At 41.3% G+C, this 60,746-nt stretch overlaps 1 protein-coding gene and 7 non-coding genes across 8 annotated transcripts; 1 reads left to right on the forward strand and 7 right to left on the reverse strand.

Annotated features, from left to right (window-relative positions):
• Positions 1 to 303: 303 nt before the first annotated feature.
• Positions 304 to 467, reverse strand: LOC139444544 (U1 spliceosomal RNA). Its single transcript, XR_011651814.1, has one exon. It is a non-coding gene; the product is annotated as a U1 spliceosomal RNA (small nuclear RNA).
• A 416-nt stretch (positions 468 to 883) lies between these two features.
• Positions 884 to 1,047, reverse strand: LOC139444556 (U1 spliceosomal RNA). The gene has a single exon (XR_011651825.1). It is a non-coding gene; the product is annotated as a U1 spliceosomal RNA (small nuclear RNA).
• A 416-nt stretch (positions 1,048 to 1,463) lies between these two features.
• Positions 1,464 to 1,627, reverse strand: LOC139444568 (U1 spliceosomal RNA). The gene has a single exon (XR_011651836.1). It is a non-coding gene; the product is annotated as a U1 spliceosomal RNA (small nuclear RNA).
• A 416-nt stretch (positions 1,628 to 2,043) lies between these two features.
• LOC139444501 (U1 spliceosomal RNA) lies at positions 2,044 to 2,207 on the reverse strand. Its single transcript, XR_011651775.1, has one exon. It is a non-coding gene; the product is annotated as a U1 spliceosomal RNA (small nuclear RNA).
• A 416-nt stretch (positions 2,208 to 2,623) lies between these two features.
• LOC139444513 (U1 spliceosomal RNA) lies at positions 2,624 to 2,787 on the reverse strand. Its single transcript, XR_011651786.1, has one exon. It is a non-coding gene; the product is annotated as a U1 spliceosomal RNA (small nuclear RNA).
• Positions 2,788 to 3,203: 416 nt separating this feature from the next.
• Positions 3,204 to 3,367, reverse strand: LOC139444524 (U1 spliceosomal RNA). The gene has a single exon (XR_011651795.1). It is a non-coding gene; the product is annotated as a U1 spliceosomal RNA (small nuclear RNA).
• Positions 3,368 to 3,783: 416 nt separating this feature from the next.
• Positions 3,784 to 3,947, reverse strand: LOC139444525 (U1 spliceosomal RNA). The gene has a single exon (XR_011651796.1). It is a non-coding gene; the product is annotated as a U1 spliceosomal RNA (small nuclear RNA).
• Positions 3,948 to 23,064: 19,117 nt separating this feature from the next.
• On the forward strand, positions 23,065 to 45,180 carry LOC139444484 (uncharacterized). Its single transcript, XM_071225445.1, has 8 exons — positions 23,065 to 23,269; positions 34,029 to 34,142; positions 34,876 to 35,103; positions 38,637 to 38,823; positions 39,554 to 39,669; positions 40,268 to 40,427; positions 44,392 to 44,496; positions 45,171 to 45,180. The coding sequence occupies exons 1-8, from the start codon at positions 23,065 to 23,067 to the stop codon at positions 45,178 to 45,180; spliced, it is 1,125 nt and encodes a 374-aa protein (XP_071081546.1).
• The last annotated feature ends 15,566 nt before the right edge of the window (positions 45,181 to 60,746 follow it).

Genomic DNA, 60,746 nt, shown 5'->3' on the forward strand with positions numbered 1-60,746 from the left:
TCCCTGTACATGGCACTACATTCACCCGTTCGCTTTATGCAAAGATTATTGACAGGAAAAACCAGACAGAAATGGCTTTATTTGCATTTTAGGCTGCACAGACATGCACCTGACGCCAGGTACCCAGGGGAGGCAACTTCCATGTCAACACCCAAGTTTCCTTCCGGGTCCTATCTTTCTCCTTGGGAGCTACTCGGCAAAACAAACACAACAATCACAACAACAACTACAACTACAACTGGACATGTCATGATAGACAAATAGAATGAAAATAAGGCATTTCTATTTTTTGATTGGTTTTTCCAGGGGAGAGCGCGAACGCAGTCCCCCACACTTATAAATTGCGCACCCGAGTCGTCCACATTTGGGATGATCGCAGGGGTCAACCAAGCCGATGTGCAATGGAAAGGTCTCGCCCCGGGCCCACAGCCTTGCGGATCACTGTAAAGCCTGTGCCAGGTAAGTATGCCTGAAACTGCAGCTTCCTAACCATCACTACAAACATGCACATCACCTCACTCGGGTGTGTTTTAAACAACACTTCACATATATTCCATTTCTGTTCAAACATGTATATACTTCCCTGTACATGGCACTACATTCACCCGTTCGCTTTATGCAAAGATTATTGACAGGAAAAACCAGACAGAAATGGCTTTATTTGCATTTTAGGCTGCACAGACATGCACCTGACGCCAGGTACCCAGGGGAGGCAACTTCCATGTCAACACCCAAGTTTCCTTCCGGGTCCTATCTTTCTCCTTGGGAGCTACTCGGCAAAACAAACACAACAATCACAACAACAACTACAACTACAACTGGACATGTCATGATAGACAAATAGAATGAAAATAAGGCATTTCTATTTTTTGATTGGTTTTTCCAGGGGAGAGCGCGAACGCAGTCCCCCACACTTATAAATTGCGCACCCGAGTCGTCCACATTTGGGATGATCGCAGGGGTCAACCAAGCCGATGTGCAATGGAAAGGTCTCGCCCCGGGCCCACAGCCTTGCGGATCACTGTAAAGCCTGTGCCAGGTAAGTATGCCTGAAACTGCAGCTTCCTAACCATCACTACAAACATGCACATCACCTCACTCGGGTGTGTTTTAAACAACACTTCACATATATTCCATTTCTGTTCAAACATGTATATACTTCCCTGTACATGGCACTACATTCACCCGTTCGCTTTATGCAAAGATTATTGACAGGAAAAACCAGACAGAAATGGCTTTATTTGCATTTTAGGCTGCACAGACATGCACCTGACGCCAGGTACCCAGGGGAGGCAACTTCCATGTCAACACCCAAGTTTCCTTCCGGGTCCTATCTTTCTCCTTGGGAGCTACTCGGCAAAACAAACACAACAATCACAACAACAACTACAACTACAACTGGACATGTCATGATAGACAAATAGAATGAAAATAAGGCATTTCTATTTTTTGATTGGTTTTTCCAGGGGAGAGCGCGAACGCAGTCCCCCACACTTATAAATTGCGCACCCGAGTCGTCCACATTTGGGATGATCGCAGGGGTCAACCAAGCCGATGTGCAATGGAAAGGTCTCGCCCCGGGCCCACAGCCTTGCGGATCACTGTAAAGCCTGTGCCAGGTAAGTATGCCTGAAACTGCAGCTTCCTAACCATCACTACAAACATGCACATCACCTCACTCGGGTGTGTTTTAAACAACACTTCACATATATTCCATTTCTGTTCAAACATGTATATACTTCCCTGTACATGGCACTACATTCACCCGTTCGCTTTATGCAAAGATTATTGACAGGAAAAACCAGACAGAAATGGCTTTATTTGCATTTTAGGCTGCACAGACATGCACCTGACGCCAGGTACCCAGGGGAGGCAACTTCCATGTCAACACCCAAGTTTCCTTCCGGGTCCTATCTTTCTCCTTGGGAGCTACTCGGCAAAACAAACACAACAATCACAACAACAACTACAACTACAACTGGACATGTCATGATAGACAAATAGAATGAAAATAAGGCATTTCTATTTTTTGATTGGTTTTTCCAGGGGAGAGCGCGAACGCAGTCCCCCACACTTATAAATTGCGCACCCGAGTCGTCCACATTTGGGATGATCGCAGGGGTCAACCAAGCCGATGTGCAATGGAAAGGTCTCGCCCCGGGCCCACAGCCTTGCGGATCACTGTAAAGCCTGTGCCAGGTAAGTATGCCTGAAACTGCAGCTTCCTAACCATCACTACAAACATGCACATCACCTCACTCGGGTGTGTTTTAAACAACACTTCACATATATTCCATTTCTGTTCAAACATGTATATACTTCCCTGTACATGGCACTACATTCACCCGTTCGCTTTATGCAAAGATTATTGACAGGAAAAACCAGACAGAAATGGCTTTATTTGCATTTTAGGCTGCACAGACATGCACCTGACGCCAGGTACCCAGGGGAGGCAACTTCCATGTCAACACCCAAGTTTCCTTCCGGGTCCTATCTTTCTCCTTGGGAGCTACTCGGCAAAACAAACACAACAATCACAACAACAACTACAACTACAACTGGACATGTCATGATAGACAAATAGAATGAAAATAAGGCATTTCTATTTTTTGATTGGTTTTTCCAGGGGAGAGCGCGAACGCAGTCCCCCACACTTATAAATTGCGCACCCGAGTCGTCCACATTTGGGATGATCGCAGGGGTCAACCAAGCCGATGTGCAATGGAAAGGTCTCGCCCCGGGCCCACAGCCTTGCGGATCACTGTAAAGCCTGTGCCAGGTAAGTATGCCTGAAACTGCAGCTTCCTAACCATCACTACAAACATGCACATCACCTCACTCGGGTGTGTTTTAAACAACACTTCACATATATTCCATTTCTGTTCAAACATGTATATACTTCCCTGTACATGGCACTACATTCACCCGTTCGCTTTATGCAAAGATTATTGACAGGAAAAACCAGACAGAAATGGCTTTATTTGCATTTTAGGCTGCACAGACATGCACCTGACGCCAGGTACCCAGGGGAGGCAACTTCCATGTCAACACCCAAGTTTCCTTCCGGGTCCTATCTTTCTCCTTGGGAGCTACTCGGCAAAACAAACACAACAATCACAACAACAACTACAACTACAACTGGACATGTCATGATAGACAAATAGAATGAAAATAAGGCATTTCTATTTTTTGATTGGTTTTTCCAGGGGAGAGCGCGAACGCAGTCCCCCACACTTATAAATTGCGCACCCGAGTCGTCCACATTTGGGATGATCGCAGGGGTCAACCAAGCCGATGTGCAATGGAAAGGTCTCGCCCCGGGCCCACAGCCTTGCGGATCACTGTAAAGCCTGTGCCAGGTAAGTATGCCTGAAACTGCAGCTTCCTAACCATCACTACAAACATGCACATCACCTCACTCGGGTGTGTTTTAAACAACACTTCACATATATTCCATTTCTGTTCAAACATGTATATACTTCCCTGTACATGGCACTACATTCACCCGTTCGCTTTATGCAAAGATTATTGACAGGAAAAACCAGACAGAAATGGCTTTATTTGCATTTTAGGCTGCACAGACATGCACCTGACGCCAGGTACCCAGGGGAGGCAACTTCCATGTCAACACCCAAGTTTCCTTCCGGGTCCTATCTTTCTCCTTGGGAGCTACTCGGCAAAACAAACACAACAATCACAACAACAACTACAACTACAACTGGACATGTCATGATAGACAAATAGAATGAAAATAAGGCATTTCTATTTTTTGATTGGTTTTTCCAGGGGAGAGCGCGAACGCAGTCCCCCACACTTATAAATTGCGCACCCGAGTCGTCCACATTTGGGATGATCGCAGGGGTCAACCAAGCCGATGTGCAATGGAAAGGTCTCGCCCCGGGCCCACAGCCTTGCGGATCACTGTAAAGCCTGTGCCAGGTAAGTATGCCTGAAACTGCAGCTTCCTAACCATCACTACAAACATGCACATCACCTCACTCGGGTGTGTTTTAAACAACACTTCACATATATTCCATTTCTGTTCAAACATGTATATACTTCCCTGTACATGGCACTACATTCACCCGTTCGCTTTATGCAAAGATTATTGACAGGAAAAACCAGACAGAAATGGCTTTATTTGCATTTTAGGCTGCACAGACATGCACCTGACGCCAGGTACCCAGGGGAGGCAACTTCCATGTCAACACCCAAGTTTCCTTCCGGGTTATGGTAAAAGTTAGGGGACGTAACTGTTGATGACTTCTTTTACCTGTCCTTTTGCGTGTGACACATGGATGCATTGTATAATATATTTTATGTGCGTTTTATACACAGTGTTTGTGCTATGTCTCACGCAGCTTGGTTCCCTGGGTATGCTCCGCTGGCGCTTCACATGACTGCACAATGGCCGCCTCCACCAGACGAACAAACATGGCCGACACGCCATGCATTTACTATAGAAAATCTCTAGAACGGGTGGTTAAAATGTTTTCTTAGCATTTCCATGAATGCTCTTGAAATGGATTTGTCACGAGAATAACGTTCATTGTTACTTTTAGTGAATGAAAACATTATTTAAACTGTTTCGAGACTCGCAAGTTGTGAAATGTAAACAATGACACATACCCCGTTTTCAACAGTGATATGTGCGTTAATATTTCGTGTCAGCTCAATGCTGTCACGAAATCGTATACATAATACATGGAATTGAACGACCACGTCAATGAAATACCGTTAGCGTCTTTTTTTTAGAAAATCTGTTTTCGCAAATGTCACCGATTATGACCCGTTTTCTCCCATTGTAAAATGGTGGTTTAGCGGCATTATTGAACACCCAGTATCCGTAATAATGGTGTTTAATGATAGGGTCTGTCATTGGTTCTGACATTTGGCCTCTGGATTTTATTCATATGAAAAGCCATTTATTTGGCATTTGTTTTCTCAATACACAAGGAAATTCATCATAAATAGGTGTAATAGTTTTGGAAAAATATTGGATTAATTTCAATCTGGTGTTTCTGAACTAGATATATATGTGTGCTTGTTAAAATGTCGGATCTGAATAGGATAATAATAAAGAATATGATCATAATTAATTTGACACAGTGACATACACATCCATGAATATTCTATATGATGCAATATAGCCACTGGGGAATCCTGAACAGAACAACATAAATAACTGTGCATACCATTTTTATTGAAAAATAGTTATGATTATAATCACTATGTTAGATGAAATATCACAAAGTATCACAAAAAAGGAACAGGGAATTAATACCTAAAAGTTACTCGCACATAAATGAAGGAAATTGTAAATGACCCTTGAAATTAATTCTCAAAAGAAATCTTTAGATAGTTGATAAGACCGTTACAAAAAAATAAAGTGACACATGTATCATATCTTAACCTTGTTAGTATATAGCTTTATGTAATAGTTTATTTGATGTAAAAGATAGTTTCAAATCCGCAATGTCAAGCTGTAAAAGGTGAAAATGTGACAGAGTAAGTGTTTCAACTTAGCGTGGAAGGGGAAGGGAGGAAAAGCCAACGCCTTGCAGGTGTTTCACTTTCAACACGTCGTTGTTTGTTGTTTGTTGTTTAACGCCGCACACAACAATATTATAGCTATATGACGGCGGTGCGTACAAATCGAGGATGGACCACATTACCGACAAGGAGCCAGGATTCACCAGACTCCATAATCTACAGGCCATGGTGATTTAGCTTGATATTACCGACAAGAGCCAGGATTCACATATTGATCTGCCAATGCATATATACAAACCCTGATGGCGCGGATCATTGCTTTTAATTTCAGTCATTGATTCTCTTGACTCAATAATCTACAGGCCACGGAGCTTTAGCTGTATATTTCTGACAAGGGCCAGGAGTCACAATGTCATATGGATCTACCAGTGTCTACAGTCAAACATCCCTATGATTAACTTGGATGTGTCCCTCTGTATTCCTTCATTATTTATCATTTTTGGTTATGTCAAAGCAGCTACATAGGTCCCTTCAACTTCAACTTCAACATAATGATGACATGTACCATTGCTTATACTTTGAGTCATTGACCCGTAAAGATTCCGAGGTAGAATAGGTCTTCAGCAACCCATGCTTGCCGTAAAAGGTGACTATGCTTGTCGTAAAAGGCGACTGACGGGATCGGGTGGTCAGGCTCGTTGACATGGTTGATGTATGTCATCGATCTCAATTACAATGGCAGTACACAATAGAATGGTCGTTCAATGTCCAATGACACTATAATAATATGATGACAGTGGTCAGAATCCGTGATGTGCTGGGCAAGGAATCAAAAGTGAGGAGTGAGTGAGTAAGTATGGATTTACGCCGCTTTTAGCAATATTCCAGCAATATCATGGCGGGGGAGACCAGAAATCGGCTTCACACATTCATCCCATGTCGGGAATCGAACCCGGGTCTTCCGCGTCAGAAATAATGAGCTTTCCTCACATATCTAGCTACTGGAAAGTTCCACACCGTGCTCACACAAAATAGAACATTACAGAAGTTTGGTAACAAACTATCACCGTCCGCGGAAGTTTACACACCACACTAGCACCTAAATATAATAAGTTCCCGACGACAGATCACTGTCCTAACACAATGCAATGAAAGTCTACCGAATCTCAACAGAAACAACGAACACAGTTACAATCATAGTTAAACAATAAAAAACACTGCCATAAATGATTAGAAAAATAATGTAAAATACCAAAAATAAGTGTCTGAAAGGGGCGTAGCTGGAGCCATTCACAGGGTGTGCAAGTTTGGAGATATTGATTGCGACAAAATGCATAGGGAGGGATAAGTTCCCCCACCTGCAGATTGGGGGCATTTCCCCAATTAAAAACATGTTTGGCCAAATATGACCGACATAATACTCTGTTTCATTTTGTGACTGTGTGGGACGTCTGACTGCATTTCGTTATTCCGTTATGAAACGTTATGACAGGAATCAATGAATGAATGATAATCTTCATTTCCTCCATTAGTTTCGGAGACGAAAAAACAACAACGACATATTAATAAAAAATGATTTTGAGCGTCTAGAAAGTGTCCGACATGCGTCGAGTTTTTCAATCATGAAATAGGTAAAAAAGATCACTTTGATCCACCTTGTACAAATGGTAATCACATGGTACCGGCGCCAATACGCACGTGATGTCCTTGGCATAGGATGCGTTTGGCCAAGCAAATACATTACGTACATATGGATTGTTGAAATACGCATTGACTGTTGAACAATAAGTTTCATCATATCTCAGCGTAGCATTATGAGTAAGTTTCGCTGCGGCACTCTGCCGTTGGAAATAGAACAAAGTAGATTTGCTCGCCCAAAGACTTCACTTTAAGACAGAATACTAGTATGTAACTGTGACGTTGTGGAAGACGAAGTACATTTCTAGCTGATTTGTTGTTTCTATTCAGACCTTTGGAAATTACCATTCTGGCATTATCCTACATTGTTACAGATAATATTATCTTCTGTCGACCAGAGGGCTCTTAATGCGGAACGATTGGTCTATTAAACCCTTGGCACACAATCTATCCTAAACGTCCAGGAAGAAAACAAAAGCTTTCACTATAACCTGTTTCTATTCAGACCTGATGTACGACCTGTGGAAATTACCTGTGACGTAATTAAATAACGATGACCTGCAACTAAGCAAGTCACAGAGCCTGACCGTTTCGTCGCCCCTTACGATAAGCATAGATTGCAGGGGACCCGGAATCCAAAATTAATCCTTGACCTTGACAAATTCAATCCAATCAAATGCGAGAACGTTGCTTGTCAGCCATCATGAATGTAAAATCAAACTAGGTGTGAAAACGAGCTCTGTGCTCTGTGCTCTGAAACTCTTCGCAAATGTAAACAAACCAAATTCATATTTTACACTGCATTTTCTACTACTTGGAGAGATCCATTAGTGTCACTTCCACAAGATGCCATGTCTGACGTAAAATCATACACAACGGCTTACAATAGAAACAACGACAACAAACAAATACATGTATTAATAAACACATCAGATTAATTCTGATTACTTGTAATTGTCATATAAACAAGCTACTGAATAGCCACTTCATTGTATATATCCCTTAAAACTGAACGTACAGTAAACCACGGTTAAAACGAACTCGAAGGGACCACTAACTTTAGTTCGTTATAACCGCAGCTCGTTATAAGTATATATACAGCATATATACAACAAATGGCCCGGACTAAAAAATAGTTCGTTATATGGGTCAGTTCGTTATAAGCGTGTTCGTTATAACCGAATATTACTGTATTTCGCTTTGTCAAATTGATCATAGTTTTATGAAATATATGTGCACATATTTCAGAAGGATTTAAAAATGAAAAAAAAGGTTTATGGCCGATTGACTGACGGTGTCGACAGGCCATTGATGTTTCCGATGCACAGGTGCACGTTTGATCAAAGCCGATACTAACGGCTCCTCGAATGTCGGCCTGATATTCAATATTACCGCCACAATAGCGACATAGGCAAAACCTATTTATGGCCATGACTTAAACATTACTTTTCAAAATGAAGTGAAATTGTGTATATGTTTAGTTAGTTTTGGGATCGACACGTATGTTCCGTATTTTACGATGTCTAAAATTTGACCTTTGTCGTTTGACCATATGGGAAAACTTATATGGCCTACGACAGAAGTTGTTGTGTCAGGGATAAATGTATCTGTTACACATACGTTCACGGACCTGACACGATGGCTGAAAATATCCATCAGAAAACAAGACATAAAGGTATTATCTAACATGTACATATGGCTTTACATCCAGCTAGAACCAATGAGATACTGGCCATCACAGTGTCACATCTTGCTGCTGCTGCTGCTGATGCTGCTTGATGTCCGTGACACGGCAGCACATGGCGTTGTCGAGTAGGTGTACGACGATGTGCATTGGTACACAGCCGAGTGGAGGTTGTTGGCGTTTGTCGTCAAAGTTATAAATCTCTATGGCCTGAGCGAAAACGATATATCCACCCACGCCGTGTTATAACTGCATCAAACAATCAGTACACTTGTGCCATAAGTTCCTGTGTGTTTGTTTCAGGTGCGGCGGCAGTTGATAAAGTGTGAGTGAGTGAGTGCGTGCGTGGGGGTTAATGCCGCTTTTAACAGTATTCCAGTTATATCGCGGCGTGTCAACTTTATGTGTGAGGAAAGCCCGAAGTGATGCAGGTCTCAGACGTTAACCACTTTGGTGAAACCCATGAGCACCGCCGTAGTGTACAAGCCTAGTGATTAGAACAGCCCAACACATTGAAGGAATCATTTTCCAGAAGTGTTGGAGTTGTTGGCCCAAGCTACCCATGTCCCTACCTTCACCCCGAACCTCCACCCCCCCCCCCACCCCCCACCCCCACACACACCCACCCCACGCCCCCTCCCTACGCTTCACTTCGCATACAGACAAACTTGCCTAGACTGTGGCTTAGTTAGTGTTGTGAAGTAGGCTGTATTCATATACTCTTCTATATGACGGTGGTTGGAGTACTCTAATACCTAGTTCCCCGTCCATCATTCGGTGAAACAAACTACATATTATTTTCTCACGGATTTTGAGTATTTTGGCTCAGTCAAGCTGTTGCGGCGACAAACCATCATTCATTAAGAGTTTTAAAAACGTTTTGATAAATATGTTCTACCAATCATGGAATAATACTACCAAGGTTACATCCTGTATAAAGAGTTTAAAAATCTCCTGGAACCAGAAAATACCTTTCCATTATTGCTGAAATAAAATATCGAAATGATAAGGCTTAGATCCGGGCTACTACGACTAAAGGTAAACGAAGGTAGATGGGCTGATATTGATTTACGTTTACGGCTCTGTCCCATATGTGAAACAAGTATAGAGAATGAATATCATTTTACTTTAGAATGTGAATATTACAACGATATTTGACAACTGTACTTACCAACAACTTTTTGCCATAATCCAAATATGCATAAATTTAAAATGCTCCTGTCATACTCATGGACAACTTAGAAAACTATGTAAATACCTGTATTACAGCTATGAAAGAAGACGTAATTATGAAAAGCTTGTAAATCTGTAAATTTGTAACTGACATTACCTTTTTCCATGTCTCACTCTCTTTCAAATGTATGTATTGTATATGGGCCAGTGGCCTTAGTACAAATAAAAGACTTCTTCTTCGCACTACCATATTCTATAACATCATCATGCATCATGAGGTTTAAGTAGAATGTTGGACAAATGTCATTTCTTTTTTGGGGTGATCGAGGTTGGGAACAATTTGTTTGACATGCTAACAGCAAACCGGGTACAGGGGTTGAGGAACTCGAGCATGTTATCTTTCGTTTGAAGAAAACATGATTCATTTCATATACGAATAATGAAAACAAAATGTCTCGTTTTGGTCTGTCGCTATGGCCAAATGTAAGAGGGTGAGCTGTTACAACTGCAGATAACTAAGGCGATATTCGTGCTACAGGGGGCACGGGTTGAGTGAGTGAGTGAAATGGGTTTAACCCCGCTTTTTACAGTATTCCAGTTATATCACGGCGTGTCAGCTTAATGTGGGAGGAAAGCCCGAAGTGATCCAGGTCTCAGACGTTTACCACTTCGGTGAAACCCACGAGCACGGGTATGGTGCTCACAAACCTAGAAACATAATCGGGTCGAGCCGGGATTCGAACCCACAATCATAGGTTTCTGGCGTTCCCAAGAGACGCAACTCTGCACAGCACATCGCGGCGCCTTAGACGACTAGGCCACCCGTGCCCCCGGCACAGGTTGACCAATCGTAGAAGACACAGCACTTTACCGTGAACACTTGCGTCCCTGGTGTGCCATGAACCTATAAACGTGAATCTAACATTCGCCCTGGTTATGATTCCTGGCTTGCCAAGGACTATACCCATGCTGGTTGGGTTTACCAATGAGATAAACGTCTAAAAACTGAATCACTTCCAGCTTGACTCACCATTAAGCTGAAAGATCCTTGATACTGTGCAAAGCAACATAAAAAAACATCTCACCAAACTCATTCATGCGTTCATGCGACAACGTGAAACAAATGTCTTCACTGCATCCAACAATGCTTCAATAATCTTTGGATTCAAAGTGTCAAATTTACCTTAAGACACATGAGAATTTCCACGATGTGGGGGTAGGAATGGCGGTAACTATCGGGGGACAGGCCATAAAATAACCGAGACAATAGCTACATCCCGTTCATTCACATGTGGACACCCAGTAATATTGCGAGTGTACGTATTGGGATCTCCAGAGATGAGACGAGCCCTTTTGTTCTCCGAGCAGTATGTGGACGGATACACCTGCTATTAGTTTAAGGCCAGTACAGCCTGTCTGAACTGAACTGAACTGAACTGAACCAAACCGAACCCAACCCAACCCAACCCAGCCAAACCCAACCGAAATTTATTACACTCAGCCTGCAAACTGCAGCATAAGAGGTACAGTGTATATGTACAATATTATATATACGTGTTATGTACAGTGTAAACATGCACGTATGTTGAACTTGGGTTTGTAACACACATTAAATCAAACATGAGAAAGCAAGCAGAGGTGAGGTACAAAATAAACAGTAAAGATTTGAAGATGCTGACATGAAATTAACACACTAAAGGCAGACATAATAATTTTACTGAAAATTATTGTTCCTACTTAATAGATTTGGTTATGTGCAAAAATGTTTACGAATAGGCTTTTTCCTATCAGTTTCAAGATTGGGACAGACACAAAGATACCGTATTCGACGTAATAAACGCCCAGGGCGCTCTCAAAATTAGAAATAGGAGGCTCTTATTAGAATATAATTTTGGTGAAAAATGTTGAAAGAGTTGAAAGATAAATTTCTTGGTTTATGCTGACAGCCCGAAATGTTTATATACGACAAATATATTTTTCCCAGAATTTAATTGCCCATAATTAAGGGTACACATAACACACGAGTGAGTATTATACGCGAATAATTAATCTTGTGTACATTGATCCATGGGAAGGGGTGCTAATTGGTATTGTTCACTAGCCAATATAATATCAAATATCGCCATGGGCGCTTATTAGAACGAAGCGCTTATTACATCGAATACGGTAATGACATGCCTAACCCATATCGTTTAGGTTACATAAATTACACTTTCAATTAATGGGATTTTGTCCCAGCTACCTGTCTCAATTGGAAGATAATGATTTAAGGTTCTAAATCTAAGCAATATTCCCAGTAGTTCTTCTCTTGCAGAATACTTAGGTACGATTCGAAATGAAGATGTATCATTTTAACAATATAATAACCTTGAATTTAGTTTTGATGTTAATTTTTAGCCAATGGATACTTTCGGATTTCTGTCATGTCCAAATGTAGCTTACCCAAGTTCATCAAACGTTATATTTATGCAGATTATCCATTTATCCATTTATCCATTTATCCATTATCCATTCATCCATAACCCACATGATTAATGTTGGCCATACCGCATTCTATGTGTGTGACCAATGTACTTGAGTATTATCCTCTTATCCATTATCCATTTATCCATTATCCATTATCCATTATCCATTTATCCATTATCCTCTTATCCATTATCCATTTATCCAATTATCCATTTATCCATTATCAATTATCCATTTATCCATTTGTCCATTTATCCATTTATCCATTATCCATTTATCCATTATCCACTTATCCGTTATCCATTTATCCAATTATCCATTTATCCATTATCCATTATCCATTATCCATTATCCATTTATCCATTATCCATTCATCCATTTATTCATTATCCCTTCATCCATTTATCCATTATTCATTTATCCATTATCCATTTATCCATTTATCCATTTATCTATTTATCCATTATCCACATGACTAATGGTGGCCATAACGCATTCTATGTGTGTGACCAATGTACTTGAGTAATATCTTAAGAAACCAACACAATATATCCTGATCTCAGGCCTGCGTGGGTCAACACTCATTCTCTGTATGAAACCTTTTTTAACAAAGCCTGAAAAGGCAGTTGGAGTCATCATTTCTTACATGTTTTGATTACTGTCAATATTTCCGCCGAATACAAACTAACAACTGCAGAGAACAGAACGTTTCGGGAAATGGAAATATATTTTCAAAAAAGGATAAGATCCTACAGCAAACTCTCTCCCAACGATGACTCGATGACAACAGCCGGTACATTAGAAATGACATTGACACCTGCACACCAGAGTGTTATGTCAGTTGAAAACCTGGATGAATATATAGATGTGGTTGAACAGTGGACACACAATTATCACAATAAATATATTCCGTTTCGGGGATGCACAATTTACAATTTGCACAATGTATCTAATTAGTGACCGAGTTTGTATCACAGTGTTCAGAATTACAAGACAAAGCAAATATGTAGTTTAATCTGAAGAATATATATAGTATAATTCAAATCTGAAATCTTTAATATATGATCGATGTTTTTTAAAACTACACACTCTGAGTTTGCCCTCACATGTAAAAGGTTCAAAAGCAACGTAGTTTTCAAAATTTGTATTACAACCTTTTAATATTTTCTAAAGGGACAAGAGGTCATGTTCGAGAGCCTAATAGCTGGTAGCCACTGGTAGCATAATTTAATTTTTGTAAGAATATCTAAAAAAAAAATGTTTTCAATTGTTGGCTTATTATTTTCGAAATTTCTATTTTTTTAACGTAACTTCGAAAATTTTCTCGTTATTTCATGTTTATTTAAAATAATGAATTTGAAATTTCGAAAAAAGTTAAATAAATGAAATAACGAGAAAATGATTAAAATATCCAGAAAAGACGCGAAATTTTGTATAAAATATTCAGTAATTGAAATAGCGAGAAAAATACTTGGAGCATAGTGCTTGTTTCTTTGTTTGTAGTCGACGAGGCTTCTGCACTTGTACACGGTAGACGTGACTCCAGATTGGTATATCAGGTATATTTTCAGCGGAGTCGACCTGTGAAGATCCGGGTTAGAATACGTCTCAGCAACCCATGCTTGCTGTAAAAGGCAACTATGCTTGTCGAAAGAGGCGACTAACGGGATCGGGTGGTCAGGCTCGCTGACGTGGTCGATGCATGTCATCGTATTCCAGTTGCGTGGATCGATGGTCATGAAGTCAGTCACTGGATTGTGTGGTCCAGATTCGATTATTTACAGACCGCTGCCCCATGCTGGAATATTGCTGAGTGCTGCGTTAAACAACAAACTGACAAAACAAATTTCAGCGGTGAATGCGGTGTCGTGTCGCTGTTTTTTCTGTGTTGTTTGCAGGAGTGTTGCTGTGCGGCGGCAGGCAACAGGCGGGCGCTTAATGTTTGGTGGGGCATGTTTGCCCTATCCGCGAACACACGGTGTCGTCACCGATTTTCGGTAACCCATTCATGTGTTTATCACAGCTCTTTACAAACTCTGTTATTTATTTGAAAAATAAATGTCTACTCACTTAAAGCCTTGGAAGTAAATTGGTTTTTGTCCTTGTGTGGTCGGGTGACCTTGGGTAGGTCATGACACTAAACAACCCCATGACACGACGTTCACATCACTCCCTACCCTCTCGTCACACGACAACCACAACGCTCCCTACACTCACGACATATGACATCCACAACACCCAATACACTGGCGTCACATGACAACCACAACACTCCTTACACACACGTCTCACGTCAACCACAGCACTCCCCACGCTATACCACATGAAAACCACATCACTCCCTACCCTCTCGTCATATGACAACCACATCACTCCCTACCCTCTCGTCACATAAGAACCACTACACTCATGTCACATGACAACCACAACACTCCCTACCCTCTCGTCACATGAGAACCACATCACTCCCCAACCTCACGTCACATGACAACCATATCACTCACTACCCTCTCGTCAAATGACAACCACAACTCTCCCTACCCTCTCGTAACATGACAACCACACCACTCCCTACACTCTCCTCACATGACAACAACATCACTCACTACACTCACTTCACATGACAACCACAAGACTTCCTACACTCTCGTCACATGAGAACCACTACACGCATGTCACATGACAACCACATCACTCCCTACCCTGTCGTCACATGACAACCACATCACTCCTTACACTCACATCACATGACAACCACATCACTCCCTACCCTCTAGTCAAATGACAACCACATCACTCTCTACCCTCTCCTCACATGACAACAACATCACTCCCTACATTCTCCTCACATGACAACCACAGGACTCCCTACCCTCTCCTCACATGACAACAACATCACTCCCTACACTCTCCTCACATGACAACCACATCACTCACTACACTCACGTCACATGACAACCACATCACTCCCTACACTCTCCTCACATGACAACAACAGGACTCCCTACACTCTCCTCACATGACAACCACATCACTCCCTACCCTCTCCTCACATGACAACCACAGGACTCCCTACACTCTCGTCACATGACAACCACATCACTCACTACACTCACGTCACATGACAACCACATCACTCCCTACCCTCTCCTCACATGACAACCACATCACTCACTACACTCACGTCACATGACAACCACAGGACTCCCTACACTCTCGTCACATGACAACCACATCACTCACTACACTCACGTCACATGACAACCACAGGACTCCCTACACTCTCGTCACATGAGAACCACTACACTCCCTATACTCACGTCACACGGCAGCCACGGCACTCCCTACACAATATCACATGACAACCGCATCACTCCCAACACTATAACACATGACAACCACAACGCCCCCTACACACCCGTCATATGACATCCACAATACCCAATACACTCACGTCACATGACAACCACATCACTCCCTACACTCTCGTCACATGAAAAACACAACACTCCCTACACTCACGTCACATGACAACCACAACACTCCCTACACTGATATCACGTGACATAAAAAGCACTCCCTAAACTCATGTCACATGACATCTACAACCCTCCCTACATTCCTGTCACATGACATCCATATCACTCTCTACACTCATTTAACATTATATCCACATCACTCCCTACACTCACGTCACATGACAACCACGGCACTCCCTACGCTACCGTCATATGACAATCACAACACTCCCTACACTATGTTACATGACAATCACAACGCTCCCTACACTCTCGTCACATGACAAACACGGCAACTCCTACGCTCAAGTCACATGACAACCACAAGTCTCCCTACACTCACGTCACATGACAACCACGGCACTCCCTACACTCCCGTCGCATGACATCCACAACTCTCCCTACACTATGTTACACGACAATCACAACGCACCTTACACTCACGTCATATCACAACCACGGCAACTCCTACACTCACGTCACATGACATCCACAACACCCAATACACTCACGTCACATGACAACAACAAAAGTCCCTACACTGGTGACATAAAAAGCGCTCCCTAAACTCATGTCATCAACAACGCTCCCTACATTCCCGTCACATGACATCAATATCACTCTCTACACTCATGTAACAATATATCCACAGCACGCCCTAGACTCATCTCACATGACAACTACAACACTCCCTACACTCACGTCACATGACAACTACAACACTCCCTACACTCACGTCACATGACAACCACGGCACTCCCTACTCTCACGTCAAATGACAACCACGGCACTCCCTACTCTCACGTCAAATGACAACCACAACACTCCCTACACTCACGTCACATGACAACCACAGCACTCTCTACACTCACGTCACATGACAACCACAACACTCCCTACACTTACGTCACATGACAACCACGGCACTTTCTACACTCACGTCACATGACAACCACAACACCCAATACACTCACAACAACCCTCCCTACACTGATGTCACGTGACATAAAAAGCACTCCCTAAACTCATGTCACATGACATCTACAACTCTCCCTACACTCACGTCACATGACATGACAACCACGGCACTCCATACTCTATATCACATGACAACCACATCACTCCCTACATTCACGTCACATGAGAACCACATCACTCCCTACATTCACGTCACATGACATCCACAACACTCCCTACATTCACGTCACATGACAACCACAACACTGCCTACGCTCACGTCACATGACAACCACATCACTCCTTACACTCACATCACATGACAACCACATCACTCACTACACTCACGTCACATGACAACCACAACACTGCCTACGCTCACGTCACATGACAACCACATCACTCCTTACACTCACATCACATGACAACCACATCACTCACTACACTCACGTCACATGACAACCACAACATTGCCTACGCTCATGTCACATGACAACCACATCACTCCTTACACTCACATCACATGACAACCACATCACTCACTACACTCACGTCACATGACAACCACAACATTGCCTACACTATATCACATGACAACCACATCACAGCCTACATTCACGTCACATGACAACCACATCACTCCCTACATTCACGTCTCATGACATCCACAACACTCCCTACATTCACGTCACATGAAAACCACAACACTGCCTACACTCATATCACATGACAACCACAGCACTCCCTACATTCACGTCACATGACAACCACAACACTGCCTACACTCACGTCACATGACATCCACAACTCTCCCTACACTCACGTCACATGACAACCACATCACTCACTACACTCACGTCACATGACATCCACAACACTCACTACACTCACGTCACATGACATCCACAACTCTCCCTACATTCACGTCACATGACATCCACAACACTCCCTACATTCACGTCACATGAAAACCACAACACTGCCTACACTCATGTCACATGACAACCACATCACTCCTTACACTCACATCACATGACAACCACAACACTCCTTACACTCACGTCACATCACATACACAGCATTCCCTACACTCATAACTATAGAGAGTAATACACCATGGTAGGTTTTGATCCATAGCGTAGAGGATCCGGGTATCAAATTTATTTCACTCTGAAGATAATGCGTGAAACGTATTTGATGTGTTTACTAATTGTTCCAAGTTCAAACTCGCCATCTGCTGATGGATAGATTTAACACGACACTGTTTCGAAAATGTTAACTGTACCATCAAAATATACCTGCCTATCTATATACAATTGATAATCTGTAATTCAAAAATATTTTTCTTTTACTTTGAGCTCTGAATTTACATATATAGAACAAATAGAATGTTTAGGCAGTGATGACCACCTCCGTGGTCTAGTGGTAGAGCGTCCGCCCGGAGAGCGGAAGGTCCGGGGTTCGATCCCCGACCGCGTCACACCAAAAGACAATAAAAGATGGTACTTGTTGTTACCCTGTCTGGCGTTCGGCATTAAGGGGCTAAAAGAAGGACTGGTCGGCTCGGGGTCAGTATATTGTGTCTGGGTGGGGTATTCATGTTAAACTGCGGCATGGTATCTCAGTGAGCTAGCACTATAAATCGGCATCAGTCCGGACTAGTACAAGGAGCCACACACACACATGTACATGCACGTCGCTATATAAGTGCTATAATCTTGGACGTTCAGTTGTTCCCTTTGTTCAGTGTTTGTCCAGTTGGTTCCTTTGTTCTGTGTTTATCCAGTTGGTTCCTTTGTTCAGTGTTTGTCCAGTTGGTTCCTTTGTTCAGTGTTTATCCAGTTGGTTCCTTTGTTCAGTGTTTATCCAGTTGGTTCCTTTGTTCAGTGTTTATCCAGTTGGTTCCTTTGTTCAGTGTTTATCCAGTTGGTTCCTTTGTTCAGTGTTTGTTCAGTTGGTTCCTTTGTTCTGTGTTTATCCAGTTGGTTCCTTTGTTCAGTGTTTGTCCAGTTGGTTCCTTTGTTCAGTGTTTGTTCAGTTGGTTCCTTTGTTCAGTGTTTATCCAGTTGGTTCCTTTGTTCAGTGTTTATCCAGTTGGTCTCTTTGTTCAGTGTTTATCCAGTTGGTTCCTTTGTTCAGTGTTTGTCCAGTTGGTTACTTTGTTCAGTGTTTGTTCAGTTGGTCTCTTTGTTCAGTGTTTGTTCAGTTGGTCCCTTTGTTCAGTGTTTGTTCAGTTGGTCTCTTTGTTCATTTTTTGTTCAGTTGGTCTCTTTGTTCAGTGTTTGTTCAGTTGGTCTCTTTGTTCAGTGTTTGTTCAGTTGTTTCCTTTGTTCAGTTGGTCTCTTTGTTCAGTGTTTGTTCAGTTTGTCGCATTGTTCAGTGTTTATTCAGTTGGTCCCTTTGTTCAGAGTTTGTTCAGTTGGTCCCTTTGTTCAGAGTTTGTTCAGTTGGTCCCTTTGTTCAGTGTATGTCCAGTTGGTTCCTTTGTTCAGTGTTTGTCCAGTTGGTCTCTTTGTTCAATGCTTGTTCAGTTGTTCCCTTCGTTCATGGTTTGTTCAGTTGGTCTCTTTGTTCAGTGTTTGTTCAGTTTGTCGCATTGTTCAGTGTTTGTTCAGTTGTTCCCTTTGTTTATGGTTTGTTCAGTTGGACCCTTTGTTCAGTGTTGTTCAATGATAACCGAAGTGGTCATTCCCTGGCATTAACGCTTTATGTATTTTGTATGCCCGTTTGAACATAACTAGCTCCGTGTGTACATCACATGCCAAATATCTTAAAGTTAATGAATGAATTTTGTCTGTAAATAACAATGTAAAATGTTATTAACATCATTTATGTTTCTTGTAATTAAGAAATGATAAGACCAGTGACATAAACAATGAACAATGGTGTCTACTGTCCATACAGACTTGCACATTAGCCGTGTGGCCTGTCAGTAGTTTCTGCAATAATGCCTTGTAACATGACATTCCATAATCCCTCCCTTCCTCATTAACTCAAAAGTATACGCTTGAAAATTGGATTTGACAAAACAGCCACAAACTTTATGAAACCGGTGGCGGAAACACTTTAAACTAAAGGTCCAAAACACAACTATTATACCGTAGAGACAGGTGCATTAGGGAAAAAGAAATGGTTTAAACATATTTATTTTCATAAAAGTGTGAAAATAGATTGGTTAACAAGCGAAGCGCGTATGTTAATACCGATCCATTACACATAGGATATATTACAATAAATACATCAATGAAGGTTAGATGTAACAAATAAATTGTACATGCCAAGCTAGATGTATATATATAATAAATCTATTTGCAGTTTATATTAAACAATTTATTTAACTGAAAATCCGCCAGTGTTTATGATGCAGTTTTGAATATAATCTAATATTAGGGTTGTCCTTCCTTACCCAAATACGATTTTCCGCATAACACTGTTTGGAAAGAATAAACATGTTGGTAAAAATAAATTTCATTTCGAAGAACATAGAAATTTGTACACACAAAAAAGAAGTGTATAGCATAGTTATGATATCCACAGGAACAAGTTTTAGTATCCAAGATATATCTATCATACTGACCTGCGCTAAGATCGCTGCAGCCAAGCCTGAGGCAACTGTGAATAATTTGACATAACTTCATAATTTGTGTTTTTCCGAAACTGTATTAGGAATAAGCCTACAAAGATATTCCGGGGAGAAATGGTTAAACACATACATTTATAGATCTAAAAGAAAAATAAATGTGGGTTAACCAGCCGGCAGCTGACTTATATATCCAACACAAATGTACGGTGTAGGCCAACAAGATGTTGCCAGATACCCGTTGTGATCCACAGTTATCAACTGACAGTAAAACACTACATTAGCGTTGAACTCTCAACGTGACTTGCAACATTAATTCTAGAAATGATTCTGGTGAATCGCCACAATGTGCTCATGTGCAGATGTGGGGTGAGGTTCCACACATAATTGGTAACAAGCGCCATGAAAAAGTCTGACAGTTTCAAAACTAAAAGTTACTAATGTTCAGAATCAGATTCTTTATTTAAGAAATAAACGACGAGTGGGAGTTGTTTATCGTACAATAGAACACTGCAGGGAGAATAAACCATGATGGGCGCAGTATTTAAATTTACATTGAACCCGAGCTCGGCAATGTCGGACAAGTCCATTTTATGCACATGTGGATATTTTCCGTATATTCTCACAATCCTCCCATCGATTACCTGTATTTTCTCTCCATCGCGTTTAGCTGCGTTGTCTAGCAACATCTATGAGAACAGCTCACTCGACACTCCCCTCTTAAAAATAACGTCGTCATATATACGACGTCATCAAGTTGCGAGCACGTGTTCGAATCTCCAGAAATGACTTCATGATAGAGCAATGTGTTATCGTGAAATAAACCACGATTCGTTCTACATTGTTCTTTGCCATTTATTGCGTCGATATTTTATATTTCTCTTTTAAACACCATCGGTGGTACATGATCAATAGTATAACATATGATATAAAACATGTAGAACGGCGAATCAATGACTCAAGATGACAGGGAGTATACATTTATATTTAACCATGAGTATACACGATTAGTTAATGCGACTTCAGATTGTATTCTGTATATATGACTTCATACTTCATTCTTTGTTAATAAGTGCTAGGAACCTACCAAGCTGCTTTAAGTCTTTACATCTAGGAGAACATAAGAGGCGTTTTAGATTCGAAATGTGTGGGTAGATGAGGTATTTACTATCGATAAGTGTTGTTATTTGTTTTCTAAAAGCCTCATAACGAAATAAATAGTGAAATTCATTTGCAATGCCTGGTGAGTTACATAATTTACATGAGCGTTCTTCTCCAGGAGTACTGTTCCATCTTCCGGTCTCAGTGGGGTGATGATGGTTTCATGTTCGTAATTTGAGTAGTGGGTATGATACTGATTTAGGAAGCAAATGGTATTTTTCAAAAGTAGGTATATGCTTAAAATATTTGTAGTAACATCCTTTAGAGGTCGTTGCGGCTGTACTACGCCAAGTACGTTCATTGTTCTCTCAACAGCTGGTACTACCCTATTAAAATGTTGGGGTGAACGAAATACGACTGTTAGACTACAGGAGTAGTTGGTGTTCTCAGGCCAGTAGCAATTTAAGTTTCTAGTGGCTTCTTTCAACAGCTTCTGCTATTTCATATCCCAAGACTTCGGATCCATACAACAGTATATAAAACTTTCAATAGCGTACGTAAATCGTCTATTTTTCTGAAATTGTATTCACTGCTAATTGTAACTCTAAGCTATTTCTAACTTTTTGTCTCCAAAGGAGAAGGATATGTTTACTTTAGCTATACCTCTACCAAATACAACAACTCTTTTGCAATATTGACAACAAGTTTCCTTTTGCTATAATAACTGTAGAATACATGTAATGAGTTGATACATTCACTCGAATTATCAAAAGTGACAACCGGCCCCCAACCTCCAAACACAAGAAGCATTAGGGACAACATGTGACATGATATTTCAACGAAACTGCTACACGCTGACTGATGAAAACAGGCCAGACATGTTTAGAAAGTAGGAATTAATTTTTCAGTATTTTGTGGTAAATATTGGAGACTTTCTTAAATTAATGAATGAATAGTCAATTTCTTTCTAGCAACCGTATGACAACAAATATATGCAGTACAACTGATGAAGTATTTTAAACAAACACTGTAAATGGATGGTGTAACGTATTAAGCTCTTGACATGCTGTTAAGACTCCAGGAAAAACTCTCTGTGGCAGCATATGGATCACAATGTCAGTTCGTGTCTACTGCAAAGGTGTCCATGAGTTATCTATCCAAATGTTATAATGATGACCACTCGCTGTTCATGCAATAAATGCATACTTCTGTGGTGTCAGTTATACAGTAAATTACATAAAATGAATCACTAGAAAATTATGATACCCTACTTTCCTATGACCACAGAAAAGAAAAGAAAACTGTTCCATGAAATCAATAGAAAAAAGAAGGACCCAACCATGTGACGCTGTACAGTCATGCGACTCTGCGGGGCTCCAGATCTGCGATCCACTATACGAACAAACTGTATAAAAAGGCCCCTGGGTCATATTGTCAGTAGCTGAAGAATCAAGATGTTCTCCTCCAACTGCTTCGCGTTTCTCCTCCTGGCCGTCCTCGCCACACCAGCATCTGTCCTCTGTCAAGGATCAGATGCAAGCTGTCCACAAGCGGGTCTCCTTAGCGAGAAGCTTTCGAACCTCGACACTGCACTCAGTAGCATTAAGGACGAGCTTCCTCGCGCCTTGGACATCATCAACCAGCAATGTCCATGCCTGGGTAAGTGGCTAAACATACAACAGTAAACTACGTTTATAACAAACACGCTTATAACGAACTGACGGATATAACGAACTGTTTTTTGGTCCGGTCCATTTGCTGTATACATGCTGTATATGCTATAACGAACTACGGTTATTACGAACTAAAATTAGTTGGCCCTTTGTGTTCGTTGTAACCGTAGTTTGCTGTATGCATAGTTATATGATTGTATTCATTCTGTCTCAGGGACACGCTTCGGCTCGATCGTGTCAACGACTAACAATCTCACCTGCATTGACTAGACAAATATTTTAAAGAATTCAGTTCACTTCGAGGAAGTGAACATGCATGCACTAAGGCCCCGTGGTGTTGTGTGTGCTTAATCGACCGAGGAAGAATTGAGTGAATCATCACACGACAGTAGCACTCTTTGTTTCATTAGCGTTTAGGGATGCGTGTGTTCAGATGCAATACTCTGAAGATGGTGTGAATCTCTGTTTGTGATTTTTTTAATCTCACTCATACAGACTGATACTAACCTCCACTGCAGGGTGTCCAGCTTCAAGTTAAACAACTAAATATATAGCTTTTTACTTTACCTCACATATGATTAAGTCAAATGCATGCAAACTATGTTCTTCATGTAACCATCTGATTTTCCCTGAGGTTAGCTCCCAGAAAGAATTTTAACAAAATGTAACCATTTGATCAGTTGCTTCAGTGAATAAAGCGACAAAATCCTTTCCGTGTGCAATACAAATCTCTGCATAAAGCAGAGCCGATTTTACAATTCTGACTACATCATGAGCATGTGTTTATGAATCACTATCAAACAGTAATGATACTAGGTGTTCGCGAAAAGGTAAGCGTATCCTGCCCCACCGGTGGCACCCGTTACAAACACGTGCACAGGCAAGTCAATGAACTCTCTAACATCACTAGTTTACTGATATCCAGCCCAATACAATGTGTTACTCAGCTAGTTTATCTGATGATACAACTTAAAGTTCTCTTTTACAATCATTTAAAATCGTATGGTTTGACGTCTGTGCTCTGTCTAGTGGTATGATTATGGTAAAGCCGCCATGATTTATACATTGAACTTCATATCCTGTTTCCCACTTAATGTGCTCTTTTTCTTGTGATCATACTGAATTTTTACCCCTGACAACAGGTTCAGATCGATCTTCATGTAACCTCCTGACCGCCCTTTCAGATGAATCTTACATGTAACCTCCTGATCGCCCTTTCAGATGGATCTTACATGTAACCCCCTGACCGCCAGTTTAGATAGATCTTACATATAAGCCCGTGACCACCCATTCAGATGGACCTTACATGTAACCCCGTGACCGCCCTTTCAGATGTATCTTACATGTAAACCCCGACAGCCCTTTCAGATGGATCTTACATGTAACCTCCTGACCGCCCTTTCAGATGGATCTTACATGAAATCTCCTGACCGCCCTTTAGATGGATCTTACATATAACCCCCTGACCACCCGTTCAGATGGATCTTACATATAAACCCCTGACCGCCCGTATAGATGGATCTTACATGCAACCACATGACCAACAGTTCAGATGGATCTTACATGTAACCCCCTGACCGCCCTTTCAGATGGATCTTACATGTAAACCCCTAACCACCCTTTCAGATGGATCCTACATGTAACCCCCTAACCACCCGTTCAGATGGATCTTACATGTAACCGCTTGACCACTCGTTTAGATGGATCGTACATGTAACCCCCTGAACACCCTTCCAGATGAATCTTACATAAAACCCTCTGTCCTTCCGTCAGATGGATCGTACATGTAACCCCTGACCGCCCTTTCAGATGGATCTTACATGTAACCTTCTGACCTCCTGTTCAGATGGACTTAACATGTAACCCCTGACCGCCCGTTAAGATAGACCTTACTTGTAACCCCCTGACCGCCCTTTCAGATGGATCTTACATGTAACCCCAACCGCCCTTTCAGATTGATCTTACATGCTAGCCCCTGACCGCCCTTTCAGATGGATCTTACATGTAACCCCAACCGCCATTTCAGATTGATCTTACATGCTAGCCCCTGACCGCCCTTTCAGATGGATCTTACATGTAACCCACTGACCGCCTGTTCAGATGGATCTTACATGTAACCCCCTGACAATCCGTTCAGATGGATCTTACGTGTAAGCCCCTGACAGCCCGTTTAGATAGATATTACATGTAAGCCCGTGAACACCCATTCAGATGGCCCTTACATGTAACCACGTGACCGCCCGTTCAGATGGATCTGACATGTAAACCCTGACCGCCCTTTCAGATGGATCTTACATGTATCTTCATGACCATGCATTTAGATGGATCTTACATGTAACCTCCTGACTGCCCTTTAGATGGATCTTGCATATAACCCCCTGACCACCCTTTCAGATGGATCTTACATATAAGCCCCTGACCAACCGTTCAGATAGATCTTACATATAAGCTCCTGGCCGCCCGTTCAGAGGGATCTTACATCCAACCCCGCTGACCGCCCGTTCAGATGAATCTTACTTGTAACCCCCTGACCGCCCTTTCAGATAGATGTTACATGTAAGACCCTGACCGCCCTTTCAGATGGATCTTACATATAACCCCTTGACCAACTGTTCAGATGGATCTTACATATAAGCCCCTGACCGCCCGTTTAGATGGATCTTACATGAACCCACTCACCACCCTTTCAGATGGATCTTACATGTAACCCTCTGACCGCCCGTTCAGATGGATCTTACATGTAACCCCCTGACCGCCCTTTCAGATGGATCTTACATGTAACCCCAAAGGCCATTTCAGATTGATCTTACATGTAACCCCCTGACAATCCGTTCAGGTAGATCTTACATGTGAGCCCCTGACCTCCCGTTTAGATAGGTCTTACATGTAAGCCCCTGACCGCCCTTTCAAATCGATCTTACATGTAAGCCCCTGACCGCCCTTTCAAATCGATCTTACATGTAAGCCCCTGACCGCCCTTTCAGATGGATCTTACATATAACCTCCTGACCGCGCATTCACATGGATCTTACATGTAACCTCCTGAACCCCTTTAGATGGATCTTACATATAATCCCCTGACCTACGGTTCAGAAGGATCTTTTATATAAGCCCCTGACCGCCTGTTTATATGGATCTTACATGTAACCCCGCTGACAGACCTTTCAGATGCACCTTACATATAACCCCCTGACCGCCCCTTCAAATGGATCTTCCATGTAACCCCCAGACCGCCCCTTCAAATGGATCTTACATGTAACCGCCTGACCTCCCGTTCAGATGGATCTTACATGTAAGCCCCTCACCACCCGTTCAGATGGATCTTACATATAACCCCCTGTCCAACCGTTCAGATAGATCTTACATGTAAACCACTTACCGCCCTTTCAGATGGATCTTACATGTAATCCCAACCGCGCTTTCAGATTGATATACATGCTAGCCCCTGACAATCCGTTCAGATGAATCTTACATGTAAGCCCCTGACCGCCTGTTTAGATAGATATTACATGTAAGCCCGTGAACACCCATTCAGATGGATCTTACATGTAACCCGTGAGCGCCCGTTCAGATGGATCTTACATGTAAACCCCTGACCGCCCGTTCAGATGGATCTTACATGTAAGGCCCTGACCGCCTGTCTAGATGGATCTTACATGTATCCTCATGACCTTGCATTCAGATGGATCTTACATGTAACCTCCTGACTGCCCTTTAGATGGATCTTACATATAACCCCCCTGACCGCCCGTTCAGATGAATCTTACTTGTAATGCCCTGACAGCCCTTTCTGATAGATGTTACATGTAACGCCCTGACCTCCAGTTCAGATGGATCTTACATATAAGCCCCTGACCGCCTGTCTAGATGGATCTTACATGGAACCCCCTGACCGCCCATTCAGATGGATAGCACAAGTAAGCCCGCTGACCGCCCTTTCAGATGGATCTTACATGTAACCCCGCTGACAGACCTTTCAGATGCACCTTACATATAACCCCCTGACCGCCCCTTCAAATGGATCTTCCATGTAACCCCCAGACCGCCCCTTCAAATGGATCTTACATGTAACCGCCTGACCTCCCGTTCAGATGGATCTTACATGTAAGCCCCTCACCACCCGTTCAGATGGATCTTACATATAACCCCCTGTCCAACCGTTCAGATAGATCTTACATGTAAACCACTTACCGCCCTTTCAGATGGATCTTACATGTAATCCCAACCGCGCTTTCAGATTGATATACATGCTAGCCCCTGACAATCCGTTCAGATGAATCTTACATGTAAGCCCCTGACCGCCTGTTTAGATAGATATTACATGTAAGCCCGTGAACACCCATTCAGATGGATCTTACATGTAACCCGTGAGCGCCCGTTCAGATGGATCTTACATGTAAACCCCTGACCGCCCGTTCAGATGGATCTTACATGTAAGGCCCTGACCGCCTGTTTATATGGATCTTACATGTAACCCCGCTGACAGACCTTTCAGATGCACCTTACATATAACCCCCTGACCGCCCCTTCAAATGGATCTTCCATGTAACCCCCAGACCGCCCCTTCAAATGGATCTTACATGTAACCGCCTGACCTCCCGTTCAGATGGATCTTACATGTAAGCCCCTCACCACCCGTTCAGATGGATCTTACATATAACCCCCTGTCCAACCGTTCAGATAGATCTTACATGTAAACCACTTACCGCCCTTTCAGATGGATCTTACATGTAATCCCAACCGCGCTTTCAGATTGATATACATGCTAGCCCCTGACAATCCGTTCAGATGAATCTTACATGTAAGCCCCTGACCGCCTGTTTAGATAGATATTACATGTAAGCCCGTGAACACCCATTCAGATGGATCTTACATGTAACCCGTGAGCGCCCGTTCAGATGGATCTTACATGTAAACCCCTGACCGCCCGTTCAGATGGATCTTACATGTAAGGCCCTGACCGCCTGTCTAGATGGATCTTACATGTATCCTCATGACCTTGCATTCAGATGGATCTTACATGTAACCTCCTGACTGCCCTTTAGATGGATCTTACATATAACCCCCCTGACCGCCCGTTCAGATGAATCTTACTTGTAATGCCCTGACAGCCCTTTCTGATAGATGTTACATGTAACGCCCTGACCTCCAGTTCAGATGGATCTTACATATAAGCCCCTGACCGCCTGTCTAGATGGATCTTACATGGAACCCCCTGACCGCCCATTCAGATGGATAGCACAAGTAAGCCCGCTGACCGCCCTTTCAGATGGATCTTACATGTAACCCCAACCGCCCTTTCAGATTGATCTTACATGCTAGCCCCTGACAATCCGTTCAGATGGATCTTACATGTAAGCCCCTGACCGCCTGTTTAGATAGATCTTACATGTAAGCCCGTGAAAACCCATTCAGATGGATCTGATATGTAACCCCCTGACCGCCCTTTCAGATAGATCTTACATGTAACCCCTACCGCTCTTTTAGATTGATCTTACATGCTAGCCCCTAACCGCCCTTTCATAAGGATCTTAAATGTAATCCCCTGACAGCCCTTTCAGATGGATCTTACATGTAACCACTGACCCAATTTTCAGATGGATCTTACATTTAACCCCCTGAAAATTCGTTCAGATGGATCTTACATGTAAGCCCGTGACCACCCATTCAGATGGACCTTACATGTAACCCCGTGAACGCCCGTTCAGATGGATATTACATGTAAAACACTGACCGCCCGTTCAGATGGATCTGACATATAAGCCCCTGACCGCCCTTCCAGATGGATGTTACATGTAACGTCCTGACCGCGCATTCACATGGATCTTAGATGTAACCTCCTCACCGCCCTTTAGATGGATCTTCCATATAAGCCCCTGACCAACCGTTTATATGGATCTTACATGTAAACCCGCTGACCTCCCGTTCAGATGGATCTTACATGTAACCCCCTAACCGCCTTTTCAGATGGATCTTACATGTAACCCCCTGACCACCCCTTCAGATGGATCTTACATATAACCCTCTGACCAACCGTTCAGATAGATCTTACATATAAGCCCCTGGCCGCCCGTACAGAGGGATCTTACATGCAACCCCATTGACAGCCCTTTCAGATGAACCTTACATGTAACCCCCTGACAGCCCGTTCAGATGGATCTTACATATAACCCCCTGACCAACGGGTCAGAAGGATCTTACACATAAGCCCCTGGCCGCCCGTTCAGATGGATCTTACATGCAACCCCGCTGACAGCCCTTTCAGATGATCCTTACATGTAACCCCCTGACCGCCCTTTTTAGATGAATCTTACTTGTAACCCCCTGACCGCCCTTTCAGATAGATGTTACATGTAACGTCCTGATCTCCTGTTCAGATGGATCTTAAATGTAAGCCTCTGACCACTCTTTCAGATGGATCTTACATGTAAGCCCCTGACCGCCCTTTCAGATGGATCTTACATATAACCCCCTGACCAACTGTTCAGATGGATCTTACATTTAAGCCCCTGACCACCCGTTTAGATGGATCTTACATGGAACCCCCGGACCACCCGTTTAGATGCATCTTACATGTAACCCCCTGACGGCCCTTTCAGATTGATCTTACATGTAACCCCCTGACCTCCTGTTCAGATTTACCTTACATGTAACCCCCTGACCGCCCGTTCAGATGGATCTGACATGTAACCCCCAGACCGCCCTTTCAGATGGATCTTACATGTAACCCCGTGACCTCCCTTTCATATGGATCTTACAAGTAACCCCAACTGCCCTTTCAGATTGATCTTACATGCTAGCCCCTGACCGCCCTTTCAGATGGATCTTAAATGTAATCCACTGACAGCCCTTTCAGATGGATCTTACATGTAACCCCCTTGACCACCCTTTCAGATGGATCTTACATGTAACCCCCTGACAATCCGATCAGATGGATCTTACATGTAAGCCCCTGACCGCCCGTTTAGATAGTTCTTACATGTAAGCCCGTGACCACCCATTCAGATGGACCTTATATGTAACCCCGTGACCGCCCGTTCATATGGATCTTACATGTAAACCCCGGAACGCCCGTTCAGATCAATCTTACATGTAAGCCCCTGACCGCCCTTTCAGATGGATCTTACATGTAACCCCCTGACCACCCGTTCCAATGGATCTTAGATCTAACCCCCTGACCAACCGTTCAGATGGATCTTACATGTAACCCCTTAACCACCGTTCAGATGCATCTTACATGTAACCACATGACAAACCGTTCAGATGGATCTCACATGCAACCCCCTGACAATCCGTTCAGATGGATCTTACATGTAAGCCCCTGAGCGGCCGTTTAGATATATCTTACATGTAAGCCCGTGACCACACATTCAGAAGGACCTTACATGTAACCCCGTGACCGCCCTTTCAGATGGATCCTACATGTAACCTCCTGTCCGTGCATTCAGATGGATCTTACATGTAATCCCCTGACCAACCGTTCAGATGGATCTTACATGTAACCCCCTGACAATCCGTTGAGATGGATCTTACATGTAAGCCCCTGAGCGCCCGTTTAGATAGATCTTACATGTAAGCCCGTGACCACCCATTCAGATGGACCTTATATGTAACCCCGTGACCGCCCTTTCAGATGAATCTTACATGTAACCCCCTGAGAGCCCTTTCACTTTGATCTTACATGTAATCCCCTAACCACCCGTTCAGATGGATCTTACATGTAACCCCCTGACCAACTGTTCAGATGGATCTTACATATAAGCCCCTGACCGAAGTTTAGATGGATCTTACATGAACCCACTGATCACCCGTTCAGATGGATCTTACATGTCACCCTCGTGACCGACCTTTCAGATGGATCTTACATGTAACTCCCTGACCCACCTTTCAGATGGATCATACTTTAACCCCCTGACCGTCCTTTCAGATGGATCTTACATGTAACCTCCTGACAGCCCTTTCAGATGAATCTTACATGTAACCCCTTGACCGCCCTTTCAGATTGATCTTACATGCTAAGTCCCTGACCGCCCTTTCAGATGGATCTTACATGTAATTTCCTGACCGCCCTTTCAGATGGATGTTACATGTAACCCCCTGACCGTTTTTTCAGATAGATCTTACATGACCTCCCTGACTGCCCTTTCAGATGGATCTTACATATAATCCCCTGACCGCTCTTTCAGATGGATCTTACATGTAACCCCCTGACCGCCCTTCCAGATGGATCTTACATGTAACCTCCTGACTACCCGTTCAGATGGATCTTAGATGTAACCCCTTTGACCGCCCTTTCAGATGTACCTTACATGTAACCCCTGACTGCCTGTTCAGATGGATCTTACATGTAACCCCCAGATCGCTCTTTCAGATGGATCTTACATGTAACCCCCTGACCGACTGTTCAGATGGATCTTACATGTAATCCCCTGACCGACTGTTCAGTTGGATCTTACATGTAACCCCCTGACTACTGCCCCTGGAAGTTATACCTGCATTATGTTTCAGACAGACAGACAGAAGTTTATTCAATATTTTAGGTCATAAGACCTATAGTACAGTAGTTGTTTTTTGTATCAACATTGTACAGTCACGTGTAGGTAATACTAAGTTGACATAACATATTAGCGTCTAATTTCAAAAATCTTTTTCAGGAATATTGACAGAGATGATATTGTATTAGCATTGCAGGAGTTCAACAAATTTTTCAACAGTTGTTCATCTTTGTACATAGTTGAAATCATAGGGAGGTATCTATTTCTAAGAAACTGATGATATTTACAAATGAGAAGTACATGAAACTCATCCTCAACATAGCCTTTATTACAATAACGGCATTAACTACTTTCTTTATCTTTTACATTTTTCTTTCTGAGATTGTTAATCTTAAATGTAATGATATACGTAATTTGCACAAAGATCTTCTAAAAGTTCTATCCTGAAGTACAGATACATATTTTTCAGGAACAAGTAAAGATTTTATATTCGTATAATGGCATAAAAACCTTGAGGATGATATTTGACAGTGCCAATCTTGTGAACATATATCAACCAATCTTTCCTTAAGCATGAAGATAAATAATTTATCATTTCCAACATCTTGATATATCCATGCAAGAGAAAAACCAGACATACAAAGAATATTCCTGATATCAGACACCCATAAACAATATTTACCCTTTTCATCCAAGGCTTTTAACATATTATAACAATGAAGAGGAAATCTATTTGAATTCATCCGAAGTAGCTTTATTCAATATTTAACTGCCCGTAGCTGGGACGAAACAAAAAGACTGGCACGACCAGTTTCTCCTAGAATGGCTTTGTTAGAGGCATATTTACCGACACCTAAAAAACGTTTAAAGTACATGGCATGATTTTTTTCTATGGAATCATTATAATAACATCCCCATATTTCTGAACCATGCAGAAGAATTGGTGCTATTTTTCTGTCAAAAATTTCCGAAACAACTCGGAAAGATATAAAAAAAAATTCATTAAAAACTCTATAGGCAGGATTCAAGGCTTTAGATGCTTGCAGAGCCAACTGCTTACAAGCTGTTGACCATGCTAATCGAGAAGATACAGTCAATCCTAAATATTTATAATATTAAACAATATTGACTGTCTTATTACAATACGTTCATTTTTCAAATTTATTTAGAATACCACCTTTTCTGAAAACAATAACATTTGTCTTTTTCAAATTTACTTCAAGGCTCCATTTCTCACAATATAGCTGAAGAACATTTAACTGTTTCTGGAGGCCACTAACTGAAAATGATAATAAAGCAATATCATCAGCAAATTGTAACAGCATTATATCAGTTATATCTTGTGACACAAAAACTCTGTGATCACATTCATGATACATTTCAGTTACAAGTTCATTTATGAAAAATATAAATAGGACAGGGCTGAGTATACAGCCCTGTCTTACACCAGCTGAAGTTCTGAAACATTCAGTGATTCCTTTATCTATTTATGTAGAGAAATAATCATTCCTATATTCCAGGAATCTGGAAAAACACAAGTATCTAGAATTTTATTAAAAAGCTGCCTAAGATAAGGGTTTATGAAATTTGTTATACTTTTCAGATATTCAGGGGGTATACCATCCTCACCGGCTGCTTTACCCACTTTTAATTATGTTTCATTACATTGTGTCTAACGTTAGCACTTACATGGTTCATATATGTACCAACATATGTATATTCAAAGTATTCAACAATTAGTTGACTGAGATACTTTAATCAAGATACCCATAAGAGAGTGAGTATTACGGAACGCCGCATCAGCAATATTCCAGCTATTCGCGGGGAAGTAAAAGACAATGCCAAGTCTTTGTAAGTAAAATATCACGTGTGTTATAAAGTAAGCGAATTAACGATAATGTAATGGGTAAATTGTAACAGCGATGGATATAAAAACATTTTTAAAACACTCTTTAAATGGAACGATCTCTTTCTTATACTCGAAAAAAACTCTTTGCCTTAAAGAAGAATTTCGTCTTTCCAGATCACTAGTGGCTTATGTGTGCCATTGTTTCTGTTTACTTTGTTAATTTCTTATTGTTTACAAGTACTAGCAGCATGGTTGACACGTTCACGAACCGGGATGCATCACATTAACGTGGATGTAATCGTGAAAATGCAAGGCACCAATTTTGGACCAGATCTAATTATAAACCGAGTTTTACGTCTGTTTGAAGTAGTATATAAAAAAAAATATCATTCTTGTTGCAGATGGCTCCAGCGAATGCTTCAAAACACGTGCCACAAACTTCCAAACCGCTTTACAAGACCTCATTGATGATGTCGCCAATGCCACAGCCATCGCCCCAGTAGACTGCCCTGAGCGTAGGTCTTTTAGGATCAAGTTATATAGGATTTTGGAATGATAAATCACTGACACATGACTTCATATTTTTGTTGATTTGACGAGCCTAGATTGGCATCGATTGATTCAGATTCTGCATCCCTTATCGAAACAGTTATTATACATCTTGATGAAGACAACTTAATCCAGGCGGGCGCATGCTTATTCACTTCACATAATTCTATATTAACCTGGCACTGATTCCCACTAGAACCCAGACTGCCTTGAGACACAACTAATTCTATATTAACCTGGCACTGATTCCCACTAGAACCCAGACTGCCTCGAGACACAACTAATTCTATATTAACCTGGCACTGATTCCCACTAGAACCCAGACACACGCAGTCCCAGTAAAAGATATATCAGACAAGTAATTATATATCTATCAACTATGTATAATGTATATTAACTGTATATAGCTACATACACCAACTATTCTTTATGTGCTTAGAACGTTTTAGAACGTATACGAACTTTGTTATAGTTATTGTGTGGCTTTTTCAACCTTTACTTTCTATACATTGATGGTATGAGACTGGCGTCTAAAATAAGTACCAAGATCTGATGAAATAGCAGACTCACGAGATTATTTCTCATTTGTTAACTAAGGTAACTTCTTGCAATCTTTATCTGTGAATCTTTAGCAAATTTCAGAATGATATGTAACTGCAAAATATTCACTAAAACTATATGGCTGCTATATACTTGAAGGTACCGGTGCAGTGTTCGTGGCTTCGTGCAATGGAACCGGAAGTGTTGCTGTGGTAGACCCCAATGGTGTCATCCAAAACGACTTCAGATTAGACGAGGCTGTAACTGCATGGTTTATTAACCCCAACGGTGACACTTATGGGGTTGCCTACATTACAAACCCTTTGGAAGTTCTACTTCGTGCCTCATCATCGGATCAATCGGACATCCTATTAGGCAATATTACTAGTATGTATATGAAAACCTCGTTTCCACGTTTTGTTCTCTCATGTCCAAGTGTGAAAATGCCCTGTTTAGTTATGCATTGTATACTAATGTTAAAAATCAACTGTCAGGGAACGACCATGTATCATGTTGGGATGGGCCGTGTTCAACATAACAGTATACTATCAGGGAACGACCATGTATCATGTTGGGGTCGGCCGCGTTCAACATAGCAGTATACTGTCATGGAACGACCATGTATCATGTTGGGATGGGCAGTGTTCAACATAGCAGTATACTGTCATGGAACGACCATGTATCATGTTGGGATGGGCCGTGTTGAACATAACAGTATACTGTCTGGGAACGCCCATGTATCACGTTGGGGTCGGCTCGTTGTCAGGGACTGACCATGTATCATGTTGGGGTCGGACGCGTTCAACACAGCAACCAACTGTCAGGGAACGACCCTGTATCATGTTGGGAAAGGCTGTGTTCAAAATAACAGTATACAGTCAGGGTACGACCATGTATCATGTTGGGATGGGCCGTGTTCAACATAGCTACATACTGTCAGGGAACGAACATGTTTCATGTTGGGATGGGCCGTGTTCAACATGGCAATATACTGTCAGGTAACGACCATGTATCATTTTGGGATGGGCAGTGTTCAACATAACAGTATACTGTCAGGGAACGACCATTGATCATGTTGGGATGGGCCGTGTTCAACATAGCTGCATACTGTCAGGGAACGACCAGGTATCAAGTTTGGACGGGCCGTGTTCAACATAACTGTATACTCTCAGGGAACGACCATGTTTCATGTTGGGATGGTCCGTGTTCAACATAACTGTATACTGTCAGGGAACAACAAAGTATCATGTTGGGATGGGCCGTGTTCAACATAACAGTATACTGTCAGGGCAACGACGATGTATCATGTTGGGTCAGGCCGTGGACAACATAGCTGTATACCGTCAGGGAACGACCATGTATCATGTTGGGATGGGCCGTTTTCAGCATAACAGTATACTATCAGGGAACGACCATGTATCATGTTTTGGTTGGTCGTGTTCACCATAGCAGTATACTGTCAGGGAACGACCATGCATCATGTTGGGATGGGCCGTGTTCAACATAACAGTGTACTGTCAGGGAACGACCATGTATCATATTGGGGTGGGCCGTGTTCAACATAACACTTCACGGTAAGGGAACGACCTTGTATCATGTTGGGATGGGTCCCGTTAAACATAACAGTATACTGTCAGGGAATGACCATGTATCATTTTCGGGTCGGCCGCATTCAACATAACAGTATACTGCCAGGGAACGAACATGTATCATTTCTTGATGGTTTGTGTTCAACATAGCAGTATACTGTCAGGGAACGAACATGTATCATGTTAGGATGGGCCGTGTTCAACATAGCAGTAAACTGTCAGGGAACGACCATGTATCATGTCTTGTTGGGTTGCTTTTAACATAGCAGTATACTGTCAGGGAACGACCATGTATCATGTTGTGATGTGCCGTGTTCAAGATAGCATTATACAGTCACGGAACGACCATTTAACATGTTGGGATGGGCCGTGTTCAACATAGCAGTATACTGTCAGGGAACGACCACGTATTATTATGGGATGGGCAGTGTTCAAGATAGCATTATACTGTCAGGGAACGACCATGTCTTATCATGGGATGGGCAGTGTTCAACATAGCAGTATACTGTCAGGGAACGACCATGTATCATGTTGATTTGGGTCGTGTTCACCATAGCAGTATATTGTCAAGGAACGACCATGTCTTATGCTGGGATGGACTGTGTTCAACATTCCAGTATACTGTCATGGAACGACAATGTATCATGCTGGGATGGGCCGTGTTTAACATAACAGTATACTGTCAGGGAACGACCATGTATCATGTTAAGGTTGGTTGGATTCAACAAAGCAGTATACTGTCACGGAACGACCATTAATTATTTTGGGTCGCACCGTGTTCAAGATAACAATATACTGTCAGGGAACGACAATGTATCATGTTGGGGTGGGCCGTGTTCAACATAACAGTATACTGTCAGGGAACGACCATGTATCATGTTTGGGGTGGGCCGTTTTCAACATAGCAGTATACTGTCAGGGAACGACCATGTATCATGTTGGGGTGGGCCGTTTTCAACATAGCAGTATACTGTCAGGGAACGACCATGTATCATGTTTGGGGTGGGCCGTTTTCAACATAGCAGTATACTGTCAGGGAACGACCATGTATCATGTTTGGGGTGGGCCGTTTTCAACATAGCAGTATACTGGCAGGGAACGACCATGTATCATGTTGGGGCTGGTTGGATTCAACATAACAGTATACTGGCAGGGAACGACCATTAATTATTTTGGGTCGGACCGTGTTCAACATAGCAGTATACTGTCAGGGAACGACCATGTATCATGTGTGGGTGGGCCGTTTTCAACATAGCAATATACTGTCACGGAACGACCATGTATCATGTTGGGTGGGCCGTGGCCAACTAAGCTGTATACTGTCAGGGAACGACGATGTATCATATTTGGGATCGACCGTTTTCAACACAACAGTATACTGTCAGGGAACGACCATGTATCATGTTTTGGTGGGTAGTGTTCAACATAACAGTATACTGTCAGGAAAGACCATGTATCATGTTGGGATGGGCCGTTTTCAACATAACAGTATTCTGTCAGGGAACGAACATGTATCATGTTTGGGATGGGCCTTGGTCAGCATAGTAGTATACTGTCAGGGAACGACCATGTATCATGTGTGGGTGCGCCGTTTTCAACATAGCAGTATACTGTCAGGGAACGACCATGTATCATGTTTGGGTGGGCCGTTTTCAACATGGCAGTATGCTGGCAGGGAACGACCATGTATCATGTTGGGGTTGGTTGTATTCAACATAGCAGTATACTATCAGGGAACGACCATTAATTATTTTGGGTCGGACCGTGTTCAACATAGCAGTATACTGTCAGGGAAAGACCATGTATCATGTTGGGGTGTGCCGTGTTCAACATAGCAGTATGCTGTCAGGGAACGACGATGTATCATGTTTGGGATCGGCCGTTTTCAACATAATAGTATACTGTCAGGGAACGACCATGTATCATGTTTTGGTGGGTAGTGTTCAACATAATAGTATACTGTTAGGTAATGACCATGTGTCATGTTGGGATCGGCCGTTTTCAACATAACAGTATTCTGTCAGGGAACGACCATGTATCATGTTTGGGATGGGCCGTGGTCAGCATAGTAGTATACTGTCAGGGAACGACCATGTATCATGTGTGGGTGGGCCGTTTTCAACATAGCACTATACTGTCAGGGAACGACCATGTATCATGTTTGGGTGGGCCGTGGTCAACATAGCAATAAACTGCCAGGGAACGACCATGTATCATGTTGGGGTGGGCTGTGGTCAAAGCAGGAAGGACATATGATCGCTTTGACACTAGGGAACTTTGGGTCTGCCACAACTATTCCCCAGTTACAGTTTGTCATTTATTTGTTACTAGATCCTCCACTAACAGATGGTGCAGTTGGTACTGGGATTGTGTACGATCCTGGCTCAGGGGATGTCCTTGTAGCCATTACGTTCCCAAATTCTTCTCTGAATGGCATCTATTCCTTCAGTAGGACCAGCCCTCCAGGATTGCGTCTCTCATTGTCTGGCCCGACTGGACAGCTTCTGATCTATTTTGGGTATGTGCACTCCAAAACAAGGTCGTAAACGTCCATATTTTTTTTAAAATTCACGCAGTTATGGTGGATATCCCGGGATGTATTTACTACATACAGCGATGCCAAGATGTTAATCACATACATAAAATACGTCATCGGGAGAGATTGCCTAATGTCTGTGACCGATAATAACAACTGTCGAGTATTGTTTATATAATGTTCAAGCCAGGTATTTTTCATTTGCCAGACATATTTTTCAATTTTTATTCAATGGACTTTTCTTAAATATTCTTTTCAAACAATCTCGTACATTTAAGTTAGAACAAGACAACATTATATCCATTTCAAATGTAAATGCGCTCTCTAAGTGCATTATTACTAACTCATTCGGTGGTAGTGTCAGTGCAGACAGACAGACACATACAGACTATTTCAAACTGTGTAGCTCTCCTTGATAGTCACCCTGTCCATAATGCCACGGTGGTATGTACAACACAAATAGACCTGCCATACACAGGATACACAATGTCACTGATGTAGTAACAAAGTACTGACTAAGAGTTACTATCAACATTTCTTACATTTACACCCCCACGAAAATGTCTTGGATATATGCTTTGAATTACTATATACTGTATGTATTTATCAATCCTTAGCTAATGACCGCTTTAAGTATTTTGAACTGCAGATGAAGGTTTATGTCTTCAAATTCACCAAGACAATTGACATGCAATACTTTTTTGGGTTGCAGCGTTGTGTTAATGATCGATGGTCAGAAGATCGTGGCTCTGATTTCTCCTACAGATCCTCCGCTGACATTAGTCTTTTTTCCAGTGAACATTGCGTCTTTTGCAGTAATCGATGCTAGTAGGTATAATGCCTTTATATTCATATAAATAACATCTAGATGCTGTGTCCCTCTTGTAATAATAGTCGCCTTGACTTGAATTAGTTTGCATTTGTAAGTGACGGATGCCACTGGTGGAACAGGATACGGTCAAACATCGTCACCGTTTGATTGCTATTCTCAGAAAAGACATGCTTTACACACGGTACTGTACAACGGACGCCTGATTCCTAAGTTACGTCGTCACGGGTAGAGAGGTCCTCAGCTCGCCAACCCTAACAGTTTCATACATCCAATCTCTATTTCTCTCATGCAGACGGTATCGCGTTTTGTGATACGGTATCTAAACACCCCTGTGAGATTGCACCTGTTAAGCATCCCTGTGAGATTGCACCTGCTAAACATGCCTGTGAGATTGCACCTGTTAAACATCCCTGTGATATTGCACCTGTTAAATATCCCTGTGAGATTGCAACTGTTAAATATCCCTATGAGATTGCACCCACTAAAAAGCCCTGTGAGATTGCACCCGCTAAACACCCCTATGAGATTACACCTGCTAAAAATCCCTGTGAGATTGCACCCGCTAAACCTCCAGTCTGTATTTCTCTCATGCAGATCGTCTAGCCTTTTGTGATGCGGTATCTGGTTCCGTGTGGGTTGTCGATCTCGTCACCTCTTTGTACAGGCAGCTGAGAGTGCCGAGTACCAGCCGCTGTGGTTCCATCGGAATCAACCCCTGTAACTCCCTGCTCTACGTTGTCGACATCGACGATGCGTGAGTAAATATTATTGATATGATAGGACTTGATATGCGATAATGCAGTTAGATGAAACGAGCATCCTTACTTCTAAAATGTTATCTTAGATGTTGACCGAGCCAATACATTGTCATACGTACCTCAGTAACCGCCTCTGCATTCATCTCCCTTGGAGTCATATCAGGGTGAAGTTTGTTTGTTTGTTTGTTGTTTAACGCCGCACCCAGCAATTTTCCAGCTATATGACGGCGGTCTGTAAATAATCGAGTCCGGACCATACAACCCGGTCGGCGTGTAAATATTTCTCACAATAAGTGAAACACTATGAACATACTTTTCAAGTCCATCCTCAGTTTGTTAGGATAGGATAGGATAAGTTTTATTCCATACTGAAAGGCCTCAGGCCCATAGTACAATTCTGTTTTCGGGAATGGTTACAGATCCGTTTAACAGGTCATATTCTAATTAACATGGCATGATAAATGAACATTGATAGATTTGTTAGAGTATCTTTATCAGTTGTTGACATGATCGTTGTAAATCTTTGTATAGTGGGATGTACATAACCAGGCAGATCAATATATTTTCTTCTAAGGTGGTCGTATTTTGGACAAACTAACAGAAAATGAAACTCATCTTCAATCACATTTATATCACATTGCTCACTTATTCTCAATTCTCTGTCTATGTTTCTATGCCTGCCTACTTGGATCCTAAGTCTCTGAGAGCTGCATCTAAATTGTGCTAAACTTATTCTAAACCTTTTAAAGTTGATGTCAAACAAATAGTATTCTGGGGAAATTGTTGTCTTGAAAAGCTTGTAATAATTGCATTTTTCTGAACTTAAAACATGTGGTGCCCATTTTTGCAAGTATATATCCTTAAGTCTGTGGCGTAAAGATACTAAAAATGAATCTGGATTTTTTGGTACACATTTATTACGCCAAACATACCCATAGCCGCAATCATTTAATAACGACTTTACATCATATACCCAATTGCGGCTTCCATGTTTTTCATACAATAACATCATATTGTAACATTTTCTAGGTAATCTATCAATAGGCATTTTAAGAATCTTGAACCAATACTTGAGAATTCTAATATGTTGAAATATGTAAAGTGGTACACGTCCACATTCACCATATACCATAACATTCGATGTAGAGTTTTTTACGCCAAGGAATCGTTTACAAGCATATAGATGGACCAGTTCAATAGTTCTGTATTCAGTATGCCCCCAGACCTATGCTCCATATAAAAGAATTGGAGTAATTTTTGTATCAAATATTTTAAAAAAGGTTTGATATGAGAGATCAGTGAAGGTTTTCAAACTATGTAAGATTCCCATTAGTATCTTTTTTGCCTGCATTGCTGCATTATTGGTGTGGTAATTCCACGTTAATCTGCCTGTGAAGGTTACTCCCAGATATTTATAAGAAGTGACAATTTTTAACGGTTGTGAGTTGAAGAACCATTTTTCCCTACTTGATAGTTTATTTCCCTTTTTGAAAACTAACACTTTCGTTTTCTCAGTGTTCACTTGGAGTTTACGATTACAACAGTACAGCTCCAGTTGGTCTATCAAATTCTGTAAACCTTTTATCGTACTAGAGAACAGGACTATATCATCAGCAAAAAGCAACAGAAATATCTTCACAATATCTGTATGCAGCTGTATACCATCCGTACAATTTTCCTTAATTTGTGCAGCTAGTTCATTGATGAAAAAACAGAACAGGAATGGGCTAAGAATACAGCCTTGGCGTACACCAATGTTACATGTGAAGACATCAGAGTATATTCCACGATTTTTAACACATGACTTTACATTTTGATAAATATTGCATAATAGTTTACCCATTTTATTACTCACCCCATTTGAAAGAAACAATGACCACATTGTATTTCTGTTTACAGAATCAAACGCTTTTTTGAAATCAACAAAAATTGCATAAAATGTTCCACCTTTTCTCTGCATGTATTTGTGAATAATCGCATTAAGTACGAAAATATTATCCGTGGTTGAATACCCTTGTCTAAAACCTTTGTTCTTCCGAAATTTTATCTAATGAATCTGACCAAAAAGTGAGCCTTTTATTAATAATAGAAATAAATATTTTGCTAAAAACACTCAGAAGGGTAATTCCTCGATAATTTTTGGTATCGGTATGTGATCCTGATTTATGTAGTGGAACAATCACACCGATAGTCCACTCTTTTGGGAAATAAGACGTTTCTAAAATCATATTAAACAGTAATTCATGGTATGGGAGTAAAATATTAACAGAATGTTTAAAAAAAGAATTAAAAAAATTAAACCATCTATGCCGGAACTCTTGCTGTTTTTCAAGTCGTAGATAGCTTTTTGAATTTCCTCTCTTGTGATTGGCGAGTCAAGAATTGTAGCAGTTATGCCATTATCACATGTTTCCTGATCTGATAATTCAAAGTAGGTATCATCCCCAAAACCATTACCACTAAACATATTTTTGAAATAATCATACCATTTATCAATTTCAATATTATTTTTAAACTCATAATGTGGATTTAGCTAATGGAGGGCTGTCCAAAATTCTTTCGACGACTTAATGTTATCTTCCAAATATCGTTTTTTTCTTTTCAAGAAATATAATCTTCTTTTCCCTACACTTGGTTTTGTAAATATTTCTAATTCTTGTATAATCCCTTAATGACTGTAAATCTTTATCTCTTCTGAATTTGTTGAGGCATGTACATCTCTCTTTTTTTAGTAACTGACATTCCCAATCAAACCATTTTTGTGTTTTCTTGTCCACTTGAACCACTTTCTTCATTTTGTTCCAAGCATAGGAGGGTGCTTCTCTAATAAACTCAATACTTTCATCAATATTTGTGAATACGGTATCTACTGCTTTTTCAACCAGTGATACAAACTTGTCCGAAGCTAAGTTACAAAGAAATATTTCTTCTTTATCAATTCTCCAAGTAAATCTTAATGTACTTGCATAATTAATATCATCATGACTGAGTGAAGCCTACACGTACGTAAAGCCATTGTTAATGGGAAATGTTGCGACTCGTACCGTGTGTCTATGTCGAATGTTTTACAGAGGTCAAACATATGTACGGTGGAGATAATATAGTCATTTACGCTTGCCCCTGTACTACTGATGAATGTATAGTGCCCAATACCAGCGTCACTGCCACAACGACCATTCATAATATGAATATTTAAGACAGAGCATGGGTTCAACAAACATTTACCAAACTTATTCAAAATAGTGTCAGCAGAGTATCTCTGCAAATCAAAATGGTCTATCAAGAAATCCCAAGACGAGTTATCACGCCCTTCAAAATAATCCAAAATGTCGTCTTCCACAAAGTCGGGTTCTGTCCCTGTTCTGGAGTTAAAATCTCCCCCCAAAATACATGAAACGTCATCGATCTGATTTAAAATATCCAGGAGCTCGTCTTGAAACATCAGTACACCATTTCTAGAAGTAGCACATTTATCACAATAGGTTGTTGTAAAACAATTCTAGCACTGGGCTTTGTTTTCAGTCGGAACATGTAGCTTTTAATCATTTTTTAGTTTGTTTTATATTTGCTTGTTTGATAAGGTAAATGCTTGTCATCTGGTATCCCACTCACTCCTTTCTATGTCAGATGGCATTGTGGAGATCCAATTTTGGTCTGACATAAAGACAAACAATTGTATATGACAACAAGGTATTACTGTCCATCTCCTCTAAGATGAGACCGCCAAAGGGTCGGAAACACTTCATGACAGCACTTGTATTCTTTTGTCTGAAGAATTACGATTTGGTCATCATGGACCGACCAGTTGAGGGCTGCATCTTGTGATGATATGGACATTATACACACAACGAGTTTTTCATCAAGTCAGGATCCAGTTGAAGACTCCATCTGATTGAAAAGAAGTGTTAATCTGCGTACTCTTACATTTAAAGATGACATCTTGCACACTTCTTCTTACAGAGACATTGATATCTACAACACTACAACATATGCTTTTGTGGAGACATTAACATACAGCACGACACCATCTTCTTGCCCATCTTTTGGGGTGGATCCAACATACTGGTAACAATTTCCATAATAGAAACCAGCAATGGCAACGACCAATTAATTTCCAATCAGTAGAACATAGAATTATACATTATAACATCTCTTCCTATATTAATTGCATTTTTAAAATTTATTTTTGATAAATTGCATTAGAATTATTGAACTGTGATTGTTGTTGTTAGTCCAACCAGTCCAATAGTATTTTATAGAATAAGTTTACTCAAACAAAACAGAAATGTAATTTAAGCTTTAAAATATATATATGTCGGAGACGTTTTTCATTAAGCCTCAATTGTAATTCTGATGTTTCCATATTTCAGCTGTACATAAGTGGAGTTCGACGACGGTATGTTAATTTATGTTTATTTTTGTCTGATCCAAGATAGTTATTTCCTTATAGTATGACTTGCATTAAACAGTGCGTGAATTTACCTGTTTACTGCATTTGTGTAATATTCCAGCGGACTTTGAGCTTCGTGATATTGTCAAAACTATCCCATTTAGTTTAAGATGGTATCAAATGACCATTCCCCCAACAGAGATTCTCTTTACCCTCTATGCGACGGATCATACAATAGGCTAGCGCATGCCTCCTTGCTCGCTTGTTAATAAAGAGCTTTAATTGTGCGCGTGTGCGCCTCTAATATGTAGAGAATCACTTGTTATGTAAATTTCTCTCTTGTTTTCAGGTTGAGCTGATATCCGAAGCCACGTCATCCACATAAAAGAATGTTAAAAAGTGTAGAGGCATTGCTTTGTCAATAAACCTATGTTACACAAACAAGATTTATGTTTTTAATGTTTCAATGTAACTTTAAGAACCTAAATTAGAATCTATAAAGAAGTCACTTATTTAGTATCATTATGATAGTAGTATACATAGCATTATTAATATTTCATCGTATCCCAACGAATCCTGTATGAAAGACATTTGGCAAAATCGTCTGGAATGGTCGACACCAAAACGACACACACACACACACACACACACACACACACACACACACACACACACACACACACACATAATGATACTACATAACGTATACGCGATAGCTTGCAAGGACTGAAGATAAAGCATTGGTCTGTCAAGACGCAATTTCTTGAGATTCGAAAATTCGCTCGCAGCTTGATGACGTCGTAAATTGGGCGACGGTTTTGTTGAGGGAACTGTGTCTAGTGAGTTTGCTACCCCCCTGTTCATACAATGGCCTCGTCCGACATTGCCTCAGTCGGATCTATTCAGGGAGTCAACGCCATTTGTTTTTATACAGGTAATGAGGCCACCGGCCAGCAGAATATGATGGCATACAAATATGACAGAGCGCTGAATTATAAGATTTACAATGCTGTATTCATTCTGTTAATATTGGAGTTAATCATATGACACAGGTATTCCCTTGAAAATGGAATTACGTTTCTTATCAGCAAGAAATAAATATTTTGCTAAATTGTTGCAAATACTTTGATTAGTCGAGCTGAATAATAAGAACATTTTCTCACGACTTGGAAACATGTGATAATAATTGGGTATGAGATTAGACCGCAGATCAAGATAGAACGGACACACCATACAAAAGTGGAACTCATCTTCGATAGCACTTACAACACAGAGGGGACAGAAACGTTCATGTCTTGGTATATTATGATATCTGCCTGTTTCAACCATGAGACGATGATTGGATCCGAGAAAACTCAAGATATTAATTCGAAATAATGTTACATCAATTAATCGAATCCAGTTATCATATGAAAAATTATCCCTTACTGCAGAGAACAATTCAAGCTTAGAACAAGATTCACAATTATTGTGCAACACTTGATTTTCAATGTCTACGCTACTTTGCCTAAACTGATGTAAGATTAAGTCAGATCTACCAACACCCTGTTGAAGCCATACCTCTGCAAATCCGTAAGAAAACAGCAATGATTTAACCTTGAGTGCCAAGCAAGCGTTGCCATTCTCTGCCCTTTTATAGTGAAAATTATACTTTTTTTTCAAAATCAAATGATTATCTTGTATCAACAGTCGAAGCCAAAAATTTATAATTTTTAAATAATGTGACACTTTGACAGAGTTTCTCATCAAGACAGATTTTACAAAGCTATTTGGTGTGTTTCTACTCAAACCCGAAGTCAATTTACAGAATTTACTGTGCACATTTTCAATGTCAGGTGATGCATGGAATCCCCAAACTTCCGATGCATATGTCAAAATTGGTAACACTTTTACATCAAAAATGTTGAAACAGACATCTGGTGGCAGATATGAGAATTTACCTAGTCTAGACTGGAGGATTTGAATCACCTTCCAAGCTTGCTGGGCTAATGTCTTCTGAGTTAAACTCCACGAGCCAGAAGAGGATAACTGGACACCGAGATACTTATAATTCGATACTGTGGTGACATCATCATTGCCTATCTTAAATTTTTCCTGATTTCTAAGTTTTCCGTCATTTCTAAAAACGACAACTTTACTTTTTCAGTATTAATAGTAAGTTTCCATTTATCACAATATATAGATAGTTTATCATGTCGCTTTTGAAGACCAACAACTGACATGTCCATTAAAATAATGTCATCGGCGAACAACAAGATGAACAGTTATAGAGTATGTAAGGTAACACCATGAGCATGACACTCCAACTCCTCGACAATGTCATTGATAAAAAATGAGAATAAAAATGGAGAAAGCTGACATCCCTGTCTAACACCTGACATACAATCAAAAAAATCTGTAAGACCACAATCTAGTGAAACACAAGATTTGACAGATTTAAACATATTTTTAAGAACTCTAAATACTCGTCCCTTGATACCACCCTTCCATAGTTTGAAAAATAAACCATTTCTATACACAGAATCAAATGCCCTTTTAAGATCGATGAAAGCACAGTATAGTCGACCTTTTTTGTAGGAAAGATATTTACTGATCAATGTCTCAACAACAAAGATGTTATCCGTGGTCTGAAAACCCTTTCTGAAGCCAGATTGTTCTCCAACGATACAACTTTCCTGTAACGCCTTGTTATTCAACTTGTTACAGAGAATGTTTGCAAAAATCTTACCAGCTACGTCTAGGAGTGTTATAGGCCTATAGTTTTGGGGGTCACGTGAACTACCTTTCTTAAAGATTGGAAGAATAATACCAAAGGACCACTGATCGGGGAATATACCAGTAGACAAAACTAGATTAAATAAATCCAACAGCATGTTCAGACAAACTGGTGGAGCGTTCTGAAAGAACTCGACTGATATACCTGAGAGACCTGGTGCTTAACCTGGCTTCATACTGCCTAGTGCTGATAACAACTCGTTTATACTGATAACTTCATCTAGCTCACTTTCTATATCAACAGTTCTATCAATCACTTCAGCTGAAATAGAGTTCACAAAATCATCAACAATTTTATAAAATTCAATAAAATCTTTACATTCACGGTTTCCATGAAATACAAATTCAAAATAACTCATCCATCCATAGGATGTAATGTCTTTTGAAATAACAAACGATTTATTTTGCAAAGTACGCCAAAATCTCTTATTGTCATTATTATTCAAATAATTTACCAAATTGTTGGCAATTTTTTTCTGGTAACAACGAGCTTTGTATGAGCACAAGTCTTTATACTCTCGCCAAGCTGATGTATATTGCAGTCTGTCAACTTGGTTACCGGAGACATGAAATGCACGAAGCAATCGCCGCGCATTAGCACGTGCACTTTCACACCCAGTTACGTCTCTTGTTTGATTGACAGTTGATTGATGTGGACGGATTAAGTTCACAATGGCTGGCACATTTTGATAACATGTTTGTAAACAAATAAGTTGCACTGTTTACCTTTGTACAGGCTACTGCATCGTCGAATGCTGAATGTATCTCTGTCGATCGGTTATTCCAGTTGTCAACATACGTCGATTGATTTTCATCTTTCCATTTGTATATGGTCCTTGTTGGTAAAAGACCACAGGAATTGACACTTGAGGAAGTTTTTACTTTGAGAGAAAATGCAGTTGGTAGGTGAGTGGAATCAACTTGATCTCCGATTTGAAAAGATGATATCATCGGGAACGAGATATGCCTATCAAAGAAGTTATCGGGAACGAGGTTTCAAATGTCAGTACATAGTCAATAACACTTTGACCGTTGTTAGCAAAGCAAGTATGATTGCCCACCCCAGCATCCCCACCAACACGACCATTACAGATTCTGAGACCTGTAGTTTTACAGAGATCAAGTAGGTGTTGTCCTCTTTTATTTAAGATGTTATCTTGAGAGTGTCGTGGTATTAAATTACTATCCTCCACATAGTGTACGTCTTCATCTATGGGCAAGTGGGTAGTGTCATCGTTTTCAATATAATCATGAGCACAACCTGTCCGGGCATTGAAGTCTCCCATGATATAGATATCACAATCTGGAGAATCAGTTTTTAAATTGTTGATATCATTATCAAGGGTGTCAAAGATATTTGCAAGAGAGTAAACACTAGAGTTAGGTTGAGAGTAATATATGAGTGCAAGGAATAAAGTTTCACAACATGTTTCGAATTTAAGCCCTAGGATATTTTCGGAATCAGTTTGGAATACAGAGCAAAATTCACTTATGTCATCACTCACCAAATACAGAAGTCCTCCAGAATTCCTGATAGCATTACGATGTTTACGCCTCAATTTCCGGAATTGAGAAAAGGCATTACACACAAATACATCTGTCTCATCAGCCCAGGTTTCCACGAGGCCAACGATATGAAATTTGGCAATGTATTGCTTGAATGATGGCACATTTAGTTTTGATTTCAGACCCTCTATATTCCAGCACATGAATCTAATGTCCGTCTCTTTGTCGGCAGGGCCTTGGCCAGTCTGCTATTGTTCAGAAAGTGAGTCTTCATCTCCACAATAAGCAGAGCTGGGCAGAGGAGGGCGACGTTTGATGTGTTTCACGAGTTGAAGTTTAGACGAGTCTGTATCGTCCAGCTTGAAGAGGTCGTCGTCAATTTGGAGTTTGGTGTATCTCAGCATAGAGAATTTATTGTTCTGTCGAGCCTCATTCATAAAAGGTTTCAGTTTATTTCTGACCTTGCGTTCTTTCGCCGTGAAGTCATGGGAGATATGTATCTTACTACCTTTCAAAATTTCGGGAAGAACCCATCACCTGAGATTTGTGTTTTGGGTGTGTGAACGTCACGAGGACTGGTCTGGGTCCCGGGGTTTTAGTCGTCAGTCTTCTTGCTGAAAGCTCTCCTACATTTTCATCAGAAGGTTTCAATTTGTTTATAATAATTTCATTTATATTTTCTTCAGTTTGGTCATAAGTTTCTCTCGTAGTTTCTTCCACATTATACACAATAATGTTATTTCTTTTACTTTGGCTCTCCATGTTATTTATTTTACGCAGAGAGTATGAAACTTGTTCTTTTAGGGCAGAATTCTCATTACCCATCGCTTGGAAATCCTGTTCAATGCAATTTATCCGGTTAGACAGTGTTAAGAAATTGTCACTCATATCCTTTCTCATACCTCGAATTTCTTTCAGAAGTTCACTGTTACTGGGTTCTGAGTGTGGAGGTCTGGTGGTTTGTCTCGTCACTCTACTTGCACCTGTATCTTCTGGGCCGGGGCCTGGGTTTAGGCTGACATCATTACCCAGCTGGATAAGAAGCATAACACTCACGACGACGGCTGCTCTCACAAGCCTACCTGTACCTGCCGGCACGTGCATCATGGCGACACGCATGGCTTGAGCCAATTTCGCTCGGCGACCCATAAATGCGATAAAATTTGAAGCAAAACTGCCAACACTTCTTCTATACGTTGCTAGATCACACCCCATACTTGTTTGTCATTAGGTTTCAATACATAAAGGGTTATTGAAGTAGTATTGACGACTTCTACTGCATTTTCAACAGAGCTGCTTTTCGTGCGTGCTCTCACCTCAACGTCATTAAAATACGGGTAAATACCATTGTACAATTTATCAACATACTCAAATAGACTCTATATCATGTCGATATCTCATATAAGAGAAAAACGACTCGTGGTCGTTTGGTCGTTAACTCGTGGTATATTTCTTACAACACTTACCCATCCTGGTAATCTTAAGGGGCGGTCGGGTAGCCTAGTGGTTAAAGTGTCGTCTCGTCACGCCGAAGACCCGGGTTCGATTCCCGACATGGGTACAATATATGAAGCCCATTTCTGGTGTCCCCCGCTGTGATATTGCTGGAATATTGCTAAAAGCGGCGTAAAAGCATACTCACTCACACACTCACTTTCACCAACACTCTCCTTCCCTGTCAACTCATCACTTCCAACAACAACACCCTTCCCTATAAACTCACCCTTTCTTACAACACCACCCCTTCCCTGTAAACTCACCCCTCCTAACAACACCCCTTCCCTGTAAACTCATCCCGTCAAACAACAACACACCTTATAACAACACCCCTTCCCTGTAAACTCACCCCTTCTTACAACAACACCCCTTCCCTGTGAACTCACCCCTTATAACATCACCTCTTCCCCGTAAACTCACCCCTTCTTACAACAACACCCCTTCCCTGTGAACTCACACCTTATAACATCACCTCTTCCCCGTAAACTCACCCCTTCTTACAACAACACCCCTTCCCTGTGAACTCACCCCTTATAACATCACCTCTTCCCCGTAAACTCACCCCTTATTACAACAACACCCCTTTCCTGTAAACTCAACCCTTATTATAACAACACCCCTTTCCTGTAAACTCAACCCTTATTATAACAACATCCCTTCTCTGTAAACTCACCCCATCAAACAACATCACCCCTTCCCTGTAAACGCACCCTTTATAACAACACCGCTTCCCTATGTACTCACCCCTTCTTACAACAACACCCCTTCCCTGTAAACACACTTCTTCGTGCAACAACACCCCTTCCCTGTAAACACACCCCTTCTTAAAACAACACACCTTCCCCGCAAACACACCCATTCTAACAACACCCCTTCCCTGTAAACTCACCCCTTCTAACAACACCCCTTCCCTGTAAACTCACTCCGTCTAAAAACAACACACATTCGCTGTAAACTTATACTTTCTTACAACAACATCCCTTCCCAGTAGTCTAACCCTTTCTTGCAACAACATCCCTTGCCTGTAATCTAACCCTTTCTTGCAACAACACCCCTTCCCTGTAAACTCACCCCTCCTAACACCACCCCTTCCTTGTAAACTCACCCCTCCTAACAACACCCCTTCCCTGTAAACTCACCCCTTCAAACAACACCACCCCTTCCCATAAACACACCCCTGATAACAACACCCCTTCCCTGTAAACTCACCCCTCCTAATATCACCCCTTCTCTGTAAACTCACCCCTTCTAACAACACCCCTTACCTGTAAACTCACCCCTTTCTTACAACAACACCCCTTCCCTGTAAACTAACCCTTCTATCAACACCCCTTCCCTGTAAACTCACCCCTTCTAACAACAACGCACTTTCACTGTAAAGTCACCCCTTCTAACAACACCCCTTCCCTGTAAACGCAAACCCTTATAAAATCGCCCCATTTCCTGTAAACACACCCCATCTGACAATACCCCTTTTCTGTCAACGCACCCCTTATATCAACACCCCTTCCTTGTAAACTCGCCCTTCTTACAACAACACTTCTTCTCTGTAAACTCACCCCATTTCAGGTGTCCCCGCTGTGATATTGCTGGAATATTGCTACAAGCGGCGTAAACGCATACTCACTCACACACTCACTTTCACCAACACTCCCCTTCCCTGTAAACTCATCCCTTCCAACAACAACACCCCTTCCCTGTAAACTCACCCCTTATTACAACAACACCCCTTCCCTGTTGAAATCACCCCTTCTAACAACACCCCTTCCCTGTAAACTCACCCTTCTTACAACAACAAGTCTTCCCTGTAAACTCATCCCGTCTAACAACAACACCCTTTCGCTGTAAACTTACACTTTCTTACAACAACATCCCTTCCCTGTAACCTAACCCTTTATTACAACAACACCCCTTCCCTCTAAAATCACTCCTCCTAACATCACCCCTTCCTTGTAAAGTCACCCCGTCAAACAACATCACCCCTTCCTTGTCAACGCACCCCTGATAACATCACCCCTCTCCTGTAAACTCACAATTCTTACAACAACACCCCTTCACTGTAAACGTACCACTTCTAACAACACCCCTTCCCTGTAAGCTCACCCGTTTCTTACAACAACACCCCTTCCTTGTAATCTAACCCTTTCTTACAACATCACCCCTTCGGTGTAAACTCACCCCTCCTAACAACACCCCTTCCCTGTAAACTCACCCCGTCTAACAACAACACCCTTTCGCTATAAACTGACACTTTCTTACAACAACACCCCTTCCCTGTAAACGTACCCCTCCTAACAACACCCCTTCCCTGTAAACTCACCCCTTCAAACAACACCACCCCTTCCCTGTAAACGTACCCCTTCTAACATCACCCCTTCCCTCTAAACTCACCCCGTCTAACAACAACACCCTTTCGCTGTAAACTTACACTTTCTTAAAACAACATCCCTTCCCTGTAATCTAACCCTTTCTTGCAACAACACCCCTTCCATGTAAACTCACCCTCCTTACAACAACGCCCCTTCTCTGTAAACTCACCCCTTCTAACAACACCCCCTCCCTGTAAACACACCCCTTCTAACAACAACACACTTTCACTCTAAACTGACCCTTTCTTACAACACCACCCCTTCCTTGTAAACTCACCCCTTGTAACGACACCCCTTCCCTGTCAACGCACCCCTTATGTCAACACCCCTTCCCTGTAAACTCACCCTTCCAACAACAACACCCCCTTCCCTGTAAACTCACCCCTTATTACAACAACACCCCTCCCATGTCAACTCACCCCTTATTACAACACCCCTTCCCTGTAACCTCACCTTTCTTACAACAACAAGCCTTCCCTGTAAACTCATCCCGTCTAACAACAACACCCTTTCGATGTAAACTTACACTTACTTACAACAACATCCCTTCCCTGTAATCTAATCCTTTATTACAACAACAAGCCTTCCCTCTAAAATCACCCCTCCTAACATCACCCCTTCCTTGTCAACGCACCCCGATAACATCACCCCTCTCCTGTAAACTCACCCTTCTTTCAACAACACCTCTTCACTGTAAACTCACCCCCTCCAACAACACCACCCCTTCCCTGTAAACTCACCCCTTCTCCCAACACCCCTTCCCTGTGGACTCACCCTGTCTAACAACAACACCTCTTCGTTGTAAACCCACCCCTTCTAACAACACCCCTTCCCTGTGAACTCACCCTTTCTTACAACAACACCTCTTCCCTGTATGTGTTACAGCTTTCTGTTATGACTCTATGTGTTACAGCTAGTTCTTATGACCCTATCTGTGAGGGCTGTCTGTTATGACAGTATGTGTGACAGCTATCTGTTATGACAGTATGTGTTACAGCTATCTGTCATGACAGTATGTCTTACAGCTATCTGTTATGACTCTACGTGTTACACCTGTCCGTTATGACTGTATGTGTTACAGCTATCTGTCATTACTGTATAGGTTACATTAGTCTGCCATGACTCTATGTGTTACAGCTATCTGTTATGACCCTATCTATTACAGCTATCTGTTATGACAGTATGTGTTACAGCTATCTGTTATGACTGTATGTGTTACAGCTATCTGTTATAACTGTATGTGTTACAGCTATCTGTTATGACAGTATCTGTTACATCTATCTGTTATAACTGTATCTGTTACATCTATATGTTATGACTCTATTTGTTACATCTATCTGTCATGACTCTATATGTTACAGCTATCTGTTATGACTGTGTGTATTACATCTATATGTTTTAACTATAGCTGTTACATCTATCTGCTATGACTGGATGTGTTACAGCTATATGTTATGCCAGTATGTGTTGCAGCTATCTGTCATGCCAGTATGTGTTACAGCTATCTGTTATGACTCTATGTGTTATTTCTATCAGTCATGAGTCTATGTGTTACAGCTATCTGTTATGGCAGTATGTGTGACAGCTATCTGTTATGCCAGTAAATGTGACAGCTATCTGTTATGCCAGTATGTGTGACAGCTATCTGTCATGGCAGTATGTGTGACAGCTATCTCTTATGCCAGTATGTGTTACAGCTATCTGTTATGCCAGTATGTGTGACAGCTATCTCTTATGCCAGTATGTGTGACAGCTATCTGTTATGCCAGTATGTGTGACAGCTATCTCTTATGCCAGTATGTGTGACAGCTATCTCTTATGCCAGTATGTGTGACAGCTATCTGTTATGCCAGTATGCGTGACAGCTATCTGTTATGCCAGTATGTGTGACAGCTATCTGTTATACCAGTATGTGTGACAGCTATCTGTTATGACTGTATGTGTGACAGCTATATGTTATGCCAGTATGTGTGACAGCTATCTGTTATGCCAGTATGCGTGACAGCTATCTGTTATGCCAGTATGTGTGACAGCTATCTGTTATGCCAGTATGTGTGACAGCTATCTGTTATGCCAGTATGTGTGACAGCTATCGCTTATGACAGTATCTGTTACATCTATCTGTTATAACTGTATCTGTTACATCTATATGTTATGACTCTATGTGTTACAGCTATCTCTTATGCCAGTATGTGTGACAGCTATCTGTTATGCTAGTATGTGTGACAGCTATCTGTTATGCCAGTATGTGTGAAAGCTATCTGTTATGCCAGTATGTGTGACAGCTATCTCTTATGCCAGTATGTGTTGCAGCTATCTGTCATGACAGTATGTGTTACAGCTATCTGTTATGATTCTATGTGTTACATCTATCTGTTATGACTCTATATGTGATATCTATTTGTTATAACTGTATCTGTTACATCTATCTGTCATGACTCTATGTGTTACAGCTATCTGTTATGACCCTATCTAATGCAGCTATCTCTTATGATTTTATCTGTTACATCTATCTGTTATAACTGTATGTGTTACATCTATATGTTATGACAGTATATGTTACAGCTAACTGTTATGATTGTATTTGTTACAGCTATATATTATGACAGTATGTCTTACAGCTATCTGTTATGACGGTATATGTTAGATCTCTCTGTCATGACTGTATGTGTTACAGCTATATGTTATGACAGTATGTGTTACAGCTATCTTTTATGACTGTATGTGTTAGATCTCTCTGTCATTACTGTATGTGTTACAGCTCTCTGTTATGACCCTATGTGTTACATCTATCTGTCATGACTCTATGTGTTACATCTATCAGTCATGACTCTATGCCTTAGAGCTCGCTGTTATGACCCTATCTACTGCAGCTATCTGTTATGACTCTATGTGTTACACCTATATGTCATGGCAGTATGTGTGACAACTATCTGTTATGAGTCTACGTGTTACAGCTATCTGTCATGGCAGTATATGTTACAGCTATCTGTTATGACGCTATTTGTTAAATCTATCTGTCATGACTCTATGTGTTACAGCTCTCTGTTATGACCCTATCTAATGCAGCTATCTGTTATGACTCTATCTGTTACATTTATCTGTTATAACTGTATGTGTTACATCTATCTGTTATGACGGTATATGTTACAGCTATATGTCATGACTCTATGTGTTACATCTATATGTTATGACCCTATCTCTTACATCTATCTGTTATGACTCTATCTGTTACATCTATTGGTTATGAATCTATGTGTTACAGCTATCTGTTACAACTGTATGTGTTACAGCTATCTGTTATGAGTCTACGTGTTACAACGATCTGTCATGGTAGTATGTGTTACAGCTATCTGTTATGATTATACGTGTTACAGCTATCTGTTATGCCAGTATGTATGACAGCTATCTGTTATGCCAGTATCTGTTACATCTATCTGTCATGACTCTATGTGTAACAGCTATCTGTTATGACCCATTCTATTACAGCTATCTGTTTTGACTGTGTTTAATACCTATCTGTCATTACTTTCTCTGTTACTGCTATCTGTCATTGGCCTATCTATTACAGGTATATGTTATGACTGTATGTGTTACAGCTACCTGTTATGACAGTATGTGTTACAGCTACCTGTTATGACTGTATGTGTTACAGCTACCTGTTATGACTGTATGTGTTACAGCTACCTGTTATGACTGTATGTGTTACAGCTACCTGTTATGACTGTATGTGTTACACCTTTGTGTCATGACTCTATGAGTTTCACCTTACTCTTATGACTGTATGTGTTACAGCTATCTGTTTTGACTGTATTTGTTACAGCTTCGTGTTATGACTGTATGTGTTTCACCTAACTGTTATGACTGTATGTGTTACAGCTTTGTGTTATGATTGTGTGTGTTACACCTAACTGTTATGACTGTATGTGTTACACCTAACTGTTATGACTGTATGTGTTACAGCTTTGTGTTATGACTGTATGTGTTACAGCTTCGTGTTATGATTGTGTGTGTTACACCTAACTGTTATGACTGTATGTGTTTCACCTAACTGTTATGACTGTATGTGTTACAGCTTTGTGTTATGACTGTATGTGTTACAGCTTTGTGTTATGACTGTAAGTGTTACACCTAACTGTTATGACTGTATGTGTTACAGCTTTCTGTATATGCTACCTGAGACCTCCACCAGGCATATACACATATATACTACTCAAAATTTGATAAGGATCGTAGATATTTTTCTTAATAAAAAAACAAAATAACTGCATAACTGGCAATATTGTGTTCAAGTGAAATCCAAAACGTCTCCAACACACGTGCACGTGCATTTCATGCCATGGGAAATGCGTTTCACATCACAGTTCATGCTTTTGCTACCATTGCACGATTTCCAATCAGGCAACGGTGTATGATTCATTGTGAAACTGTAAACTCAATTGAGTGTTAACACTACGTTTATCTACGCAATGCCCCCTCAACGTGTAAGGCGTCGCCTGACGACAGAACAACTGGGCAGATGTATTGGAATGCTTGATGCTGGCTATTCACAACGTGACGTTGCCAATGCACTAAACGTCAGCCAGAGCGTTGTAAGCAGGGCCTGGTCCCGACAGCAAAATTTTGGTACAGCAGCACACCGACATGGGGGTGGTCGTCAGAGGTCGACAACCCAACGCCAAGATCATTTTGTGGCTCTTCAGGCACGATGTCATCCCTTCTGGACAGCAACCAGCCTACGTAACGACCTCCTGTCCACTCAGACGATACGGAATCGTCTTCACAATGCAGGTCTCTACTCGAGAAGGGCATGTGTCCGAATCCCCCTGACTGTTCGACACCGGCGGGAGCAATTGGAATGGGCTGAAGATCATGTCACTTGGACACGGAACGATTGGGTTCCAGTTCTGTTCACCGATGAGTCCAGGTATTGTTTGGACTTTACAGACAGGAGGCAGCGGGTGTGGCGACGACAACGTGAACGTTTCCATGATGCCAACATCAGTGAACATGACCGTTATGGTGGTGGTTCCATCATGGTCTGGGTTGGAATCAACAGAGATGGAAGGACAGATCTTCATGTCCTGGAGAGAGGAACAATGACGGGGGTGAGGTACCGGGATGAGATCCTCGATGTGTACGTCAGACCCTACGCTGGTGCTGTTGGCCCTGAGTTCATCCTGATGGATGATATCGCCCGTCCTCATCGCGCCAGGGTGGTTGAGCAGTACCTTGAGCAGGAGACAATTGTCCGCATGGATTGGCCAGCGCGCTCGCCGGACTTGAACCCGATAGAGCATTTCTGGAACATGCTGCAGGTTGCCCTTTCACGCCGTAGAGCACAACCCACGACTTTGGCAGAGCTCGGACATGCCCTCGTGGAAGAGTGGAACAACCTTCCCATTGGGAACATCTGGGTGCTTATTGACAGCATATCTCGACGTTGTCAGGCCGTCATTGATGCAAGGGGAGGTCATACTCGATATTGACACTTCATCGACTAAGTGTAATGATGGACTATCCCTCATAACTGTGTAATTCTTTCTCTTGTTTGCTGTTAACATTTTTTAATGAAACGCCTTTTAGTGTTTGCAGATTTCAAACATTCCATATTGATACAAGTTCATGCCTTTCATGTATTTTCATTCATAACATGATGAAACACGTTTCTGATTCAGAGTCATGTCTTTTGTTATGTTTGTGGTAACTTACACACATATCACCTAGTGATCCTTATCAAATTTTGAGTAGCATATGTTGCCTGAGACCTCCACAGGGTATATTTATATATGTTACCTGTTTCCTACACCAGGTGTATATGTGTATGTTACCTCTGACCTCCACCACGTGTATATGTGTATGTAACCTCGGACCTGCACCAGGTATATATGTACATCAGTGGCATAAATGATGTCTGATACAAATCCTTATTTTGACCATAAATTTTAGTACTGTGTTTGTTCAGGGAACACTTGCCTTGTATTGATATGTGTTTGTGATGGGTGACACCGGCGGAGCAGGATACGATTACCTTTTCGTTGATGTTTTGTATCATCAGTATTGAAAAGGGATGAATAAACACACGATTATGTTAGTCAACCGTACAGTGAATTCCACTTTCTTATGATTATTTATTACTAGATGCATATTTAACTTTAGATCAAGAAAGAACATTCACGTTCATCCCCATTAAAAGTATGAGATGGGGAATTTAGATTACTGTTTCTATGTTATACATTGAGAGGATGGTTCAGGCTAAAATCACAACTGTCACCTGGATGCTTCATCATCAGAACTCGGGCCCGGACAAGCACGTGATCAGATTCTGCTAAGCGTTGTTACTACCATTCCCTGGAAATACATAACGATTCCCCAAAAGTAGTCTTCTCACTTCATGGTGCGTTGCTTAAACTGTAAATTTGAAATTGCATCTGTGAATCTGAAAGTAATTCCCAAGAGGTCAAACCACTGACCTGTGGGTTATATAGTCTCTCTCTCTGGTTGGATGACAGTTATTGAAACACACAACACAAACGTATAATAAATTTAGTTACATCCCTAAGCTGTCAGAAAAATGCAGTGAACGTATCAGATAACGTTGCGAATGCTGCTTTTCTGTGAAGATTTATGAGGATAAGTGCCCTTACATGATTGTAAATGTTTATGAAATACATAATCCTCAGAAGTGTACATTTGAACAGTGAGGTGAGAACACGTGGAGGTTTGTTATATAAGCAGGCAAGGAACTCGGTAGGACAGAAGCTCCAACGGTGTGGATCGCTGAACTATCAAGTCTAGGTAAGTATTTCTGCCACCATTTGTCGTATATGTTCTATGAGTAAATGTCCGCTATGTGAAACAACGAATGGAGGAACTTTTGTTCCGCTGTTTATGGGTTTGAAACTACAGACCGACGTTGAGAGTTTTGTCCAACTAGATTAACATCCAGATCTGTATCTGTGATATCCAAGAAATATTGCTAATGGCCATTCCTAACCCAGGTTATTAACTCGCTCAGTACTCTCAGGCAACTCTTAGGTAAGCTGTTGGGGACCAGTAGTTTAAGCGTTGGCTCGTCGCGACAAAAACCCAGGCTCGGCTCATTTTGTAAAACTAGGTGTGTTGTAGCTCCGTCACTCAGAAACTAGATATCGGGGTCAAATGGAGCTGTGTGGTGTCCCTCTGTTACTCACTAGGTACATGACAGGGTCAAATGGAGCTGTGTGGTGTCCCTCTTTTACTCACTAGGTAAATGACAGGATAAAATGGTGATATGTGGTGTCCCTCTGTTACTCACAAAGTAAATGGCAGGATCCGACAGAGCTATGTGGTGTCCCTCTGTTACTCACAAAGTACATGACAGGATCAGACAGAGCTATGTGGTGTCCCTCTGTTACTCACAAAGTACATGACATGATCAGACAGAGCTATGTGGTGTCCCTCTGTTACTCACTAGGTAAATGACAGGATAAAATGGTGATATGTGGTGTCCCTCTGTTACTCACAAAGTACATGACAGGATCCGACAGAGCTATGTGGTGTCCCTCTGTTACTCACAAAGTACATGACAGGATCAGACAGAGCTATGTGGTGTCCCTCTGTTACTAACAAAGTAAATGACAGGATCAGACAGAGCTATGTGGTGTCCCTCTGTTACTCACAAAGTAAATGACAGTATAAAATGGTTAAATGTTGTGTCCCTCTGTATCTCACAAAGTAAATGACAGGATCAAATGGTGATGTGTTGTGTCCCTCTGTTACTCACAAAGTAAATGACA

The sequence above is a fragment of the Haliotis cracherodii genome, unplaced genomic scaffold (assembly GCF_022045235.1).
Source record: "Haliotis cracherodii isolate W230 unplaced genomic scaffold, xgHalCrac1.p SCAF_55, whole genome shotgun sequence".
In the NCBI taxonomy this organism is placed as follows: Eukaryota; Metazoa; Mollusca; class Gastropoda; order Lepetellida; family Haliotidae; genus Haliotis; species Haliotis cracherodii.

Excerpts from the sequence above, each read along its gene's own strand:
- LOC139444484 (XM_071225445.1), top strand. The coding sequence starts at position 23,065 with ATGTTCTCCTCCAACTGCTTCGCGTTTCTCCTCCTGGCCGTCCTCGCC. Across the intron at positions 38,824-39,553 it reads CAGCTTCTGATCTATTTTGG|CGTTGTGTTAATGATCGATG; the intron begins GTATGTGCACTC and ends TTTGGGTTGCAG. Across the intron at positions 40,428-44,391 it reads GTTGTCGACATCGACGATGC|AGACATTGATATCTACAACA; the intron begins GTGAGTAAATAT and ends TTCTTCTTACAG.